This window comes from Aplidium turbinatum, chromosome 5, assembly GCF_918807975.1.
Source record: "Aplidium turbinatum chromosome 5, kaAplTurb1.1, whole genome shotgun sequence".
Taxonomy (NCBI): Eukaryota; Metazoa; Chordata; class Ascidiacea; order Aplousobranchia; family Polyclinidae; genus Aplidium; species Aplidium turbinatum.
The window spans coordinates 10237221-10309309 of record NC_137476.1 but is presented as its reverse complement, the minus strand read 5'-3'; the positions used below and the strand labels follow the sequence as shown (position 1 = coordinate 10309309).

At 37.3% G+C, this 72089-nt stretch overlaps 3 protein-coding genes across 4 annotated transcripts in view; 1 reads left to right on the top strand and 2 right to left on the bottom strand.

Moving 5' to 3' along the window:
- The window catches only part of LOC145770239 (ras-related protein Rab-13-like), a 12939-nt gene extending 6996 nt beyond the window's left edge, over positions 1-5943 (bottom strand). The window contains exons 1-5 of one of the 2 annotated variants that reach the window (XM_082581836.1): positions 5884-5943; positions 1634-1825; positions 886-946; positions 505-643; positions 179-268 (exon numbers count right to left, since the gene is read on the bottom strand). In XM_082581836.1, the coding sequence (XP_082437962.1) occupies positions 179-268; positions 505-643; positions 886-946; positions 1634-1769 (426 nt within the window). In that variant the 5' untranslated portion in view covers positions 1770-1825; positions 5884-5943. Of the gene's footprint in view, positions 1-178; positions 269-504; positions 644-885; positions 947-1633; positions 2698-5883 lie in introns of those variants that run through there. The other variant, XM_082581835.1, reaches the window with a different exon arrangement.
- Positions 5944-19675: 13732 nt separating this feature from the next.
- On the bottom strand, positions 19676-22683 carry LOC145770766 (F-box/LRR-repeat protein 8-like). The gene has a single exon (XM_082582482.1). The coding sequence runs from the start codon at positions 22681-22683 to the stop codon at positions 21526-21528; it is 1158 nt and encodes a 385-aa protein (XP_082438608.1). The 3' UTR covers positions 19676-21525.
- A 6304-nt stretch (positions 22684-28987) lies between these two features.
- LOC145770926 (myoferlin-like) lies at positions 28988-68105 on the top strand. The gene is made up of 54 exons (XM_082582668.1): positions 28988-29057; positions 30517-30655; positions 32584-32662; positions 32946-33120; positions 33740-33884; positions 34056-34171; positions 34743-34780; positions 35058-35140; positions 35802-35878; positions 36236-36357; positions 37264-37355; positions 37680-37780; positions 38135-38257; positions 38672-38849; positions 41047-41171; positions 41393-41499; positions 41972-42164; positions 42835-42902; positions 43658-43745; positions 45254-45394; positions 45779-45847; positions 46726-46842; positions 47291-47459; positions 47965-48104; positions 48198-48371; positions 48654-48756; positions 49245-49565; positions 50101-50283; positions 51072-51205; positions 51633-51819; positions 52385-52444; positions 52908-53042; positions 53597-53775; positions 54430-54489; positions 54883-55032; positions 55648-55839; positions 58807-58893; positions 59371-59545; positions 59770-59879; positions 60243-60281; positions 60578-60685; positions 61134-61259; positions 61602-61691; positions 61802-61956; positions 62269-62439; positions 62533-62689; positions 62914-63042; positions 63419-63507; positions 63912-64058; positions 64210-64400; positions 65060-65244; positions 66771-66880; positions 67582-67729; positions 68058-68105. The coding sequence occupies exons 1-54, from the start codon at positions 29043-29045 to the stop codon at positions 68103-68105; spliced, it is 6843 nt and encodes a 2280-aa protein (XP_082438794.1). The 5' UTR covers positions 28988-29042.
- Positions 68106-72089: the final 3984 nt, after the last annotated feature.

The following is a 72089-nucleotide window of genomic DNA, read 5'->3' as shown; positions in this document are numbered from 1 at the left end:
GCGTTATCAGCGCTGACCCTTCTAGTGTCCATCGCTTTATCGAAATTTGCAAAGTCGGCAATCCCGTTGTTCTAGATATCCCTGCATATAAGTTAGTTGGATCGTCTTGGGATAGACTAGTTGTGAAGCAACACCATTTCTTTCAATGAGGGATTAAAAATAAATTTTATTTTCCTACCTTTTCACCTTCTTTCTTCTGTACTTCTCTTTGATGGGTTAAATCACATTTATTTCCGATCAGCATTTTTTCAACCCCTGCGTCTGCCCACTGCAACAAATCCAAAACATAACGATTAGAAGAAGTCACAATTTAGTCAACAATTAGTAGGCTAATGTTTTTGTAGGCCTAATTACAGAAGAGCTTGCATGAATAGCCTAGTGAAAATAAAGGTAGAAATAAAAAAGAGAAGATCTATTGCATATTATAGCAATTGAGCTGCAGTAGTCTACGTTGTAAACATGTGACTTACATTGTAGCCTACTTGGCCCATATCGTAAACTTACTCGATTGAAGTTAGTAATCCAGTTGGTTACGTGTTCGTATGACTTCCGGCTAGTGATATCATACACAATGATGACGCCTTTAGCCCCCCTATAGTACGCTGTCGTAATGGATCTGAACTTTTCCTGTCCCGCAGTATCCCTGATGGTAAAAAAGAAAATAAAGTGTCAGTCAAAATGTTTTCAAAACTATAAACATGATGTTTTACCCAGACAGCCAAATTAGTCATTTTTACATTAATTCAACGTCTCCAGACGTTGAATCAATGTAAAAGTGACTGATTTTGCTGTCTGGGTATATACTGTATCATTCAAACACTTTGTACATAAAATTTGAAATAGGTTGCATTGGTAGCATGAATTTCTTTTGGTTAAGTTGCTTACCATATTTGTACTTTAACAAGTTTGTCTTTAATTTGTTGGAATCGGATCTTGAAATCTATTCCTGCAGAAAAATAAATGACTATCATCAACGACAAAAAAATCGATTCAATTGATTCGGGTCACAAGCGCCTTAAACTTTTTGCATTTTGCTGGGTGGTTGGTTTTGAATCTTTATCCTTGAACTGACAAAGCCTTGAAAATGTTATTCCTGGTAGTTTCGCATGCTTGTGTAGAGGCTTGGAACCACTGATCCAGAGCCGGTTACCGAGATTGGCAAAGTGAGGTTTTCGATTGTTGAAATGTTTTTGCCGGGGAATTATTCTATCCACTCCGCTGAATGGAGAGCAGTCCTGAAATGCATTGCTCAAGCGCATACAACGAGAACCGAACCAGAGTGTTGATCTTGAATAAAGCGCTTGAGCACTGAGCCAACCGAGACCTATCAGCCTGCCCACCCCTCAAACTATATGTTAACATAGCCGTGGAGTCGCCTCTTCGATTTATAACTGGCCGACCACGCCAAAATCCTTTCAACTTTACAGCCCTGTATGTTTGTTCAGCCTACGTTGTGATGCAGCTTACACCTAGGGACTACAACAGCTAGGGACCATTAATCTAAAGCTAGCAATGTATCAACTATCTCGCAAGCATCGCATAGCGCATGTGTCATGTTTGAAAATAAATTAAAAGCTAAATATCGAATAATTTACAATATAGCCTACCTGCACGACGCTTGCAAGAAACTCACCAATTGTGGCAACAAAATTGGTTGAAAATTCGTCTTCAGTGAATCTTCTCATTACGCAGGTCTTTCCGACACCCGAATCTCCAATGATGACTAACTTAGTGACAAAATCGGCTCTTGATTTGATCGGTGTTGTCATGGCAAACACAAATGTCAGTCTATGTTGAAGATAAGAATCACACGTCGTTGTTAAATCTACGTGTCACAAAGCAATAGTTGAATTTATGCTTTATACCGTAGTTGAAGTCTCAAGGTATGAATTAAAGTGACGAATTGGCTGCCAATAAGCTGCACGACTTCCAGGCCTTTGTGGAGGAAAAAGGGCGATTCCATACGTTTTTTCCATAGAAATAATTTTGAGCACGCCAAAGCCTAGCCTACACTTTACTGTACATCATTGTCCTCAAAATACATTTAATAAGCTTCTGCAGATATATCAGTATGGTATTTTACCAGGGCCAGTGGCGCCGGCAGAGGGAGGGCAGGCGGGGCAGCTGCCCCCCAATGTTTTGGGCATCATTTTTTTTATTTTTTTTTTATATTATTACACATTGTTATTGTTTTTTTAATATTTGGATCCCAACCTGAAGTCAACTCAAGTTGCAAAGGGTGGGGGGAGAGAGGGGGGTAAAAACTTTCTTTTTTATTTTAAACTTGCTCTTCTTGCTGCTGTTATTATTACGATTTTGTGGTTCTATTCACGTACTTCGCCTGCTGCCTGTCACGTAACAATTGTTACCGACTGTTCAGCAGATTGGCTCTTGCTTGGTTTTTGAGGGGTGGCGGTGCATACAGCAGTGGGTCATTCAATATTTCAAGGATATAATGTAGATTTATCTCAACGAAGTCTACTAAAGTAATACAGTAAGTAACCAGTGGTTTGATGACTATCTCTGGCTGGAGTATTCATAAGCTAAGGATGCCACATTTTGCTTTCCCGGTCGAGTTTTCAACAGCTTGGTATATGTTATAGTCCTGTTAATATTAGTTAAAGTTTATTCTACTGCAATTAGCCTATGCTCCACCGGTGTTACACGATTTTTTATTCTTAATGTTTCTTTATCCTATCCACGAAGATTTCATGCGCAATATAATAACGATAAAGTTTAAAACACAAAATGAGAGAAAAATTATATTATATACGGTACGTATTAAGATGCAAAAAAATGCAGTATGACGAAATAATGCAACTAAAGTCAATATGTTCCTACGTTTATTAGACGTTAAAATACGTTTCACTTGTAGTAAAATTCTTTTCTCATTCTTTTATATCTGAGGATATTGCGTTGCTTATTGCCTTTAAATTGGAACACTTGCGTCCCACAAGCAAGATTGTGCATTTTTAACGTTGTAGAGCGTTGAATCGATATAAAATCAGCAGATTTAGCTTTATGGGGTTGGCGTTATAATTGATTATTTTTACTTTCAGTGAAGATTGTTTTTACGTCTAATAAACGTAGAAACATGTTGACTTTAACTGTATTGTTCCGTCATACTGCATTTTTGGCATCTTAATAAGAAATATAAAAATTGTTCTCTAATGTTGTGTTTTAAATTTATCATTTGATATTGTGCATTTTTCTGATGAAATCTTCGTGAATAGGAAGAAAAAATATTAAGAATAAAAAATCATTTAACACCGGCTGAGTATTTATTGCAATTGAACTACGCCCGGTGGCCGTCACAGTATACTTATTGCATTAACTTTTATTAGCCTCAATTCTCACAATGTCATAGGCTACGCAATACGCATGTAACCGCCCCTGCGTTTGATATATCTACTATGTTTTGACATCTGTATTTTTCAGGCATGGAAAAACGTTTTCACAGCGTTTCAGTACAGTGTTTGATAATTTCTCTGTCAACTAACAGACTAATCAAAATCATGAGGCATATTTAACTAACAGACTGTTGGATAATCAGAAAGTGCATTTGTAAAAAATGGTTTTTCAATCTGGAAAAAAGATACGCAGAATTTCGCTAGCTATGGCAGTTGCAAGTCCCATACGAAATCAAACTGTGATTTATTTTGAATTTTATTTTTTTCAACAGATCAGACATATCAAAAATGTGGGACTTTTGGTAGGCTATATTGCAGTAGACAATAGCAGTAGAAAACAAGAGAAATTAATAGAGATGTACCGATACCAATATTTTGGCCGATACCGATCCCGATACCGATATCACTTTTTTAGGCCGATACCGATACTGATACCGATATTTTGGCCGATACTTTAGTGTTACAAAAAGAAGCAATTTTGGTATTTGTAAGGAAATATATCAAATGCTAAGTTTTACCTTATTTGCATAAAACTATTAAAAAAAAATTTGGATTGGCATAATTTATTAAAGATTCAAGAATCCAATCTCAACCACATTGTTGTGTCATAATAGTAGGTTTTAGTAATGAAAGGCCACCGTAATTGAGGATTGGGGTATAAGGGAAGAAACATTACATCATAATTGGGGTTTCTGAAAAATTAATAAAATGTTTGCGCAAACTCTTCAAATAAGGCTATCATAATTGATAATAAGATGTAAAATGTAAACCAAGTGATTTGTGTAGTCGTACAAAAACTACTCGACAAGTAATGTGCAACCTAAGGGCGTTTGGTTGAAAAGCTTTTGCCAGGCCAAGACTACCCAGGTAGCAAAAATGCACAATTCTGCATCGCTCCCACCCCGCCAAACGCTCAAAAAACCTTTACAACTCGGCTGCCCCCAGCAAGCCAGCTCCACCAGTCGGCAATTCAACTTGCACCCTTAGCTGCAACAAAATCACCAAGCCCAAACAATGTCACAGCAGAATAAGTAGGCCCAAAAAGAAAGCAATGGGGCCACAAATCCTCAAAAAAACAATCAAAATGGTCCCGTTGCGCCCAAGATGACAACCTCATTGCGAAGAAAGGAGCGTCCCCCCCGGCCACCAGCACAGCGAGCTGCCGCGACCCGTCAACCACAACGGTGCAGCTTCCACACTAGCCATTTCAATTCTTGTCGATGTCAATTCTTGCTACAAAACGGCTGCCGAGAAACATATAGTTGATTGGATGGTCTAAATGGCTAGTGTGGAAGCCACACCGTTATGGCCAGCGAATCGCAACAGCCCGCCGCACCAGTAAGCGCCCAGCCCCGTGCCGACAGCAGGGAAGGACACTTCCCCTCACAATGAGGCCGCCATCCCAAGCGCAACAAGACCACTTATTGATTAGTTCAGTGAGGATTCGCAGTCCCACCGCCCCCACTCCGAGCCCATCCAATCCGCCACGACATTGTTCAAGCCTGGTGAGTCCACCTCAACGAAAGGCGGAAACCAAATCACAAACTGACAGAACCAGCCCACCAAAATAACCAAGCCACACGGGTCCCTCAAACGTCCAGCAATGCAAAAACGATGCAAAACTACACATTCCCGCCACCTGGGTACTGGGTAGTCTTGGCCTGGTTTTATCCTCTGCTGAGAGTAAAAAAGAAACACAAATGATAAACATTGGAGAAATTGAGTCTCCTTCACAACTTAAGAATCGAACAACGCAAAACTGCTGAAACAAAACGTTTTGTTTGAGTGAAAGAATCACTGTAAGCAAACAATGCCAAAAGGTGCGCCCATGAAGTCATGGGAGTGTGAGGTATCAAAAATTTGATCAGGTTGTTATTTTTCTACTTCAATGTGACGACATTGACGTTAGTTACTACTTTAAAAAATCTATATCTTTGCTTCTGCAGAAAATCCGCAGAAAACGCCTTTGTTTACACGTTTGGTATCGGCCACCGTATCGGCCAAATTTTGCCGATACCGATGCCGATACCGATACTCAAAAAATGGCCGATATCACCGATACCGATGCCGATACCGATATATCGGTACATCTCTAGAAATTAAATAATATATCACTGTCTTGCACCAGTGGCGTAGCCAACGGGGGGGGGGGGGGGGGGAGGGTTAATATATGTTAATACTGCAAATACATTGTTTGCAAGAAAAGCTTTAGCCTATGATGTAATATCACATCAAACTGTGCAAGGATGCAAGCCATCTGTAACTGCTGAGATCGCTTGTTCGATCTAGAATCTAGATTAACGTCTAAACAGCTATTCGTTATACAAAACTTGAATATATCAGAAATGAAGTCTCAGGCTAACTTCATTCTCTCAAAGCTTTTTGTTCGACACTCATCAAGATGTATGACGTCTATGACGTTACATTTTCTAAACTTTGGGTTGACTTTAAAGCATAAAAGTTAGTGACTTACCGGAAAAAGATCGCTTTTTGGATCAACCAAGGAGAAAATTAATAAATAATAAAACTGTAATAATTTCGCAAAAAAAGCAATCCACCTATGTCTCTAAAACAAAGTTTGCTTAATTTTAAACGAAACTGCATTCAAAGAGCGAATTTTGCCAATACCAAACATTCAAATATCTCAGCCTGGAATTAGCAACAAAAAAACATAGAGACTTAGCTTTAGTTCCGAAAAATGCCGAAGAAAACATGATCTTATCCTTTTGCTATGCCACCGGACAGCACCATTTTACAGGAATATTCATACCCACAATTTTGTTGGAAATGCTCTCAGAATGCACTAAACTGAAATTAATTTTTCAAAATTTTCTGGGAGAGGTCCCCCAGACCCCCCGCCGCTAAGTGTCGCCTTCGGCGAACACGCCATCGGGCTTCGCCCGCCGGCCGTCAACACCCCCCTTTCACAATTCCTGACTACGCTACTCTCTTGCACTGTCAATATTTTGCCCCCCCATTGTTGAAGGTCTGGCGGCGCCACTGACCAGGGCCGTTAAAGGAATAGGCCTAATTTGGGCCTTGTACAAATTGAGATTCTTAGGTCCCAAACCATGACACTTAAAAACGCACTATATCCAAATAATACGGGATTTTTGTTTAAGTTTCCTGACCCCTTGTAGAGATTACGGTCCTTTAAAATCTTCCTTGGTCCAAAAGCACTGGTTTGATTTGGTTTTGAATCTTTATCCTCGGACTGACAAAGTATTGAAAGGTTATTCCTGGTAGTTTTCGATACTTGTAGAGGCTCTTGACGCAGGGACGGTTATCGAGATGGGCAGAGTGAAGTTTTTTCGGTCGTTGAAGTGTTGTTGCCGGGGAATTATTCCATTTACTAGGTGCCACTAAATGGAGTACAGTCCTTAAACTGGGTTGCTCAAGAGCACACTCCCAGAGCCGAACCAGCGCCGCGTAATCTTAAAAAGCGTAACCACTCAGCTAACGGGCGGATGGTTTTTTTCCATAATGCTTCCTTTCAGATAACGTTCAAAAACACTCACAACCGTTCGGAGTATATTTATTTTGTTTCGGCAGATGTGTTGCATCTAGGAATAAGTAATTTTTTCGGTTGAAATAAAACGGCTTTCTTTTTAAAGGTTTTGACTTGACACCACATCAAGACTAGAACTTTTGTACGGAAAAGGCATTTTTCGACGTGTTTTGTGATAACCTTTGTAAATCTGTATAACGGGTAAATAGTTTCGTTTCGAATTCAGTAGGACTACAAGTAGAATTTACTCAGGAACAAAAAAAATTGTGTTCAAACGAAACGAAGTATTTTGGCTTGAACAGTCTTAGTAACATTCATTCTTGCAGCAAATATAGTTTTAGTCGTTTTTTTGTAATCAGGGTTGCAGTTAATCAATCTGAGTGAAATTAAGATTCTAAGTTTGAAAAAAGATTGGAAATAAAGTCTGAAAAGATCTTCAAGCTAATTTCCTTACTTTTTCTGATTTTCGTTTTTACTCGGTCCTGCTTAAATTATTTCTTGCAATATTGGAATGAGCTGCCGCTGCCTACTTAGCTAATAGGTAAGTCTCTTGTCTATGTCGCTGCACACGCCTTAACCTGCATCGAAGAACACAAATTAGCAACAAACTTTAATTCTTGCCACTCCATCACATCAATTTGTTTATAAACCTGCAATGCAATGCGACTGCGTTAAATTGGCTCAAACTATCTCACAAAAGTAAAAGGAAGTTGTCTTATGTTGCGATATGATGCGAACACACTTTTTGGCTTCGAGGTTTCCAAAGATAAATCAAGCTCGTTGGTAGGCCACCAGCACGTTATTTTTTCTCAACCAGCAAATCAGCATTTTTTAAAATGAATTAACGTCTGCCGACAATGCAAAAGTTGTGAAAAAGGAGCTGACTGGCCAAGTGAATTGGCTAATTTGCCTGGTGGCGTTTTCTATGTCTATAGATACTGGCACTGCTTGCTTATCAAAAGGCTCTGTACAACAACCACGGCAGCCTACGGTAATGCACGAGTATGTTTATGCCTTTGTTAGAAGGTAGTCTATACAAATTATCCTATGTGAACGTCAAATACTTATTTACTATGCTCATCTCGAGTTTGGTTTAATATTTAACTTCCCGACTGCATACGCTTCAAAGCAATACGCCACTGGCTTTACAAAGTTTACACAGTGATGAAACAAGAGCTCTGATTCTCTGCTTGCTGTTGGCTACCACTTTGTAGGACAAGATAAATAACATGCCATTAGGCTACTTGACTTTTTACGCAATAGGCTCAAGTGCTACCTGCAGATATCACTTTTCACAATATCATCAGACATCAGTAGACTATTTCGTTGCTCTTTAAAGCTCTCTCTTACCTTGTGATTTGTATTAGCTTACAATTATGCTGGACGCGGTTAATCAGACGACATAATTTAATTGTGCAAAGAAGTTTGTTCACAGTTCACACGATGCAAAAGTGGACTGCGGTACCGGTATATTGATAGAAAAACTTAATAACTTTAATGGTTGACATAACAAGAAACCCAGACAGCAAACCAACCGCTTTTTACATTATCAATATGTAAAAAACAACTGATTTGCTGTCTGGGAATTTCACTCAAGTAATCTGCTGATGTAGTGATAAAATGCTGATCGTGATACTCATTGTTATACAGGCTGATCACAATGCATAACGTGGGCTAGTTGCTCTCCTTTGGCTTAATATAACTTACCTTTTCCTGGTTAATTACAGTTTTACTTGTCTTTTTTTTTCTTTTAAATTGCAATTTCATACTGCGCTGCTATTGATAAACTTGAACCAAAAATTGCAACAAAATTTTAGAAATTTACTTGTAGAAGTAGATTACAGTTCAACCGCCTACTTATCTTTCGCCAAAGAACAACACTACCGTCTAAGTATGAAGGTCTAGTACGTTTATGAGCAGTAAAAACTTAAGTACGTGCTGTACACAAGAATGTGCGAGCTGAATATGAGAGTGAGACACTCACGCATGAATTGACACTAAGGACGACGCAAAACAAACTTGATGTAGACGTAGTGACGTCATGTATAAATCTAGCTCAATGTTGCCAAATTGTTCAAAAGAAATGAACAAACAGTAGCTTAGTAATAAATTTTAAGCCAATGTAAAACAACCAATTAAGAGAAAAGTGTTCGTTAAATCTTTTTTAAAGGTTATCGTTTTTGCTGAATGCAAAACCACAAAGGGACGCATCGCATCCAGAAAACTTCCCATGTTTACATCATTTCAGCAACTGGTAACATTGCTAGACGTTGAAATGGCAACTCTTGCTGCCTGGAATATGGAAAACCGTAGTGCAAACTAATGGTCTAATTCAGCGGTTGCCAAAGTTTTGTTTTCTTTGCGGTTCATCGAGGAAAACTTTCAGGTTTTGCTACGCTCTAATAATTAAGAATGAATAGACAATAATACCGGTAAGGGGTGGCCTGTGTAAAAACGTATACAAATACAGTATAGTGCACAAACATTGGGCCCTATGATGGATTTGCGCAAGGGCCTCAAGGGACGAGCTTACGGCACTGTGTGCACTAGCCACTATATGAACCCACAAAGCATTGTAAGGGATTTTTATCACTGCACATTTTCTTAGATAACACTTGCATAACATCATATGGCATGAAAACTATGCCCCGTTAGCTTATAGTGGTTACGCGCCCGGCTCAAGATCACGTGGCGCTGGTTCGACTCTCGGGGTGTGCGCTTGAGCAACGCATTTCAGGACGGCTCTTCATTCAGCGGCACCTAGTGAATGGAATAATTCTCGGCAACAACACTTCAACAATCGGATAACTTCACTCTGTCAATCTCGATAACCGGCCCTGCGTCAAAAGCCTCTACAAGTATGCGAAACTACCAGGAATAACCTATTAAACCTATCAAGGCTTTGTCAGTCCCAGGATAAAGATTTAAAACCAAAACTATAAAATTGCAAACTTATGGTAAGCAAATAAAAGCGTTTTTTTCCCGGTTACCTCGCTCTTGCCTCTTGGTTTGATTGCCATGCATCACAGTTCTATTCAGGCTGCTATTCAAGATCCAATTTTTTTTTGTGAAATTGAGGAAACGATAACCAATGAAGTTGCATTTTGATTACCGGTAGTAAAGCAGATCTATTGCACTAAGACTGTTTTTTAATTGAATCTTTATCCTCGGACTGAGAAAGCTTTTTTTTAAAGCTTAATCCTGCCAGTTTCGCATACCTGTGGACAGGCGCGAATCTAAGAGTTTTTTTCGGGGGGGGCCAGAAAATTTGAAAATCAATTAAAAAGAAAGAAAAAGCTAAACAGATATGAACAATGATACTACGACATATACGATATGCTATAAAATAGACATTAAAACAACCATTTTCATCAATTGTGATGCCGAGGGACTAATATCAGCTGTTTAGAAGCATATCAAACCATTTGATGCGGAAACATACAATTTCTACAATTTTTCACAAAATTTTTGGGGGGGCCCGGGCCCCCTGGGCCCCCCCATAAATCCGCGCCTGCCTGTGGAGGTTTTGAACCACTGACTCAAGCCCGGTTACCGAGTTTGACAAAACGAAGTTTCTGATGATTGAAGCGTTGTTGTCTGTGAATTATTCCATCTACCAGTAGCTGCTTAATAGAGCAGTCTTTCAAATGCGTTGCTCAAGTGCACACCACGAGAGTAGAGTTAGCGCAATTTGATCTTGCAGTTTCTTTGTTCGCAAAATCGGTCGCCTTACCAGCTGAGCTATCGGGGCGGACATAGACGAACTGTCCTTTTTTTCGACAGCCGAAGCTGCAAGTCCTGCTCTGTAGCCTAGCCTATATCCGTAGGCTCCTCCTGGCTAGACGAATCCAGTTTGTGGTGTGCTATGACGATTCGCTGCGACATCACTTCTATCGACTGTTGCAAAAGTCGATCAGAGAGAACTCGGCAAAACGCGCGTTCAACTTCTAAATCTCCTAAATTCAAAATTAGTTGTGTTCAAGTTTGGCGCTTACAATAAATAAATTCCAAAATACGCCACAAAACGAACCAACTGTTGAAATTTATAGAGCAGCAAGGGGAACTTCAAATGGGCAACATTAGGTGCCAAACGGGCAATAATACGTCATTATGAGTGACAATGGACGGATTTGGAAGTCCTTGGCACTTGAAGATTCAAGAATCCAATCCCAACTCAATGTTGTGTCATAATAGTAGGTTTTAGTCATGAAAGGCCACCGTGTATGTGGACTGGAGTATAAGGGAAGAAACATTACATCATAATTGGGGTTTTTGAAAAATTAATGAAGAGTTTGCGCAAACTCTCCAAATAGGCTATCATAATTGATAATAAGATGTAAAATGTTAACCAAGTCATTTGTGTAGTCGTACAAAAACTATTCGACAAGTAATGTGCAACCAAAGGGCGCTAGGCACTTTAACATACTGATATCCCATTGAACCACGAGCCATCAATCAATCAGAAGCTACGCTGTTTATGACGTCATCAAGGTTGCGTTTCTTGGAACAAACGAAAAATGCAACTTCCCACCACTGCTATTGCTCTTGTTTGTTGTGTAATTACCAAAAAAAAGTTTAAAGTAATAATCAACTCTCTGGCTGAATGCTGAAATGGTCACAATTGGACGGACAACCTAACATCTGATGGTTCGGGTTCGTTCAATTAGATATCAGTATGTTAAATTTCCTACCCCTAAGGGCGCTTGTCGTTTAGTTGAGAAGCTTTTGCCAGGCCAAGACTACCCAGGTACCAAAAATGTATAAATTTGCATCGTTTTTACGTTGCTAAACGTTTAAAAAAACCATGTAACTTGGTTGTTTTTAGTAAGCTGGTTCTATCAGTTTGTAATTTAATTTCCACCTTTCGTTGTAATAAACTCATCAAGCTTAAACAATGTCAGAGTAAGTAGGCTGCGTATTGCGCAACGAACTCCCACAGCCAGAGTTATCACCACTTGCTGCTGACAAGTCTAGGAAAACATCTATGTCTTTTGATGTTGCCGATTTGCGTCACATTTTTGTGTTTTTTTTTTATAGTGATACTAGCTCTTTTTGTTACGTTTAGATGATGTCACGTCATTATGCCGATTTGAGATATAATTTAATTCATGACGTTGTATAGATGAAAAACTTTTACAAGTTTTATAGGCCTCCTCTGCTGAGAGTAAAAAAGAAACACAAATGATAAATATTGGAGAAATTGAGTCTCCTTACACAACTTAAGAATCGAACAACGCAAAACTGCTGAAACAAAATGTTTTGTTTAAGTGAAAGAATCACTGTAAGCAACCAATGTTAAAAACGTGCGCGCAAGAAGTCATGGGAGTGTGACCTATCAAAGATTTGAACAGGTTGTTATTTTTCTACATCAATGTGACGTTAGTTACTACTTTAAAAAAATTATATCTTTGCTTCTGTAGAAAATCCGCAGCAAACGCCTGTTTTACGTGTTTAGTATCGGCCAAATTTTGCCGATACCGATACTCAAAAAATGGCCGATATCACCGATATATCGGTACATCTCTACTTCTAAGTAAACACCGCTTCCATGAATGAGAACACGCCGCAGACCACGTACACAACGACTACCTTGTCTTATCCCCATTAAACGATGAAAGATAGTTTTGTTTGTTTGTTTATCTTTATCCTGCATTGCGAAAAAGCGGACTTGAGCGCTACGCCTTCCGACGTACACCTGACCCACGCTGCAGCCGATGGCAATGTCTGTTTCCGGTTGTCCACTCTAGTTATGACTTAAATTTGGTACTACCCATTACTCGAAATCTATCACTGGGTAGAGGCAATTATCGTAAAGTTTCTTGCCCAGAGAAACAACAGCAAGTGCGGGTGGCTGGAGTCGAACATGCAGGCTCTCGACTGCGAGCCCAACGCGCTAACCACTCGGCCACTGCTGCCGACTATGAACATCTATTACACTGGTCTACAAATTTCAACTTTTTTTTTCAGGTTTGGGTTTTGACAACTGATTTTGGCTAACTTTGGGGCGCTAAATCCGAAAATGAACTCAGATTTTCTCTATCACATCAAGTTTTCTTTCTATCGTTGCCATTATTAATGAAATTGACCAATTTTTACCCTTTTTAGTGCAGTAAAATGTCAAATATAATTATTTTCTGACAGCTATAAATTTTCAAACATAGAGATATTTTTACACTAAATTCATAAATTGGTTCAGATTTCCTTTAAAATAAAAAAAATTCCTGTTATGATAATAATCGTAATAGGACATAGTGGAGATTGGTAGCGTTGAGTTTTTCCATGCTGGCTTGAGCTCCCTGTCTTGGCTTCTCAGGCGTTATCTGTGGGTCAGCTGCTATCTCTGTGCAGCAGGGTTACCAGATGTAAATTTGGCAAGGAGCCAACTGCACGTTCAAAAAGGGCCAAAAAAGAGCCAACTTTTTAAACAAGGGGCCAATTTCGTTTATTGCAACAATATAGAAGGGCTTCTTCTAGAAATGGGATTACCACAGTATGATGCAGACGAATGGAGACTTTTCATTGATAGCTCCAAACGAAGTTTGAAGTGTGTTCTACTTCACAATGGTAACGTGTACGGTTCTATTCCGATAGGACATTCGGTGACAATGAAAGAAGTGTATCAGAACATCAAAACCGTTCTTGAAAAGTTAAAGTACCATGAGCATGGTTGGCTCATCTGTGTAGATTTAAAAATGGTGAACTTTTTGCTGGGGCAACAAAGTGGCTACACCAAATACCCATGTTTCCTATGCTACTGGGACAGCAGGGCCAAGGATCAGCACTGGAACAAAGAAGAGTGGCCTCCAAGGCTCACCTTGACACCTGGAGACAAAAATATCATACGTGATCAGTTAGTTGATATCAAAAAGATCCTCTTGCCTCCTCTTCACATCAAATTTGGTCTCATGAAACAATATGTAAAAGCTTTGGATCATGAAGGAGAGTGTTTTAAGTATATATGTTATGCTTTTCCTGGTCTCAGTGAAGAGAAAAAAAGAGCTGGGATTTTCAATGGACCACAAATCAGGCAATTGTTAAGGGATGAAAATTGTGTAAAAACAATGTTGCCATTCGAGGCTAGAGCTTGGAATGCTTTCGGTGCTGTTGTGAGAATTTTTTTGGGAAACAGAAAGCAGAAAATTATAAAGATCTTTAAAGGGAGCTACTGCTTAGTTTTGAAGATTTGGGATGCAGGATGAGCATCAAAGTTCATTATTTGAAAAGCCATGCGGATGAGTTTCCAGAAAACCTTGAGAAAGTTAGTGAAGAACAGGGTGAACGTTTCCACCAGGATATTAAAATTATGCAGGAACGTTATCAAGGTCGGTGGGATTGTCATGATGGCCGGCTATTGTTGTAGTTTTAAAAGAGAAATTCCAGATGCTGCTCATAAAAGAAAGTCCCTCAAAAGAGCCTTTTTAAGCTTATAAGTGAAGAGTTCATATTTATGAAAGCTCTTTTTTTGACTGTTTCTGAACTCGCCCTGCCCAAGTCCCTTTGAGTCAATCTTTATTTTGGCACTTTGCTATTTCTGTGTGTGTCTTCAGAATTTCTGCACTCCATTGGAATGTCTATGTGCATATTGTGTGAACTGTAGGCTATAATTCAGAATTCTATAATACCTTGTCACTGTCCTATCGACATGTTCGTCAGCATAATGTAGCGTTTGATGTTATTATGGTTGCTCTTTTGCATGCCTATTTTTTATTCCAAGGCATGAAATTTTAATAAAGACAACGCAAATTTGTGTGAATATAATATAGAATGCTTGTTTGTTAATTAAAGCTAGATTATTGCAGGTAAAACAGTGTTTATTGCATCAGAATTCCTTGCTTTGACAACAAAGGGGGGGCAAAAATTGATTTTTTTTTTAAATTAGGGATATTTCATATCTCAAAAACGTGATGTGATAGAGAAAATCTGAGTTCGTTTTCGGATTCAGCACCCCAAAATTAGCTAAAATGGGTTGTCAAAACCCAAACCTGAAATTTTGTGTAGACCAGTGTTATCCATTAAAAATGCACTTCATGACGTTGCTTTTTAAAATAAAACTTTAACAAAGTCTGTTCTGATTTTTCCTGCAACTCCATGCAAATTATGCTAGTACATGTATGTGGACACTCATCACCATCATCATAATCCATCGTCGGTTTGTTCCCCACTAGTGGGGGTGGCCGATCAATATATTTTGCAATGTCAATATATTTTCGTATTTAACGTGCTTCTCAGCGATCTGATCATTCATGTTTTTCGCAGTATACATACAAAATACAATTAATACTGCTTGGGATTAAATAAAATAGAAGATCTTGCAAAAAAAACCGTACAAGTCGCACATCAGTAAAGTTCTATGACCAACAAAGTACACAACACTGTCGGTAAACACTACAAGATTCATTATGATACAGAAGTAAAAAAATACATGAAGCATTTGACAAATTGATTTACTTTGTAATAAAGTCAAAAAATGCAAACGTTTTTGGCTGTATTTCATGTAAAAAACACTGCAATGTATTGTAGTTTTTGAAATACTAGACAAGGGCTAGATTTACAGCCAAAACGTTCGGTTTTCTTTTTTTCGGCTGCATCATAAAAGATTAAGTGACATAGCTTTATTTGCTGACGGTTCAACAAAATTATGGTATAGCGGCAACAAAAATCCCACACTACGGTATAAGATTTATGATGGCACATTGTCATAAACCGAAATAACTGAATGCAAGTGCTCGTCAAAGTTAAAAAATATTTGAACTGTATATAATATTGCTCATTTATTACTTGAACCATAGTCATACGAAGCCGAGTAACGTGATCAAGTTTAACATCTTCAAGTTTATTACATATAGAAACACAAAACTACGCAACAAATTAAGTATCGAACGTTTTCGACATCACAACATGTCCTCTTCAGGCAGGCGCGGACCTAGGAGTTTTTTTTTGGGGGGGGGCCAGAAAATTTGAAAATGAATTAAAAAGTAATAAAAAGATAAAACAGATATGAACAATGAGTGGCGTAGCCAGGAATTTGGGAAGGTTTTGACGGCGTGTTCGCCAAAGGCGACACCCAGCGGCGGGGGTCTAGGGATCCTCCCCCAGAAAATTTTGAAAAATTACTTTGAATTTGGTGCATTCTGAGAGCATTTTTAACAAAAATATGGGTATAAATATTCCTGTAAAATGGTGCTGTCCGGTGGGATAGCAAAAGAATAAGATCATGTTTTCTTTGGCATTTTTTCGGTAATAAAGCTAAGTCTCTATGTTTTCTTGCTACTAATTCCTGGCTGAGATGTTTGAATGTTTGGTATTGGCAAACCTCGCTCTTTTAATGCAGTTTCGCTTAAAATTAGGCAAACTTTGTTTTAGAGACATAGAGACTGAAAGCATCATTCTCAATATCGTGACGTCACACGCGTGCCAAAGGGGGGGTTGTAAGTCTGCTGTGGGACTAATATCAGCTGTTTAGAAGCATATCAAACCATTCAACAATTTCTCACAAAATTTCGGGGGGGGCCGGGCCACCCCATAGATCCGCGCCTGTCTTCAAGAATAATATACACCCAGAATAAAGATCACATTTTCTCATGTACAGAATGCCAAAATAACGTTTCTATAGTATAAGTGTAAGTGTAAGTAATTTCTGCTATCTTGGCAGTGTCATAACTGACACTTATGATATTGATAATAGCACAGAAATTAGAAGGCGAATTGCTATGGTAAAAACAGTTGTGAGTGTGACATCACTTACAACGGTGTGGAAACAGAGATCAATTGGTAAAAACACAAAATTAAGATTGCTGCAAACTCTCGTTTTCCCAATTGCCACATATGGATGTGAAATTTGGACATGCAAAAAACGTGACATTAAAAAGTTTTGAAATGTGGTGTCACAGAAGACTATTACGCATCAGCTGGATGGAAAGAAAAACAAATGAATTTGTTTCCCAACAAATAAACAATAAATGGAGTCTGATAAACAACATTAACGTTAGAAAATTGAGATATTTCGGACACATTACAAGAAGCAACTCGTTGGAAAATTCAATGTTAACTGGGATGGTGCAAGGCAAACGAACAGAAGGACGACAAAAAATGAAATATTTTGACAATATCAAGCAAATTACAGGAATACAAAGCATGCCGGAAGCACTAATAAAAACAAAAGACAGAACAAAATGGAGGCAGTTCATAAGGGAGATCACAGCTGAACAAACATGATCAATCTGTTGAAGAAGAAGATATTATTCCTGAAGAGGATATCTTGTGATGTCGAAAACGTTCGATGCTTAATTTGTTGCGTAGTTTTGTGTTTCTATATGTAATAACCTTGAAGATGTTAAACTTAGTACTGCTATTTTGCATTCATCAAATGCTGGCATTTGCACAACAATCTAACCTCTTAGTGTTATTTATGAAGTAAGAATCGATTTCGCTATAGTAATAGCATCTTCAGCTTATTCAAATAGAATGTTAAACTTAATCACGTTACTCAGCTTCGTATGCCTATGGTTCAACAAGACAACTCTCTACCGAAGCTCTATTATTACTTGAACTAAAATAAAAACTTAATAACTATACCACCACACAATGCTAAATTCTTTCTTTTATCAAAAGCATTTGTATGAAAAATAATAACAAATTGTTTATTTCAGATCATACGATCCATTTGACATAAATTAAACATGCAAAACGAAAATTATACATTTAAAATGACCAACAACCAATTATTGTAGTAAAAATGTAACTTCATCTAATGATAAATGTTGATATCTTTACATAGGCGTCGAAATAGGGTGGGCGACGCCCACCCTGCCGTGAAACAAGGGTGGGCAAAGTATGTTTTGCCCACCCTGTTTTCATGACACTTATGAAGTGTTTGTTACAATTATTTCCGTTTTTCTTAAACGCTGGATTATCCAACCAACAGCAGCGCAACTTTTTGTTTTACGCTATGTCTCTCGCTAAGTGTCCGACAGAACAAAGCAATTCCGCAACAACGCTGCGTTGAAAAAAGGGATACTCACTGCACTGTTGTTGTTACGGCAACTGCCACAGCTGGCAATTCCTAGTGAGAGAAAGCCACGTTTGATCTTTTTCCGAATGGTCTCACTTTCGTTACGTCACAATCAAATTTCAGTTCCCAGCATAAGGGAATGTGAGTATGACATCATAATGAACATGACAATAAAATAACCGATACAAACTAAAGACGTACTGAACCAATCGCTTTTACAAATCAAAATGCGGCAAATCCGAAGGCGCCACTTTAAAGATAACAGGTCACGAGTCACGCGCTTTTTAGGTCACAAAGGAAAACATAAGAGAAGTTTGTTTAGTTTAGCAGCGCTCATAAGATCGCAAGGTGCAAGAAAGAAAACATCCAACCTATTAAAGCATAGCCTAATTGCTGCAGCGACGCTAAACACAGTCTTTGTGAGAAAGACTAACCACACTCTTCAAAATTACCGCAGGCAATTGTAAGGATCACAAGATTACAAGAAAAAACTAATTTTCTTAGACTACACCATAGGCTAGGATGTTGATTCAATCTTACTATTGCTGGTTGTTTTATTTGGGTTGCTTCCTACTTCGCCGGCGCTTAGACACGTGCCCAGCTGGGAGAATCTTTTATAGAAATATCACCCTATTTGCATTGATTTCTACGTCAAATTATTGTAAGCATCTACTCCTTGTTGCGCCTCGCTTTCTGTTATCTCGTCCAGCTGATACAGCATCTGATGATACCGATTCTGACTAGTTTATCACACAGACTTTGTGTTGCTCGCAGTGTCCCAATTGTGCCGAAATTATGTTGGCTTATAAGCTTACGTAAATCGAGGCAATCTTCTCGCAGGGAGCTCTTGATATGTTACCTGTACCTGGTTGAGCAATTAACGTTATTTTATGATAATTCAACGGTACTACAAGCCTTAAAGCAGCCGGCGGCCATGGCCGCTAAGTAGTGCTTAAATGACCGCCGGTGCTACCTCCTCAGTCGGCCAATTTGGCCGCCGATTTCTTCTAGCTAATTACTTAACTTTGCAATAGAATAATCGAGAATTAACCGTCAAAAATATCTAATTTCAAAGAGTGACGCAGAATTAGGTCAGCGCGTCATAATCACCACTGCTGTATTGTGCGGAAACATTTGCTATTGTATGGAAAGTATCCAGCTGCGATCACCAGCTATAAGTCTTGTTTGGAATTACCGACGTTTATTTAAACAAAGTGTTAATCTAAAGTGCTAATTTACATCAGCTCTGGAAATATTGTCGTTTAGATGTAGATTCAATGTTGTCGGACATAGAATCGTTGTTAAAAAGGAGAACTACCCAGACAACAAAATTCGTTATTTTTACCCTGATTTAACGACTGCAAACATTGAATCAATGTAAAAATGATGGATTTTGTTGTCTGGGTAGGTTAGTTGACATCCGAGGGGAAAACACGTGTCTTCGGAGTTCAGAAATGTTTCCGCTGTGTGTTAGAGACTTCACACCCTAAATGGTGACATCATAACAGTATAAATGCCGTGGTCAGGTTTTATGAAAGGCGGTATGCAGTTGAAACAATTTAGTGCCGTCCGATGGTCACCGCAATACCGGATTACAATCCCAATAAAGCAGTTATTGCGTGGTACAACGATTCTATAGCAGGACGTCGCTCAGACTTCAACAACACTTTGAAGTGATCATTTTGGCCTTGTTGCAAGTTTAATTCTATTTACTTGTGATATTGTTATTTGTATTTTGGCCTCCAAGCACGCAGATATGGCCGCCGAGAAGGAGCTCTCGGTAGGCCACGATGGCTGCCGGAAAAAAAACACGAGTTTTAAGGCCTGTACTAGATGTCGAATTAATGTAAAACAAGCGTAAATTTCTTATTGGGCATTGTTGGTATGCAATATAACCCGCCGAGAAAATTATATCGATTTGTGCTGACTCGAACGTTGAATCAACCTAAAATTAACTTACTTTTCTCCTCCCCGTGAGTTTTTTAACGTGAATTACCGTAACAGCGTGCGTATCGCGTTGCTCGCTTTATCACTACTTTTGGTATTATTACATCACAACAAATCAAACAATGCGTTCGTGATAGACTACTCTAGTATATTTTTCGCTTCTCGTTTTACATGTTTTAGTATAATCTTTTCCTACTAAGTGTTCACAGCAATTGCCGAGGCAATTTCAACTTTTTCCGTTTGGCCTCGGCAACGTTTTTGCCGAAGTAAAAATATTCTAATTTCGAAGACTGAACCATTGCGAATTTGCAAACACATACAAAACACATTCAATGAAATCTGTTTGAAAACTCTCGCCCACCCAGAATTCCTCTCTTCTAAGAAAAAATCGACGCCTATGTATCTTTATGCTATGGCAGCCATCAAGGCTAGGTATCCGCAATTCCGCATGCATAGTTTCATTGTAATGAAGAAGGTGGTTCAATTTACGACAGCAGACAAGCCTCATTAAAGAAGCAACAACAAAGTTTGATGTCGATTCACATCTTCCAATAAAAGAAATAACAAAGCTACTTAGAAAGTCTAAGTAACCTTTATTAACATATCATGCTATTAATTAATAATATTAAAGTGTACATCAGGAAAACGAAATAGGGGCAGACCACCAAGAACTGGGACTAATGGCATTAAAGACTGGACTAGATTAGACTACAAAACTGTAATTAAAATATCTTAAAACAAAAATATTCCATGTTTCATTGCTTTAATGCTTCCAACTCGCGACGAGAGGAATGGACCTGATGATGATGTCATACATCTGTACCAGATATTATAGATATGTATGTCTGCATCACATGTTTCATGACAAATACGAAAAGGAGTACACATAAATTTGCTAATCTTTAATTGACGTCACATACACCATGACAATGCACATCTGTAGACCAAGCATGTCACAATTGTCACATAATTAAATGTAAAAAGTGATGTAAAAAAGATTTCCTTTCAAGCAATGTGCAAACACTTTTTGCATCAAAAAATATTCAAACAAATTCTTTAAAACAATATAAGGTGGTTTACTGACTCTGATTTACTTTCACATTTTTGTCACGAAAACCACAACAATGATGTTTTTGTTTATATGATAGCATAACAATCCACAAGTGATGCAACAACTATCAATGTTTCTTTTTCGACTATTGACTGCACTCAACCTTTTTTTAGCTAACCGACATACTGGAGTGTGAATGCGACACAATGATTTCAAAATTCAGATTGATGCATCAATATAGTGAAGTCTCTTCCCTAAGAACGAAAAACCCTCCCTGAACCTCACTACATTCTGCAGAATGCCTGAAGAGCACTGCCATAGATGACAATATGTTAACTTTGAAACGATAGACAGTATTTTGTGACAGTCTGCAAAAACTAATGAACTACTTAAGCTTGAAAAGAATATTGCTGATTTCAAATACTTTTCATGATTCTCATGTGCAGTTGTGCACATGTAAGCAACTAAGCATATTAATTGATCATTGATTTAAACATATTGTTGAAAGTGCATAAGACATTGTGATATACAATAATGGTATACCAGTGAGCTAGGAGTTATAATGCAAACAGATTGTTTTAAGTATGTATTATATATATTAACTTTCTGATCTCTTTGCTTCTGACTCATGAGTGTACAAAGTGCACTTCACAAACTTTCTCAATGACTTGATAGACTGGATCACTTCATTTTTGAGGGCACAATAGCAATGGAGTTCTTTCAATTTTTCACATCTTGACACCAACTCCAACAGCGCTGGTTCTAATCCTGGTGGTGCCTTTAATGTCCAATCTAAATTTGGATTGAAACTCAAATATTTTAGCGTTGAATCAAAAGTAACTGCAATATGGGCAATTTCGTCTGTTAACCAACCATAGACTTTCAAATCCAAATGGACAAGCGGAATTCCAGAACACAAGATAGGGATAATTTTGTGGTGTAATGCAGAGATATGAAATTTCATGGCAACTTCAGTAGTTGGATGAAATGACATTAATTTCATCCAAGAATCAGATGATATAAGTTCATTGTATTTATCGCTTCTATTACACATCAATGACATAAATTTAAATGGAGCCCTCTTGTCACAAGTAAGTGCTTCAATGACATCTTCATCAATGCAGTGGTAAAAAGTATGAAGTTCTTCAAGACAAAGGCAGCTTTTCACAAGAGTTACAATACTGAATGGTGTGACATTGTCAATTAGACAAGAATTTTGAATTTTTACTGATCTTAATGCATGATTATACTTCGAAAATGTAGATATCAATTCATTGTCAAGAGCAATATTACAGCGATTGAGATCCACAACTGTGAAATGAAAAACTACCTCTGATTCTTCTTGATAAGAAAAAAGCTTTTTTAGTTTGTTAAGGATAACATTCCCATTGAAACATAAAGGATTAACACCAGTAAATATAAAACTGAACTTCTGCAATTTTTTCTTTTTTAAAGCAGTTAACTCATCCAAAACATAGCATGCTCTGTCACGACTGACTTGTTGCGCTTGATTAACATGGATCTCAACATTTTTTAGGACACCACCATACTTTTTAACACAAGTGATGGCTTTACCTTCGCTGTCAATATCAGTGTCAAATTTAAACACAAAACTACTCCATAACATTGGATGATGAAAACACTCTAGCCAATGCTTACAAACACAACTTGCTTGAAGGCGATCGTTGACTGGCAGATATGAGAAGACATTTACCAATATATGCTGAGGTAAAGTTGACCAGTTCAAATATTCCATGTCTCTGTAGATAAAGAATCACAACCCCATTAAAAGTATCGTAGCATTGGTATTTGATTTCAGGAACGAAGCAAAGACTAGAACAGATGTATAAAAACAGCTTGAGTTTAATTGTAAAATTTCCACACTTGATAATTATTGCCAAACGCCACCATCTCACTAGCAGTTCTGCAATTGACAGCATACATCATTACGTCATTAAGCTTTCAATCATCCATCCATTCCATATAAAGACTTGCTTGTTGCTTGATTCTTTAAAATAGTGCTGCCAGACTTAAGAAAGTCGTTGCAATAATGATTATGATTGTGTCAGGAATAGCCTGATTGTTGCTTCTGGAACGGCTGAGGTTTTTTTCAGAGACTTTAATTTTTCTAAGTTGCATCATGTTCGCATTATAGTTATATTATTCTGTAGACTTAAAATTACTGTGTTTTGTAAAAAATACCACAACAGCTCTTTGTTGGTCCTTCTTTTAAATCTGCGGCAAATGCTGATGAGTTGTAACTTGTTATATGTTGATCTGCTATAACCAAAAAATCACACAAAATTTTAGTTTACACATTCAAGGAAATGAACTGTAAAGAAAAAATTGTATGAAATATTTAGGAGTACTACTAGATGAAAAACTAAATTGGAAGGAACATGTAAATAATTTACGTAAAAAGCTAGCAAAGGTTTGTGGTATTGCTATTGCACACAGGCTTCGATACTGTGCTCCATTAACTGTATTAAAATTGTGTACTTTGCTCTTTTTCAATCTAAGGTTCAATATTTCATTTTGAACTGGGGGAGGTCTAACCAAACACTTGTTTCTTCAATTCAAGTACCTGTACTTCAAAATAAATTTATACGTTCAATGGTTACTTATTTTTACCAAAAACAACCCATAGCCTACAGCTGAGCTCTATCGTGCTTTTAATGTTTTAAAGATTAAAGACCTAATTAAACTTGAATATGGAAAATTTATGTTTAAAATTGTGCATGATATGTTGCCAAAATTGTATGATGCTTACTTCACCAATTTAGATAATATCCATAGTTATTAGTTACAACACTCGCCATCACAAAAATGTTTGTTGTTTTTACCGCCTGTTAAATCAAATAGTGGGAAAAAATGTTATGTTTTACTGGTGTGAAGTTATGGAATGACATTTCTAATGAGCTCAAAGAAAATACATATAATGTTTTTATCGTTAAGTATATATGGCATATTGGTCAATATGGTGCTCTTTGCTATGAGCTAAACGCATCAAGACGTGTTCCCCTTACGACCATCAGCACTCTTGATAACGCACCATGGCCGATCTTCATAGCAACTGTCCATACAAATCTTCAATATATCAGCTAAAGTTATGTAGGCTAATAAAGTTATAGCCAAATATGTTTATTTGTTTTGTAACATTTTTTATTTTTTTAATTTTCCCTTTATATCTTAAATTTTTCTGAAGGTGTTGCGACCGTGCCAAATTTTTTTCAACTCAATAACTTACTTCGATCACAAGCACGTTTTAACGTTCGCGTTTTGTCGCTTCTACCTTTTTCTTGACCTTTGCTATGTTGATGTGTATTGTTTTGATATGATGGTCAGAAATAAAAAAACAACTGAACTGAACTGATGGTAATTAATTCATATTTGCTTAATTGTTGATATTTCTTTGTTTTTTTTTGTTTTTTCTGTATTGGTGTTCATATGTCCGTTTTTTGTTTTGTTTTTTTAGTGTGATTATTTGTTTTTTGTTTTTTTGTTATTACTGTGTTACCTGCAACAGGCTAGGGTGGCAGCTGACATAGATGACCTTACAGGTCTTTCGTTGCCATCCTGCTGTGCTGATAGACGCTCAATTTGTATGTACTTTTTGTTTGTTTATCGCCAGCAAAACAATAAACTGAACTGTAAACCTAACCGAAAATCAAACTGAAGTCGTTGACAAGGAGAGGCAAAGAACACTAGTTTTTCAGCTACTGAGTTAGTGAAAGTAAAATAAACAATGATTTTTTCAATGTATGAAAAACAAGTTTATTGAAATTGGAACACTGTAAATACAACAAACAATTTTAAAGACTTTTGATGAGAGTAAAAAAATAATAATTAAAGTCACGATACCGTATATAATTAATATAGGTTAGCCCTGGGGTGTGCAACGTGCGGCCCGCGGGCCAAATGCGGCCAGCGAAGAAAAATTGTGCGGCCGCGAAGATGTGCCAATTTTGAATTGTGTGCGGCTCGCGAAACGTGTTTATAATTTAATTTAGTCTGGTACGTGCAAACAATTCATTATAGAGTGGATTATTGTAGCCTACATTTCGCACCTTACGTTAACCATTTTAGAAATCTCCCACCGACCACAGCTCATCCGACTGTATTTAATTATTTGGAACATCAGTAGCCTAGATCAGAGGCACAAAATTGCACAGAAAATAGCTCAAACTATGAAACCGTATTCTGACGATAATTTTGTGAAGTAGTGTCTTATCGATGTCGCAGAAGAAAATGAAGAGTGAGTTCGAGAAAATAGGTCTGTCACGGTGGACGATAGCGAGGCGTAGGCTATCGATGATCTTGCTTGTGATATTAGTGACACTCTCAGGGATAAGGTGAAGAACTTTGTTTCATGGAGTTTTGCAATCGATGAAAGTACGGACCAGAAGGAGACAGCACAGTTGGCCATATTTGAAAAAAGAGTGGACAAAGACTTGAACGAAACGGAAGAGCTTCTGCCACTACAGTCAATGAAGGGCACGACAACTTACTGGTGCTGACATTTTTACTGAAGTAATTGATGCTTTTGACAAGTTCGAACTGGACTTGTCCAGTTTATGCGGAATCGCAACTGATGGTGCTCGATCCATGTCCGGAACTGGCATTGGATTCATACGTCTCTTGAAGTCTGCCTTGAGGGAGAGAAAAATCGATGATGACATAGCAATTTTTCATTTTATACTTCACCAGCAAAACCTGTGCGCAAAATCCTCAAAGTTCAAACACGTCTTGATCCCGGTTACGATAGGCCTATTAAGGCAATAAATTTCATTCCAGCACGAGAGCTCAACCATCGTCAGTTTCAAAAGTTTCTGGATGGTCTCAATACGACACATAGGCTAAAGATCTACTTTACTTTTCCGAGGTGCGTTGGTTAAGCAAAGGCTGCATGTTGCAACGATTTTACAAACTGCGGAAAGAAGTCGTGAATTTTTTGATTTTTATCGAAAACATCTCAACTAAGATGACTTTCCACATTTGAAAACAATCATGGCTTTAAAAATGGCTCGTTTTGGCTCAACGTATTTGTGCGAACAATTTTTTTCTAAAATGGGCTTTATAAACTATCAATCGATCGGTTCTGACAGACGAACACCTGGAAAATGGACTTCGAATTGCGAGCACTTCCATTCAAGTAAATTTGGAAAAATTAGTCGGGAAAAGAAACCAGCTGCAAATTTCTCACTGAACTCGTAGTCGGTGTGATAATAAATTTGAATAGCAGTTTTCTTCAGCAATTTATGGGTCTTAACTTATTATTTCTGCAAGGAGATAACTTCTAATAATGCCATAAGAATAACATGAATAGCAAAAAAACTACTTTTTTGTGCCTGCAACAACTAGAAAGCATATGCTAAATAAACGTGCCGCCCGCGGTTTCACCCAGATATTTATATGTGGCCTTCCTGTAAGAAAGGTTGCACACCCCTGGGTTAGCCTACTGGGAAATGCAGCGCGTTTCAAATTGAGCTTCGGTGTTTGCAAAAATATTAATTTTGTTACAATACAAACTTGCACAAATAGGCCTCAGTATCAGGTACGGTAGCGTAAAAATTGAATAGCATGAAGCATAATACAAAACAAGCACTTTAGGCTACGCTTTTTTCCTCTGTAGGTTTGCCAAATAAATTTCAAAGCAAGAACCAACTCTCTTGCTGAGTGCTAGAACGCCGTTCTAGGCTCCTTGGTTTCAGTTTAATGAACAATATTATCACAGGTTTAAGAGCATCTTTGCTCATTGATAATAATGTGAGCTGTTTGATGTTTATTAATTGCAATGGACCACCTGTGGCTCAATTTACCGCTAAAAATATGTAAGATCCTGGCTGCTAAACAACCGATCAGCTAAGGATACTAGATCCCAAATTTGTAAAGAGGATAAAGATGTAGATTCCTCTCGGCAGGCTGTTTGGAATGTATTCATAAAAAAATAAACAATTTGGTAAGCTACCTCTTGTCCAATTTTGATGTTGATAATTAATTCATGTTATGGTAGAATAAAGATTAGTATTTTGCAAGTTGTATAATATTTATCATTTTAGCAAATCTGACAGTAGGCTATACCCTGTAGCCTACTTTTTTACGAATACAGCACTGGAGGTGGGCATCAGCTACTTTGAAAGTAGTGCGCTATCGCTACCGCTATAATGTGCCAAAAGAGCGGCGCTACCGCTATACTCGCTACCAGTCGATGAGAAGTAACACGCTACCGTTACACGGACAAAAAGTAGCATGTGCTACCGTTACTTCGAGATATGTTTAGCCTATTTGTCTTAACGGACATTGGAAAGCTCCATTCAAACAACTTACAGTAATTGTGAAGTCAAAATGACCTTGAACACAAATGATATATCCTTTCATTAGCCATCACTTTTGTTTACAATGCTGTTTCAACGTCGTTATGAAAAATATGTTTTAGGTAAATTTTTATTTTTCAGTTTTTCCATTAAAATTCTCTAAAAACGATTTATTTATTCTACTTTTAATTGGAAAGAAGCAGGTAGCGGAAGTAGACTACGACTGAAGCAAAGTATAGCGCCTCTCCGCTACTGCAACATTGGGAAAAGAGGAGCATCACAATTCTAGCTACTCTAACAGAAATGTAGCGTTGCTACCGCTATTGTTACCAAAAAAAGAGGGTGCTTGTTGCGTCGCTACAAATGTAGCACGCTACTTCCGTACCTCCGCTGAAAGCACGTATTATCACCATTGCCATGTAGGCTTAGCATAATAGTGTACAATAGCCAAACAAGTTAGCTCCAAAACGCGGCGGCGGGGTTATCTTTCGGTCTCGGAGCCCCTAAAATGGTCCCAGTCCAAACGTCCACCTTGGTTTATCCCTGTCAAGGTTAATGGCTGTCAAATATCTAACATCTTTGTTATTTTACAAGTGTCTAATATTGCACTCATTCTCAAAATATTTCAATGAAAGCGAGATTAGTAGTCTACTATTGTTTCTTTCAATCAACAGATCATTCTGTTGAAGTAGGAAACGATTGTTTCTTTCGCCCGGCCTCTCCAAAAAAAAAAAGTTTTTTTGCCCCTCGTCAAAAAATGCTTTGATACTATTACAACATTTTAATGCCATTATTATTCTTGTTGAATGACGTTTACCTCTTCAACAGTTACCTTTACCCTCGATAATTTGTTCTTTCCATAGCTACGTCACTGTTTTATCAAAACAAAGCATGAAAACACAGCCGCATAGTTAGTTTCACTAAGTATCGAACCGGATTCATTGATTAGCATTGTTACTTTTTTGTTTACTTTCAAATACTGTAGCCTACTTTGCAGGCTCAAACAGTGCCTTGCAAATTCGCCGAAATATCGAAGTCCTCTTGTTAAAAAATAAACGGCTTCACTGTTGTGGTTTTGTAGTTAAAAGCGACAACCTTTCTTTGTGATTTAAAGATCTACTATTCAGTAAAAGTAGTTTGGTTTCTTGGTTTATAAAAGCAAACAAAAAGTATCTGGAAAAAAACTATTAGTGCCAAAAAGTTTTGTCGAAATCAGAATGAAGTTGATTTTGTAGCAAAGGATTTTTGTTGGTGTAAAATGGATAAGCAAGTAGACAATAGATTAGATGACAGGTTTTTGGTTAGGCAACAGCAAAAGCAAAAAATCTTGGCAATAGTTTGTTTGTTACGTAGACGTAGGCTACTTTAAAATTAGGTCTGCATCGAAACAGCGCTAACCATTGTTCTTTTTCTAGCTAGCAAAATCCGCTATTTTTGCATTAAATTAACGTTGACGTTTGACCATAATTCGACAAGGAATTAAAGTAAAAATGTTGAATGTTGTTGGCTGGAAATATTTTATGGAAGCATAACGCTTGTGTGGCACTGAACACGTAGAATGCCAGGAAATCAGTCCCTATTACTTTGATCCAATTTGTGCAGACGTTGAATAAATATGAGGACTTATTTGCTGGCTGGGTAGCTTATTAGCCTGTTATTACAAGTTCAACAAGTTTTTTACTAATTAGTTTTTGGTTTTAAAATTTGCTTACAAACTAATTTGAAAAATATAAATGTTGTTAACAGATATAATTCAGTTTCTTCGTCATTATATGTGTAAAAAGAGCTGCGCATAGTCACCATGGGAAAAGACAAAGTAAGTTAACTTATTTGTTTGTTAATGGAGTTTTAAAAGTCATGTAATTTTCACATCGTGTGGAGGTACATGTGCATGGAGAGGTTGCTGATCTATTTATTTTAACTTGATGAACTCATCTAAATCAGTTTGTATTTTCGTGGATCCTTCTCTTGCTTCATGGGCCAATCAGACAGATGGTTGAGCTACAAACCACTCTGTTTTTTAAGTTAATTTACATTGATTTGTTTCCTAAATATCTCACTTCACTTCAGTTTAAAGCATTTCAATGAAAAGTTAATGATGGCAAGCTAGCTTTTTTAGGGTTAACCATGGCCACCTTTAGGTAGCCATGGGTTAACCTACTCTTGAAACCAATCTTTTATTTTGAAATTTACGTTTGGTATGTGTAGATATTGAAACCGTCTACAAAATTCTAAATCAGGGCTTTGGAACTTCCAGCACCGCCTGGGCTTCTCATTAGAACTAGGCTCAAATTATTCTCCCAACGAACCTATATATGGCCATGATAAAATCCTATTTTTAGTGCTTTATAAAATATGCTGCAGAACAAGGGGAAAAAGAATCTGAAACTGATTAAGAAGCGGATATCTGGCGAATCATTATAACAATGATTGAATTGCTTGAATTGCTAAACAAAGTATACGCCTAAGACTTATTAAACCGAAATCATTTGAAACGAAAACAAGTATCGCAGCTGTACTAAAAGCATCTTGCGGACTACACTTTGTTTATAAACCGGACCTTCTCACAAGCAACAAAATTTTGATTTTGCGAGCCACACAGGGCACAAGAGATACGGTTTGCTCATTGTCCTACACTTTTCCTATTTTAAATGATCGAAAATATAAAACTGGTGAAACTTTGAACACAGTCCCCTTTTCATTTTTAAGTACTTTCTGCGCAAGAAGTGGCAGCTTTTATGTAATTCCATTTAGACGCTACAGTCATAGGATTGTGCTGCTGCCAAGCGCTGTAAGATTAGCAATTCCATCTCGGGGTTTGTAAATCTCGAGGTAATTTTTTTAAGTTTAAGTAGATCAATTACTTTCATGGCGTAAATTTCCATTTTTTGTTCAGAATAATTGCTATTTACTTTGCACATAAAAAACCTCAAGATCATGCGGCGTTGGTTCGACTCTCGAGGTATGTGCTGGAGCAAAGCATTTCAGGACTGCTCTCCATTCAGTGGAATCTAGAGGATGGAATTATTTACAGACAACAATCGGAAGCGCTCCACTCTGTCAATCTTGGTAACCGGCCCAGCGTCAGTGGTTCCAAGCCTCCAATGCAAAACTTTAGTCCACCCTTCCAAATGAAACCTCAGATGGGTTTTTGCTTCTAACTGTAGTTATTGTAAAGGGACTGCTTACTAGAATATCGAAAAGATACATTCATTTTGCATCAACATTTGGCAGTGTATAGCTGAAAAGCACTTAAATATTGCGCTTTCCCTCAGGAGTCAGATGATGACGTTGCCACTGCTGCTGAAGACAAAACTGAAAAAGAAACTAAAAAGAAGAAAGGAAAGAAAGATGATAAAGACAAAGAAAAGGCTGGAGATGGTGATGAAGATGGCGATAAAAGTAAAGAAAAATGTGAGCCAAATGAATATTTAACATATAGCCTACTAACTAACTAACACGACGGTTGTCTAAGATTAAAATATGGAAGAAATTAATACAACAAACAAAAGTACCAAACTGTGTTAAATTGTTCACTTGATATGAACACTAGGGGAAGTGTGGGACCTATGGAACGCCGGGACCTATGGGACACCAGATTTGCTCCCAAACCAAAAGTGGATTTAAAAAAATATTTATATTTGGAAACACCGTTTTGACATGTAAGCAGAAATCAACTTCGAAAATTCGGGAAAAGGCTGTTTTGAAAGACGCAAACGCTTTTTTATGTTTTTGAGCTTGAAAATGTACCTTTGAGGTCTAACTTTGTAAGAATTCTTCAGGAGTTTAGAGCAAGAAGGACTCTTAGCGCAGAATCTCCGATGAAACCATTTATTTAAACAGTATATAGACAAGAATGCAGCACAGTGAAGTGCATCATTTCAAACTTACAACCAGTTATCTAAACATCATGGCTATGTGGGAACTATGGAACACTGTTTCACATAGGTGTTCCATAGGTAAGAGGCGCTATCATTATTCTGGCTGGATTTGTCATTTAAATGGTAAAAAACTAAGAAAGAGACACTGCGGTTTTAAATAAGCTCTGCATGCAATCGTTGCCGAAATGTTACTGTTCAATGTGAACCCTATTACCCAAAATTTGTTAGTGGCAACACTGTTCAATATATAATGTTCGTTGCATAGTGTTTCTACTGAAAACTTCGGAATAAGGTATTCACTTTGAAAGGTGATATCTTGGAAATGCCTGCACTTCAGTAAGAAAGTTTAAATTTGGAGGGGTAGAGTTTTTAGGTTTTTAATATTTTTAGTAGCCTAACAACTTTACCACGTGACTTTATTTTGTGGGTTTCATTTTTTGTTATTTTTCTGTGTATTCGTTTTTTTCGATTGGTGTTGAATGTTTTCCGTGGTGCTTTGTTAAAAATCTAGATTTTGCTTGACAATGAGCAGTGCTTTTAGATTTAATGCAATAGCGTTCCATAGGTCCCATCGGGTGTTCCATTGGTCCCATAGGGGTGGAACCAATGGAACATTTCGCAAAATTTTTGTTTTTTCTCGTAACAAGCTAACCAATCAACATATTTTTATTTCGCTTTATCATAAATTAAAACCACCCACCAGCAAAATATAATCCAAAATTTAGGTTGTTTGAAGTTAAAATACAAAAGTTATGACCATTTCAAAAAAAGTGTTCCATAGGTCCCACACTTCCCCTACGTGTTAACCCAGGTCACCAAAATAGGCTTAAGTGTGATTTACGCGAGAAGTTGGTTAGCCAAAGGTGAATATATTATTCAGCATGAGCATAACTCAGTCATTAGTTAGTTACTTTTTTGTCAAATTGTACTGTTCGATGGTGTAGGCCTAGTAAGCAATAGCGATTGTGTGTTCACTATCTTGGAGGTGTTTGTATTGATTGCAGTTAGCCGGGTTGTTTCTGTTTAGTTACGAATATCCTGCACCTTTAGTCTATTATTTATGTTTTTAAAATCTTGCATAAACAATATAGCTACTATAATTCAAAGAAATTGAAAGGATGGAATCTCGTGCGCTCGATTCAGCGACTTCTTGATTGGCAACAATCCGTCATGGCGCAATATGCCGAATATATCAAACACACGTCGTATTTTTTTTTTAATTATTTCCATTCTTAATGTAAAAGAATGTTGCTTTAACGTCATTAACTTTGCCAAAACAACCCAACCTTCTGTCTTGGTCATTGGAAGAGAGGTTAAATAGGCTATGATTAAGTGTTTTGATGAGGTCTGAATGCTTTAACTTTTTAACCTGAGCCTGAAATACAATATACTTTTTAACGAAAGCAAGCAAAATTCATGAGGCCACACATCAGAATAAACATGTTTATCTTTAACAAACAGCTGAAGACAAGAAGCCGAAAGAAGCAGACGAAGGTATTGATGCCGACAATGACGGAACAGCTGAAACCACAGTTACAAAGTAGGTTAACTGTACATTTAACGAATCTATACCGAAGGCTACCATAGTTCTGATTGTTGGTAGAAAAAATTGTAGCATTCTGTAAATAACCATGTTCTTATCATAAAGAAGCACTTGTTGAAAAAAATCGTTTTTGAAAAGTTTGTTAAATTTTTTTTTATGAAATATTATTCTGCGGAATTCATGTTTGCTGGTTGTTGAGACAGTTGAACAATTTGCTTCAAAAGTGGTTCATTGAGTGGACGGCGAGAGTTGGAAGCTCACCGTGCTGTCATAATTACAGAACTGATCGCTCCACTCTCTCGGATAAAAAGCAAGATTTCCAAATGAGAATTAAAGTAATTTGCGGAAGACAATTGGCTGGATCAAATATAAAACCTATAGTCAAAGTGAAAGCTGGAAAAGGACAAATTAAGACCACCAGGTGTCGCAAAGGATCATCTCCGATTTGGAACGAGGTGCGTAAACGTTGTTTTGTATAAAAAGCTATGTAGGATTCTATTGCATATTATTCAAAACAAATGCACAAAATGTATCGATACTTCAAAAATTTTTAATATATAACAGATTTAAGTATTCAGATGAATTGTTTTTAAAATATGATTATTTTTTCTCTTTAAGTTTTCAACTTAACAAAGGAATTAGAACTATCAACGGTTACACAGTAGATGGAGGCGTGAGAATCTTTATCCTCAGACTGACAGAGCGTCTTTAATTTTAACGCTGGCAGTGTTGCATGTTTGTAGAGGCTTTGAATCACTGACATAGGTCCGGTCACCAAGGTTGATAAAGTGCAGTTTCTACTTGTCACTGAAGAATCATTGTCTTTATTATTCCACCCGCTAGATGTCGTAGACTGGAGAGCTGCACTTGCAATGAGTTGCTGAAACGCACATCCAAAAGTGAAAATATCATTGCTTGGCATTGCTGTATCTCCGTACATAAAGTCGGTCGTCTATTAATTAAGCTATATGGAAATGGTGTTTGTTTGCTTTTCTTTATTTGGGACTTATACAAAATGCGTTTTATTATGACTGATGCACATGTTTCTGGTCACGTTTTTACAATTGTGTTTAGTTGCTGGTATTTAACATGAACGAATCACTGAAAGACTTGTACGATTTCATCATTCAATTCACTGTCAACAACTCACGCAAACTTCGATCAGATTCCCTGATTGGTTCCTTCAAGCTTGATCTTGGCAGTGTTTATGACCAACCAGGTAATGACAGGCCTTTATAGAGTAGAATACGGATCTAGCTTGGAAGAATATTTAATTTCTTTCAAACAAGTTTTTTGTAAACACCTTTGCCAGCTTCGTCTTCAGAAATAAACTTAAGTCTGAAGGTATCATGATAAAAATTTATTTGAAATATGCTTCTTTTGCGTCCAGGACACGCGTATGTACGAAAGTGGTTGCTCCTTACGGACTTGGAAGACACATCCAACAACCCTACGGGATACCTAAAAGTAACCATCTGCATACTGGGGCCAGGGAATCAACCTCCTGTAAGTGAGAAAAGAAATGTCAGCCAAGTTCATTTAATTGCAGGCAGACCGGACTGAAGTTATCTTGTTGGAACACAGACTGAAGATAATTATTTCATTTGGAGGAGAGTAGCTGGTCATCCAAAAACGATGTGATTTTCCACTTTCACCTCTACGTAGGGGCGGATCAAGCAAGTAGTCTTAGGGGGAGGGAGGCGACTTCAACAAAACGTAGAGATGTGTAGGTCAACTTTAATCCTACCTTTCAAATGCACTAGGAATATGATTACTTTTCTGTGTTTTAGGAGAGGGGCAATCTCTCCAACCTCTCCTCTCCCTAGATCCGCCACTACCTCTGCGCCACACTGACACGTGCTGCCCCAATGTATCAACACGTTTGTTAAAATAACAATTCCCTGTTGCTAGACGCTTCAATGCCACCCAGTTCTGCTTTTGAAACTTTACAGTTTACAACCATGTGGAAAAGTGAGAGCGGAAGAGATACCAAATTGAGAAAGTTGTTAAAAGCTTAATAAAATAATACCTATAAACCACAAACGAAAGATGTTAAAATGAATGATTTTTCTGCTAGGATGATAAGTCGGATGATGACGATGATGACGTAGAGGGGTAAGTTTCTTTCAAATTGTTGTAAATAAAACTAACAGACTTCCTAAAATAACAAAAACGTTTCTCCGATTGATCTTCTAAGCCAAACTACCATAATATATCGCTTTAGTGGCAATTTGTATTTTTGTTACGTTTCGCTCTTCAGACACAACCGACTTCTTCAAGGTAGTTCGAAAAGACTTTCATTGATGAATTGGGTATTTGTTTCATGTTCTCATGTAACTGTTTTAGACATTTTGATGTATCGTACATTATCCTGAAATGTTTTCATTTTTAGAAACCTCTTAACGCCAGCCGGAGCAGCTTTAAAGACTTCTAACTTTTGTTTGAGGGTGTACAGTGCTGAAGACTTGCCACAGAGTAAGATAAACCAAACAATATAAGCCCCCTAACATCCATACTACACTATTGTCTGCGGGGCCGTTGAGAGGATATCTTGGGCCCGGTACAAATGAGATTCTTGGCCTCTAAATCAAGACACTTTTAAGAAAAAACGCACTGCTCCCAAAGAATACGTGTGGTTTCTTTAAGTTCCCGAGCCCCTTGGAAAGGTTTCAAGCCCTTAATATCATCCCAGTTCCAGGTCTAAAAGTACCCCCTGAACCTCCCTGTCAACGTTACTGATTGTCTGACGTTCTTGTACCTTATTACTCATCGGGCCGATAAAAAACGTGCAATTACGTACTTACATATAATCACAGGAACAAAGCTACTGCATTATAAATAAGTTCAATAATGCTCAATTGACAATTAAATAAAGTTTAAAAATGTAATCATCGTTAATTACTTTCCGCCTCTCGACTTTCTTACCCAGTTAACGAAAGTCGACGTTTTATTTTAGTCTACAAATATGTTGACTTTTGCTAACTGGGTATATGCTTTTGATATTGTTTAAAAAGCAAGTACGGAATGCTATAATGCAACGTTTGTTTGATGTTGTTTTTTTGCAGGAGATTCAAAGTAAAACTTTTAAAATTTAAAATTTAATACAAAGATTAATTAGACTTTTTTCAATGTTCAGTGAGTGGGTTGGGATTTAAAGGTTTGAAAATACTGGGAGGCTCATCAGAATCCTCTTCAGAAACTTCGAAAAAAACCGTCAACTCCTACTTCACGCTTGGGTATTGATATAAAAATGGCTTTTAATGACTTTATGTACAAATTATCAATTTTGAATTAAAATATTAAACTAGTACAAACTGTCCTCGTCACGTTATGCAAATAATAGCCTCAACAAGTAGCTGTTTTTTTATCTAAGCTCTTTCACTGTACTATGGTCATACAATTACATACAGAGACGTAGATTTGTTGATGTGTCGTATAGACAACCAGCTAAAAAAGGAAAGTATTGCCAAATGAAGGTTACAATATTACCACAGATTTTTTTATTTAAAACAGCAAGTAGCATACATATTCATCAAGGTTAAAAATGTAATTTATTTTTGTAGTTTTGCTGGAAGGAAAAGAAAAACAAAGAAAGCAAAAGAGACCAACAGCCCAGAGTGGAACGTGGAACTTAATCTTCCATTTAAATTTCCTTCCATGTGTGATGGTATCAAATTGTGCTTGAAAAACAAGTAGGACTTGCTAAGTAATTAATCGTGCGTTATAAACGAATTTGACTGTAACATCACCAATAAGAACATTTGGACGACTTGCTACAAATGCACTAATTGCCCTTTTCTTTCTCAGACAGCCACTTTATCTGGTCCAGATCTTTACCAGATCGGGTATGGATCTATCCAGATCTTTATCAGATCTGGACCAGAGAAAGTGGCAGTCTGGGTTTGTGTTCTAGCAAACTGACCATTTTCTTGCATTACGCAATTTCTTTCTGAAGTAGTCATCATGTTTTGTTCTAAATTTATCATTTCGATTATGTTGCTTGGTGCTTTTTAAATGCATAGAAATCACTTTCCAGTTTCACAATATTTTTCTGTGAAATATAGAACTAGGCGTCTTATTTCAAAACATTTTTTTCTTATTGTTTTTTTTTCGGTCTCCAGACAACTTTTGTTAAACCCTGCAATGTTATACTGTAAAAAGTATTTTTGTTCCTTCAATAGCCAGAAATAAAATAACGTTTAAAAATCTATAACAATTGCAAAACTTGCCACAACTGCTGGACTCAATTCTGAAAGTTCAGTGACCTGAAAGTGAAACATTGTGATTAGTTTAGCGAGCTTATATAGTAGCCTATACCGTGAAGTAACTTGCCTTTAAATTCGATGCCAGCACACACAATACGGTACACTATATCTACACAGCAAAAATATGTGATAGAAAAGAAAAATGTTGCCCGATTTTGCTAAAAAGCAACTATCAAAATATCGTCATATAGCCTACTAAGTAATGTCACTTGCTGCATACCGCATTATGTTAGTCCACTGCTCTAGCAGCTGAAATTAGAGAGAAGAACTTTTACCTGACTAACAGAACAAGGACGAACAGCGTTAGAATTCTTTTAAAACACTTTTCTACAGAGTCAAACTCGGTCATGATGACGCCATAGGAACAGCTATGATGCTTTTATCTGCAATATCTTCGACCGGAGATGGTTCTGGGTCTGACGAAGGTATAAGTTTCATTTTTAGTTCATCTATTGAAATAAACATAATGTAATTTCCGTCTTTCTAACATCCGTTTGCTTCAAAGCACTATCATTGCTACAAAATATCAGCATGCAAAATTAAAAAGTAAATATCTTGAGTGTTACTGAACCACATACAGCCTTTCAATAATTAATAAAAGCATGGAATGGTAACAATTATTTGCAAAAGTTCTCTTGTATGTTTTGTTACTAAACTTGTTTTTTCTTTGAAATTCAAATAGTTTTTGTCTAGCAAGTTTTTCTTGCCATCATTTACGGTGGTTGTCTGCATACTAATGTTTGCTTTAGGATTTCTTCCGACATTTGGACCAACTTTTGTTAACTTTTACGGCTCGCCACGGGAATATGACAAAAAGGATGATGCCCTTGAACCACTGAACACGGGAAAGGTAGAGAGAGTATTGAAGTTAAATATGCATAACAGGCACCGTTGGGAATTATGTCTTTACTACCATATGCTTGTATAAAGTATGCTACATCAAATTCAGCTGGTAGCTTATCTGTGGGTAAGATGTTTAGCCTTCTGGCAATTTGATGATCCCGTTTACCACGTGCTATGTGGATGTTTTCTGTTGCTGCAGAAACCTACATTGAAAACAACCAATCAAAATACAGTATACTATACTCAATACTCATTCTACTTGTTGCTAAATTTGTGTACAACCGTTTAATATATCAAATATCATTGCACATTTTTGTTTTACCATTCCTTTACGTTCATTGACACAAAGTTAGCGAAATAGGGGGAAGGCTGTGCATACAGAGGTCGTGCGATGATGGAGCTAGTCACAACTTTGGAAGAGGAGGACGGAGAGTCAGTTTCTCCTCGAAAAGAGATTGGAGAAGAAGCACTAGAACTTGTAAAGGTAAGATTGCCTTTCACCTGACACTGTGTCCGATCATTTAAGTCTTTAAGGTCAAACGAAAAAAGTTGTCAGTTTGGCATGTACTAAAAGCGTGAGTGTCCATCTCAGCCATCAGCGCGTTACAACATCTCAGAAAATGGACACGAAATCCGTTTTTTTCCTTCTTTGCATAAATTCAACCTTTTCTACTCGTCTACTCCATATATAAATCTGCTGAAAAATTGGTTTTAGTTATTTGTTTCAATCATGTTATTTCCACGTCTACATTCTGGTCTCTAAGACCTTCACCTATGTTTGTTTAAAACAGTTTTGGTAATGGAGTTTTAATATGAGTAAAAATTATAAAGAAAACAGATTTTTTTATATCGTATAAAAGACTTTTCTCTAGAAGTTCAGTGTTGTTTTTTTCCCCAGAAATATTATCGTAGAAGAAGATACCGTCTGGTTGTGGGCTTCGAAAGTGCAAGCATGATCGAAAAAAATTATCAAGATTTGGAATTTGAAGTCTCCATGGGAAATTATGGAAACAAGTTTGACGCCGAATCGAAATCGGCTTGTTCTGTAACAGAACCAATCAGCACCACATTCGATGGTGAGTTTCGAGTCCACTTATGTTTGATGGGTTATGAAATTTTCCCGAGAAGCGAATTTTCCAGCTGCTGTTTTGTGACAACAAAGCAACTTTTACTGGGCGACTAACATTTTATGTACTGTAGACCAGTGGTTTCCAACTCGTTTTTAAGGCAACCCATTTAAAAAAAAAATTCAGTTCGGTAAAATCTTGCGACCCAAGCAAATTTCCGTAGTATTTTAAAAGCCATAGGCTACAAGATTGCGTTGCAAACAAACAGCACTACAAAAGCAGTAACTTTTTCCGAAAATATTATGTATATGAAATCACTAATGAGATAGCTGTGCTGGTTTTAGGCTGGCTTGCTATCAGTGAGTTTTTAAAATCGAGACGTTATTTTGCTTAAGTATAGCCGCATGTCGGCTTTAACTTCCAGCGGTTTCGCTGTTTAGTTTTCAATACACACATGGCGCTAAATCCAATCTCACAAAGCCAAGTTGTTGCAAATGGAATCTGTTTTTGAATCACTAAATTTGAAACTGTGGGATACACTTTGTAGCCTACATGGAAGCCCAAAAGTGGATGTTTGCAGAATCTTTGGGGTATTTGTCTTTGAAAGACGCAAATGAAATACGATTCTGTTGAAAGTCGTTATGTCCATAAACTGTTTTGCAACATGGATGGGAAGTTGAGGCAGATTTTTTCCAACAAATAGATCAATTATCCAATCATTTTGGCTATTAAGTGTTAGAAATTCTCCATAGTAGTGCACAAACTTTTTGATAAGCTGTTCCAGGTGTCTAATTATGGTTTGCGTAATATCAACTTCCTTGCCACAAATATATTGCGTTAGCTGAGGAAATATATCGTACTCATCTCTGGTGACATAACTTTTTCAAAATATGAGTTTTTGTAGTAAACAGAAACTTTTGCTGCGCGATCAATCACCGTTAAGCCGTTGCCTTGCATAGATAAATTTAGAGAATTCACAGAGTCAAATATATCAGCAAGGTAAGCAACTTTTGCGTTGAAATCTTCTTGCAAAAACTTCTCGGCTAATCTCACAAGTTCTATTGCTTCAGGAAGATAGCAATCTCCTCCCGCAAATAAAACTCTCGACCTCGTGACAACCATCGCACTTCTGTATGCAACATTGCAACAGCAATGCTTGATAATAATCAGAATCCATGTCAGTGCACAAAGACGAAAACAAACGCCGATTTAGTGGACTTGTTTTGATGAAGTTTACACACTTCACAACATCATTCAACACTTCGTGTCGCTCTTGAGACAGCTTTTTTGCAGCAAAGGCCTCTCTATGAAGAAAGCAATGAGTCCATACAGCACTTGGGGCTTTGTCTTTGATGCGTTTTACCACATCAGATTATGTGTGGCCCAACGTGTGGAGAAATTTGTCATGGTTTGTCCTACACAGTGTTCGTGACATATAATGCACGTTACAATGTATGTCCCGTAATTTTGGCAAGTTAATTTATGTTTGAGACTGAAAGTTTTGTTGAGTTTACATTTAATAATAATATTAACAATAGTAAAAACGAAAACTGTTAAAACTTCTTGCACCACGATCATGCTACAAAGCTTTCCGATGTCTCGACATGAAACGCTTCATGACTTGTGTTTATATTTTCCAGTTTTGTGATCGATTTCTTCACGTTTTAAAATTTTTTTATTGTTATTTTTTCGTCCAAGATACAATATGCCTGAAAAACAAGCGACCCAAAAAAATAATCAGGCAACCCAACTTTGGGTCGCGACCCATGTGTTGGGAACCACTGCTGTAGACCATCAGAAGTTAGCATAACAATGCAGATGAACCTAATTTGAAATGAAATATTGCTTTTCGAAGCAGGAATATTGCTATATCGCCTTGAATTAGGCTTTTTTTGAAAAAAAATTCTTATTGTGTCGATTCAATGTTACGTTTGTGAAGTTGAACGCTGTTTCACCTAAATAAACTACATGGGATACTTCTGAAATAAATTAAATTTACGTAAACTAGCGCATTTGAAGAAATCCATTGGACATGTTTTCTCAAATATTTTTGCTTTGAAAGAAGAGAAGCCTCCCTGTCCAAAACTTGAAACATATTCTTCCAATATTACAATTTTAGCACATAGACTTGAAGCTTCTGCATGTTTGCTAATCGCTTTGAATTTTTGTTGTGTACTACAAACCGCATTTGTTGTATTTTTTACAGACTGCAAGTATTATTACGCCCCGTGGACAACAAAAAAGCCCATTCTCATGCTGACGTCACAATGGGAAGAGACCAACTTTCGATTCTTCGCCGTTAATCTCATTGGATGGATATGTGATAAAATAGTAACAGACCGTTTCAAATTTACTTTGGTTTGAAGTTGTTTGTTTTTTAACTTTACTGTAGAAGAAGTTTTTTTTATGCAAGAAAAATAGTTTCTTGTTGTTTTCTTGTTAAAGTTTGCACGAAATACCACTTCGATTAAAGTCCAGATTTTTCCGATAATTTGTTGTTCAACTAACTGCCGTATCACCACATAGGCCAATTTAATTCTTTCCCTTTACAGAGTACAGAAATAAAAAACATCCGGCGCCAAATCAGGAACAAAGAACCGGAAGCCGACATCGCCGCGTCACTGGTGGAACTACTTGACGTCATCATTTTAGAAACTTCGTGAGCTTCATTTCAAACCGTTGTGTGACAAAGTTTTAACTACAAAGCTCCTTCAAAATTAGTGTGCCCGCTGACACACTTACAAAGGCTGTTTTGGATACCGAAAGACGTTCGCCCGTTTGTTAAAAGTGTTGAAGATGTTATGAATTGAATTACAATATATTTTGATACTTGATCAGACATTAGCTGTGTTAGTTTTTAACGCAGACTAAAGCCTCCATGTCCGAACATCTTACTCCAGCCATGAAGGTCAGCAACAGCAGTTGTGTATGCTTCAACTTTTTTTATGAGTTGCTAAGCGCTATGGAAGGATTAATAATCTCATCCTTTACATTCTGCTGGAGAGAATTACTATAGACTTTGAACTGCTGGTTTCGGAATAGATCATAACGAAACCAGGCTATCAAAGCGCAAATAGATAGATTGTTTCATTCTATAAACACAAGATATAATCATTTCAACATTCCTACAGGAAGCGACTTCCCGATCCCAAGGATCAACCCACAGCCAATGAGTTGGATTCCCTCCTGTACGAACAACGAACAAAAGTGCTTGTTGACGTGGCAGCTGACGCAACGGCTTTGCGGCAGGAATGCACAGATTCTCTGCAAGCTGTAGACTCCATTGTTCAATTCAGTGAACGACTGCAGTCGGTCGCATATGAGGTTTATCGTCTTTTGCTTGTGTTTTTGTCGGTTTCGGTCTACACTTGTTTGTTTGTTTGTTTGTTTTTCATATCTTTATCCTGCATTGCGGGAAAGCGGACTTGAGCGCTATGCATCGGTCTACGCCTTCCGACGTACACCTGACCCACGCTGCAGCCGACGGCAATGTCTGTTTCCGGTTGTCTACTCTACTTATATGACTTAAATTTGGTACTACCCATTACTCGAAATCGATCACTGGGTAGAGGCAATTATCGTAAAGTTTCTTGCCCAGAGAAACAACAGCAAGTGCGGGTGGCTGGAGTCGAACATGCAGGCTCTCGACTGCGAGAATAGAGATATTTATCTAAATGCCACCGACTTAAGAAAAAAAAATGAAAGTGAAACACCAATTTTCCCTCTTGATGGTTGCATGCATGTTATGTCATAGTGGAAAATATGGTAAAGCCACAAAAATTTTACAAAATACCCAAACCATTGAAAAATACAAATACCATTCCTATGAAAACATCAAAAACTTTATTGGTTTTGATTTAGGCTAATTATGAAATCTTACAAAAAATATTATCTTTTGTTGTCCTTGAGTGGGTTTTTTGAGATATTAGGCTCATTAAAGATTTAATGAGCATAGTCGATACATGTATAACTGTTTTTAAACATTGATTTTCAGCCTCAAAACAACATACCAGACATTTTAGTGTGGATGCTGTCTGGAAAAAAGAGGATTGCTTATTACAGGTGAAGTAATATGAATTTAACCGTCAACATCTACATTAGGTTGCACACGAGCATAAACAACTTCACTTAAAAGTTATGACAAAAGTGGACGAACAAGCAACTTGCTGTATACAGGGGCGAGTTTAACTGATGGGAGGCCCGGGGCACTTTTAGATCGGGGAGCCCCCATATAAAAAGTTTTTTGTGCCGAGGGCGCGAAAAACTTTACAAGATAACTTGAAAGCCACCCACACCATTGCTAATGTCATTACCACCTTGTGCCTAAAAACTAACCTCAAAAGGAAAAGGAGGCATTTAGCAGAAACTTCAAAGGCTGAGAGAAAATAATAATAACAACACAAAATCACATTTTTCCACCCTTTAAAAAGGAGGCCCGACGCAACTGCACTTTCTGCCCCCTCCCCTCCCTAAATCCGGGTCTAACTGTATATCGTGCATTACCGGGACTGCGAACGTACGACTGTTGCGAGTGCTATTTCAATATTTTTGTCTACAAAACCAGCTGTGATAGCAATAACACTCATAATTTTTTTTTTCAAACTTACAAGTCGTAACCTTAAACCGATTTTAATCTGTCTAGACCAGTTTAAGCTGGGTTGCAGACAAAATTTTCTACAACCGTTGAAAATTCATTAATGATTTTTAAATAGAGTTCTTTTAGGAAACTACTCCATTGTTCACAATATTGCAGCCAAAATGTATTTCAGTATCAATGAATCACATTAACTGAACTTTAATAAATTGCCCAATTACAGAATTCCTGCGCAAGATATCCTATTTTCGCCAACTGATCCACATTTTAGTGGAAAGCATTGTTCCAAGCCTCAAAGTATATTTTTAAAGGTAGAATTGTTGTGTGATGCTTGATATATACACTTATACTGTATTTACATGTCAAAAGACCGTTCGTGTTTTCTATTTTTATGTCCAAGACTTTCTAAAGCTGTATAATAAGTAGGGCAAAGTTTTTATTGCATTAAAATCGTGAGAAATTTGCATTTAATTCTAACAAAAGTTGCAGTAATAAGTTGCATTTATGCACAAGTATTTTAAAACTATTAGGGTATGAGATACTCGAAAGATTCTGTTGTATAACCTAACAACTTAAGACTTGCAGGATGTCTGCTTTTTTCTTTCTTTTCTGTAGGCTACGCTATCGATCATGCATACATTTTTATGTTTTTGAGATTTGAAACCTTCATCACAGCATTTCGCTGTCAGCTCCTACAAAGCTAAATTTGAAGGAGAGTGATTTACTCAAGCGATCTATTTACATTATTTATTTGCCAAATATTTCTTTGTTATGCAAATCAAAGAGAATAGAACCATACTAGAAACAGTTTTATAGCATGTTTTTTAAATCACACCTATACATTTTGCCCAATACTTGATAAAATTTGAAGTAAAAAGTTGCAAGTAAAATAGAAATAAGTTGCAACATGGCCACCTTGAGATGCGGCCTGATTTGTCACATTTTGCAAATTTTGATTACAGCTACTGCTAGTGCTTGACTGACATTTTCTGAGATGTTTTTACTTTTTGCGGTTTCCTAATGACATAAAACTTTTTTGTTGCCTTGGGGAAGCAGTAGCAAATAAGAAAAAGTAAGTTGAAAAACGCAAAATCAGACTGTTATTGAAAATTAACAGTCTGACTAAAATCTACAAAATCAAATTTTCTTTGTTTTTCAACATGTGAGGATGTTAAAACCTATTGTGTCATCTGGGGAAAAGAATAAAGAAAGCGTAAAAATCTAAATTTTAGAAAAATTTATTTAAACGTTCGCCCAAAGTTAGAAAAACCTGAAAATTTCTGCAAAATGTGACAAATCAGGCCGTATCTTTAGGTGGCCATGGTTGCAAAAAGTTGCAATATAAAATTCCTGCAAACAGCTTAAAACATCATACCTACATAAATTCTGAGTATTTAGAAAGCTGTCGGAAGCTGTACGAAAAGTGCAAAAGTTTCAAAAACTTGCCCTAATAATAAGCTTCATTAATTAAGTTAAGCTAAAACCTCAATTGCTAAGGTAACAGGGATCAGTTGTCAGTAGATGTAACAGAAAACATATTTCGCACTTGCTAGTGCATCGTCAGTTCTGATAAAGTGCAGTTAAAGCCTACAAGTAATGTTTTAAATAAAACATGCTTCATTAAGTTAAACATGAATGCAGCTTTAATAAAAGTATTATATTTTGTTTCTTATTAACTGTATTGCATCAATAGATCGCAACTCCTACTTGAAAACTAAAAACTAGATTTTCAACATTTCAAATAAAAACTTGAAGAAAGTTTTGGTTGTTTAAAATTTTTGTTAAAGGTACCAACTCATAAACAAAACACTGCATTTAGACACCGAACGCCAAGCCCAACAGCAAGAAACGCTATCAATTTCCCTGCCAAGTTCGCCTGGTTGCTTGGCTTGGATTAGCTCAGGAACAGGATGGTTTTGACCTAAATACAGATGGAAAAATCACTATCTGTGCAGAAACAGTAAGATGTATAGACTAAAATATGTTGTCACCCAGCACTATGAATTATATCACTGCGATGTAGCAGCGATTGTTGATCATATAACACAAAAACAACAGCTTATAGTCCTACTGCGCAGTGCAGTGTAGCCTATGTGATAGCTTATAGCCAAAGTTTCAACTTTAAAAAGTAATCTCTTGTAGGTTACCTACAGCAAGTAGCACAGCTCTGCATATACCTGATTGCTTAAAATAAAAGTAACTTCTAATTTATAAAACACCAACGCACATACGTTACACACTATCATTCTAGAGCAGTGTTTATTGTTTTATGTTTGAATAATTCATTAGTATTACAATTACATTACAAGTAGGCATGCTAATTAAGTTACCCAATTGATTGTAGTACGAAGTTGAATCCAAAATCCCACTCAAAGGATGGATTGCGGATGGTTTCAAGGACAAATCAGGCGAGGTATTTATGTATCGCTTTTCTTCTTCTGTTTTCGTTGCGTTAAACGGTATTTAGTTTACATTTGTGTTTGTTTGAACGTGCACAATGCATAAACGTAGCATTCTATGACGGCATGCATTGTGGCCCAACCAATAGTAACATACGATATCGCAATCTGAAGATGCTGTTAGGTTTGTATTATTTTGCACACTATTTAATTATTACACAGCCCTTTTCCAACTGTCTTTAACCCTTTGAGGACCGCTGGGACATATGTGTCCCATGAAATTAGGCCGATTACTCCCCAGTTGATTTAAAAAAAATGCCACTGCTGATACCCTAACGTAGTATTGGATATCTATGCTTAATTTTAGGATAGACATCCTTTATTAATTTCTTTTTTTGCGTAGATGTTGTTTATGTGACATATGAAGTGTAAACAAACAAATTCTACATAAATTTTTTTTGGGGGAAAATTAATGGTTCTCAAAGGAATTACGCGATCCCATCTCATTGTCTGATCATGTTGTAAGCTTATACGCCTAATTTCGTCCTTGGGTGGCGTTATAAGATGGAAAAATTGATTTTTTATGAATGTTCCATCATACCGTTGATCCAAGAAAAATATCTCCCACTGTCAGCTTTAAATATAATACAAATCAAACTTGTTAGCATTGCCGTTTTGTCAAGCTCTATGAGCTTTTTTGCACTTGTAGATTGTAAATAGATTTGCTGATTTGTATTCATTAGTTTATTCTTAAACGTTTTCATTTACACAATCTTCTTTACTTAATGTTAATAATGTGTAACTTATTGCGCAAGAATTAATGTCGTCATGCAATCATAACATCTTAAGCTTATTCAAATAGAATAAAAACTGTAGATTCATCTCATTTTAGATTCCACTTTCAAAAGAATCGTTCACATGTCCTGAAGGGTGGCAATGGGAAGATGATTGGGAGTTAAGCTCCGAGTTGCATCTTTTAAGGGACTCTGGACATTCCTCTTTTATGGAGGTAAAGAATTAGCGTGATCATTAAAATGTCACAAGGGCAAGAAACTTGCTCGGTCAATCAGTGGTTAACTTTTGAATTGCATAACTTTTGAAGCGACAATCAGTGGTAGACCTGGCGTGTTTAGTCGTTTGACTTTAAAAATTTTATAGTTAAAAATACAAACCAAGGAAACAGCCAACCTTGGATTAAACGGCTCGGAACACAAGACTTGTGATAATAATCGAAGCTAACCACATCCAAGCTTAAAGTTTCCAGTCAATAAATCCAAACGTTTCGATTGTGTTCTGTCTTAAATCAACTCTACTCAGACTCATAATCATATATATGAAGTAATCACAAATATGATGAAATAACGTAGTTTACACATTTCTTTTCAGAACAATCTTGGCTTTAGCCTGTTGTACATATTTTTAACTAAAGAATTAGCCATACTCCTTTCGATTTTTAGGAATGCTTTGTCTACGAAAGTAGATTTACAGAACTAGATTGGGAACCAGAAAAAGTTGTTAATAGTGCTGGAAAGACTGTGGAGTCGTTTGAGAGCATTTTGTGTCTAAAAGGCTGGACATGGGAAGATCCTTGGAAGGTGGATACGGACAGAGCTTGTGATGAAGATGGTAAAACATTGATCACTTCCACTGAGCACTTGTCTATAGTGTAAAGACGTAATGCGTTTTCCTACAACAAGGCTTCGCGCAATGAAAATTTCGCGGTTTTAACAGGTTTCTTTTTATCGAGCGTGGTCGATGTTTACACTGACGCAAGTGATTGCTTTTTAAAATAATTCTGAACTGATAAATCTGATGTTAAAAGTTGGTTTGAAGTCACTTCAGAATTCGGATTGTGGTCTTCCGAATTTCTGCTTCACCGAACTTACGTGATGCTAAATGTTATTTCTTCTACTTAGGCTGAAAGTGCGAAGTCACAAGGCTACTTTTTCAGCAAGAGAAAGGAGTTTTAACATCGGCGTATTAAATAAACTATCTAAAAATAGATTCTCTGTACCGCACAGTGTTGCCTGTCGCAGCAAATAACTGGCAAATTTATAACCTCACGTTTGCTAAATTTGTCGAACATTCAAAGGTTTCCCATCATATTCTAGGCTACAATACTGTTTTTTAGGCTGGGAGTATACAGTACCGTCGGATGATCAAGGTACAACAGCTTGGAGTTCTACAGAGAAAGACTTTCATTTGCTTCGTCGAAAAAGAATGATTCGATATAGAAGGCTGGTGGATCCAAAAGTTTTAAAAAAAGAAGCCGTATGTCAAATGTTTTATTCTCTTTTGATTGGATATTGAAAAATGCAATTTTAAGTCCACGAGTGATAAATTCGGGTTAATACATTTTTGTAGAAAAAAGAAACGAAGATGGGAGAATTGTGGGAATATGGTTCTAGTATGTCTGGAAAATTTCATTTAGAATCCAAGTCTCTTGACATGGTGAGAAGAAGAAAGTGGATACGAAGAATGGTGACATCAGGAACTCAAAAAGATAGCGCTATTTTTAGCTTGGACAAATCCGTCGTAGTAAGTTATGGGTAGGCTACAACCTTTGCATCTTAAAGTATATGGGTTTTTCAACCATTTTATGGAACAGTCGAGTTTACAAGCATGCGGTATGAGCAAATGTTCGTTAGGTATTCAATATTGTCATAAGAAACAGTTTATTAACAAGATTTCTCTCGCTTTGAAACGAAACATGAAACGCTGTCAAATGCTGTAGCTTGTAGCTTTCATAAAATATATTGTTTCCTAGGCTATTGGGTATATTAGGCTTCGTTTTAATAAGCTGGCATTTTTAAAACACAGAAAAGTTGGTCTTTTTTGGAAAGTTTGAAAGTTATTTCTGCGCCGGACTCATTAGCTCCAGAAGACCAACAAGAGCCCTCTGGAAGTGGTCTAGCTACTATTGGTCAGTATGGCAATCAAATACAGACAACAACTACAAGTTGTGCAATTGCAGCAAATGACATATTTTGTGACTTAAGGCTAGCAATAAATTATTTAACGACAAAGTAAATTGTTTACAATGGAAAATTTATGAATACAAGTTAATAATGCTTTGACAAAAAACATTATTTTAGTTTCAAAATGTATCCCGTTTCAGCGTTTTTTCGTCAATCTTCATGCTTGTCCGAGTTCAATCTTAATATTGAAATGTAAGGTAGGAGGCCGTACTTGGCATGGTAATTGGGTATTCAAATAATTTTAATAAATTTCATCTTAAGTGATTTCGACTTAGCTCCCATGCATCTTGGATTGAATATGTGTAGACAGCTTGCTTAAGGAATCGCTATATGTATCGCATGACTTTTGAGTCTTGTTACCCATCGCCAACTTTTTGAATGCTAAGAAATGAAGGTCTTGGTTTTGGAGGTCGTTTTATGTAATCCTTTACAGATGCAGCTGAAGTAGACCCTTCCATTGCAGAGATGAAAGGTCAAACTGAGGACTTACAAGAGAAAGAAGACGAAAGACAAGAAGAGCTATTGCCACTCGAGGATGCTTCTCTAGACGAAGACGATAAAACAATTCATAAAGTGGCCTCTGGTGTAATAAAAGAAAAAGCAGAAAATTTAGACGAGGAAGAAATCTCTGTGGATCAATCTGCTTCAACTCAGGAGACAGAGGAGCAAATGTCTTCTTCAGAAGAAAACCAACCAACTCGGCGTTCAACAAAGTCTGAACCGTTCATTGTTCCACTGCGGGCTGCAGATGAAGGTAATGGAATTATTGAGGAAATCTTCCGCAACGCGTAGTATTTTGTGGATAACCAATTATTACTTTTAGTATGGAGTTACACAGCAATGTGAAGTTAATGAACAACACTTCGTAGTATTTTCATTGTTCTCACAATAGTATACAAAAAACTCTTTCTATACTTCTGTAACGAGTTTTTAAGTTTCTATAGTTTTTAATTGTTGTTTTTACTAAATCCGTTAGTTCATCTTTATAGTACAGAGGTTCTCAACCGAAGGTAAATTTACCTCGTGGAAATAAGTTTCATCTATCAAAAGGGAAGCATGCAAAAACCGGAAAAATAGACTGTGCGATAAACACCTAAATTCTAAACCGAAAATAGTATAGAGCAAACTTATCTTTGGTTATTCGGCAAGCAAAACTAAAAAATTTGAAAACTTCCGTTCTAGCAGGTTGTCTTGAAGTTTTTAAACTAAATGAGTAAAATTACTTGTGCTGTAAAATATTGACTCCAAAGTGCTTACATTTAAGCTTTCACTATCACTTTTGAGTTCAGATGTAAATTTGGAAAACGAACAGAAAACCACAACAGACAAAAAAGACGCCACGAGAAGTAGAGGTGAAAAAAGCAAAAGTGTTGATTTTGGAAAATTGAGTCTCGAAAAGCCGGTCACAGATGAAAGACCATTGAGCTCAGAAGAAGACCAAAAGTACAAAGGTGTTGCCACGAAGAAACAAGGTAGCAAGGAGCATTTAATTTTAAAGACGCATTACCTATTAAATGCGAACTGTAATTATGTGAATGGATATCTTTCAAATTTCGTACCTAAATATTATAGGATAGAGTTGTAGCCTACAGAGGATTGTTCACAAACATCACAATTCTCAATTGTTTTACAATACAATGAAATCCATAAATAACAAAGTTAGCAAGCTGTTCAGTTTAATTCTGTGCTATTGTTTGCGGTTAGTTAACTTTATTACCACATATTCTATTTTGCTATTTTTTCTTTATCAGATAAACAAAAAACGTAACAAACACAGGACGGTTTACTGCAAAATATAACACAGCTTAAAACCAATAAGAAACATACGGCCCATAAATAGGGACGTTCAGAAGATATTTTGGGCCCGGTACCAATGGAATCCTTGGGCCCCAAATCAAGAAATTTCTAAGAAAAGCACACTGTAGATGAAAAATACGCCGCGGTGGTTTCTTCAAATTTTAAGGTCCTTAGAAAGACTCCCAGCCCCTAAAATTATCCCGGGGCTAGGTCTAAAAGTACCACTTGGACCTCTCTCTCAATGATAAGCCCATAACACCGTAACATTGTACTTTTCAACAGTATGCATTCATAGTCTAGCACACAAAAACATTTATTTCAAATCGTACTTGTAATAAAATAGACGGTAATGACATCAATTTTATTCACATCCAAAATTTGCCAGGGCAAGGGTTGATTACTAAGCGGTATATCTTGAAAAAAAAGTGTTAAAACAACATTTTTCGTGCTGTGTTGTTCATAGACGGTCAACAAGAGAAAAAGAAAGTTTTGGAAACAGTGTCTAAGTTTAAATCACTTTTGTCGCCAAAACACATAAAAAAGTCCAAAAAAGCCGATAAACGAGACTCGAATATCGAAGCAACAACGGATGATGAAGTGAGTGTTTGATCATGTAACTTATTGTTCGGTTGTCTATATCAACCTACACTTGATAGAGATGTGCAGTTACTGATAGTAATCTTGCTTCAAAAATTCTATTTGTTTATTTAAAGTAGAGTGCTTTGTATATTGAACAGCCGAGAGCTAAGAGCTATAAAACTAATCAGCTAGGTTGTTTTGTTACGAGACTCTCTTATTCTCTAACTTGGCTACATATGAAAAAAGGAGTGAAAAGGTGACAGAATGGAATGTAGAGATGCAACCAATGCAACTTCTTTAGAACTTAACGTCTTGCTTTGTCAGAATTATGGTGGATTTCCCAAAAATTTTGTCTATCCCCTACTTATCACTTTATTTTTAGAGTCATCTCACCACGGAGCTTGCACATGAATAACTGTAAATTCCGATATTTATTTTTATGCAGAAAAGCAGTGATGGGGCAACTCTCGATGGATCAACTGAAGCACTTGATAAGACAACAGCTGTTTCTTCGACACCATCTCCATATCTTTCTCTTCCTGATGGCTCTACAAGGGATAAACCCCAGCTGTCTGCTGAATCCGAAGAGAAACTGGATAAAGTTTCAGATCTACCTTCAAAGATCGACGCTGGTAAAGTTTACTTTGCTATCAAAAATATTTTACCAGAAGTTTGAATCGATGTCAAAAGAGCAACTTTGGCACTAGGTAATAGTGAAAGCAGCTACTTTTTTAATTTTAATTTTTGGAAATCCACTGTTACGGTAGATTAATCACACACCTACGATTGGTTTGCTCATGTGGAGACAACTGGTTCTTTCAACTTACTCATCTTCTTACGTCTGTAAGGTTTGGTGGCCGTGCTAAATTTACTTTCATCAACATGTAAGCGTTAAGTCTATAGCCTATCATTCGGTATGCACAATTACAAGTTTTAAATTTTTGTGATTTTGTCATCTTTTTCTGTTGTTGGTGTTATTTCCATACTCCATTTTTTACTAAAATGCTGATTTAAACAGAACACCTGCTGGCCAACACAAGAATCAAACATGGAAGTTTCAGCAGTGGATCGGAAACATTTAATTTTCTTAAACATTGAAAAAAGAACTTTTAGCAGCGCAAGAACTTTTCTATGATTGTCCATTCATTAGGCCATATAGTGCAAGCCTGCACTAAACTCGATTATGTTCTTTCATAGATACTAACATGGAAGTTGCCTTGCAAAAGAAAAAAAAAGTCTCTACTGCATTCATGAAAGGTGAGCTGTCATTGCAATTAGTCAATGTAGCCTACAAGTTATTACAACAACATAAAAATTGGTTAAAATGGCTTCCCACTTGGCTTTCCAAAAATTCTCAAACTGCCAATGCTTTTCAATTCCAATATGAATAAATTCTTCTTCTTCAACAGATTGACCATGTTTGATCAGCTGTAATCTCCCATATGAACTGCCTCCATTTTGTTCTGTCTTTTTGTGTTTATTAGTGCTTCCGGCATGCTTTTTATTCTCGTAATTTGCTTGATATTGTCAAAATATTTCATTTTTTGTCGTCCTTTTGTTCGTTTGCCTTGCACTATTCCAGTCAACATTGAATTTTCCAACGAGTTGCTACTTGCTATGTGTCCGAAATATCTCAATGATTAAATTACAAAGCATTATTTCTACAATGACGAGAGGACAAATAGATGTTGCAAGTTTTTTGTTTCGGATTTTTTTTCAGCTGCTCGCAAGTCAAAGAATAAACTTTCTGGACCTAAAATTTACTTGATGTTTGAAAATGCATACCAGCTCCAACTTCGAGGATATATATATCAAGGAAGAGATCTTTTACCAATGGCGAAAAATAACTTTTCGGGTAAATATTATTTAGAGTAAGCTCCATGGCCTACATAACGCTACACTACCATTATTATGTAGGATAGTTAAGTTTGAAAATGCACACAAATTTGTTATTGGTTGGTTGGCTTTGAATCTTTATCCTCGAACTGACCAAGCGTTTGATAGGTTATTCCTTGTAGTTTCGCATGCTTATAGAGGCTCAGGGTCAGTTACCGAGATTTGGCAGAGTGAAGTTTCCGATTGTTTACCAATAACTGTTGTCACCGGGTAATTATTTCATCCATTAAGTGCCGCTGAATGGGGAGTAGTCCTGAAATGCTTTGCTCAAGCGCTCAATGCTCAAGCGCACACCCCGAGAGCCGAACCATCACCGCATGATCTCGAGGCTGGCGCTTAACCACTGAACTAACGTGCTATGTAGCTCTTGTCATCCTAAGTAAACTATTGATGATTATACACTATTTAATTTTAGCAAACTGACAAATGCCTGTGGATAAAAAAAGAATAGCATTTTTATTTTGTGAAACAACTAAAATTTCAATGGAATTTAATCGAATTTGTTTTTTCTAGATCCTGTGATTTTTGTGTCATTTTTAAACCATTGTCGTCGTTCAATTGTGATCAACCACACGTTGAACCCGATATGGGATCAGACACTAATTATGGATATTACTTTGTATGGTGATTTGCGACTTCTCCAGGAATATTGTAGTAAAGTTGTTCTTGAAGTTTTTCACGCCAACGAAGCTGTGAGTTTTTTTTTTGTTCGTTTCAACAATTGAATTTAAACAGAACAACTTGTAGCTTGTTTTTAAATGATTAATTTTTAAAAGTAAAATAGACCACAACCAGGCTTATGTTCCTCGGCGGCTTCCAACAGTGATGGTCTATTGTTTTGCATCTGTAACAATTGTATGATAATTGATATTGTATTCCGACGACTGCTGTTGTCGCAAAAGGCGCAAAATAAAAGAAGTTTGTTATATTATTAGCCTATATCTTGTCAGACCTGAAACGAGATAATTTAACAAACGCATGATCTTGAATGCATCACTGATGTCTTGAAATCGCCGATCGTCCGGCTTCTTATCGTTTATTTGCGTTAAAACGTTTGATTTTGGTCGATGCAATTTGCAAACGAAATCTTATAGCAGCGAAGCAGTATCGTGTTCCAAAGAGATAAAGTGAAAACGTTTTCAGTTATAAATCAAACCATTATCAAATATCTGAAAAGCTGACTTTCATTACCTTAAAATAAACATAGTTTTTTATTTTACTGCAGTGACAAAACATAAATATATTTAAGAATGATGCAACAAATTAAAATTTGGGACAAATGGAAACTAAAAGAACTTATTCTACAATTTGTTTTTACGAAATTTCATTTATTTTATAATTTGCAGAAAAAGATATCTATCACACCGTTCAAATCAAAGCCTAAAAATTCGTCCAAACCAATCAAGGTAACGCAAGCCCTGTTTACAACTATTACCTTACGTGCAGCTACAACGACATGGACTGCTCGAAACGCTCTGTGGCGGTCGAAATTAAATTTCTCACGAGGAAACTTCAGTACTTCAATTTTTTTTATAATAATCAGTTTTATACAACAACTCACCATTCTAAATGCACACTTTGCAGCAGAAAATTAATTTCTACTATATACACACACTCACACGCAGTAACATTCACAACACTAATTTTTTTACCTATCACTAATCACTTAACAAATAGGCTACAATGAGTCAAAATCAACACACAAAAAATATTTTTGCAAGACATAGTCGTGCCTATCAAGCACTGTAGCAATTGATGATGTCGGCCACTATGAAGCAATAACTCCGTCTTTCATTCAGGGAGATTTAAAACTAATGGGAAGAAGCTTTGGAAGGCCAGACATAAAGCTTTCTGGTGAAACTGAGAAGAAGGCACGTTTGGAATGGCTGGATGTCTCCAAAGGAGACTCAGATGGAGGATGTATACTTGCAGCATTTGATCTTTTCATGGTGAGCCTACTTGCCAAGCTACTGATCAAGTATTTTAAACAAAAATATAAACTTGAGAAGTTTACAATTTTCTTAATTTTTTCACCTGCTGCATAGTGGTGTAACAGCACCATCTGTCGCTTTCCCCTCAGAATTAGAACAATTTTTGATAGAAGTATTTTGCAATATCAAAAATAACAACTTATGTAATAAAATGCAAATAAAATGAAGGGTTGTACCAGCAAACATCTATAGAACTGACCCATGATACAACAAAAGGATTTATAGAGGATACAAACTGATATGCATAAATCAACAAGTGAATAAAAAAATAATTTAAATATTAATAATCATCTTATTATCAATCATCACTCTTGAAACCCATCATCTCATCCGAAACTTCAAAACAACCCTCTACTTTCATTTCACTGCGCTGAAGAAATTCTTAAGATCGAAACATTGGCCTCTGTCTGCAGTTAAAAATGTCTAAAATAAATCAATAAATCATGTAATTTTTTTCGTTGCTGCTTATAGAAACATATAAGAGATCATTAAAAACAATATCCACCTTTCTGCAGGTAGTGTTAAACATCAATTCATGATTCACAAGTAACCGCAAAGTGTTTTGCATTTAAGAAAGATGAATCTCAAGACTTTCCAGTACTGCCTCCACGTCACACAAACAAGAAGTACAACGATCTTTTTATCGTCCCATACGGAATCCGACCGATGCTGCAGCGTACCGCAGTGGAGATATTGGTTTGGGGTGTCAGAAGCATGCAGCCGTTTAAAATCTTAAACGTTGACACACCGTTGGTTTTAATTCAAGTATGTGTGGTTGCATCCATCATCGTAATCTTATTTGAGTTTGATAGATTTTTAAGGTTTGTTTTGCCCAGGATCTAAGTTTTAGATCATCCAGTGTTGAATTTCTAAATGAACATCTTTCCATAAGCGCTGGCCTATCGCCAGTTTGACGTATTTTTCCAGAATTTTCTGCTTGATTTAAAAAGTTTTTAGTCAAAAATTTATTTAAGTTAATAACGATTTTTGACTTAAAGTTTTGTGACAATCAAAACGCCAACAGCCAATAGCTTCGTGGTTATCCCAATGTAGGGCGTAGGCCAACGTTAACTATACTGATGACCAGAGATGTACGTATGCGCCGCAAATTCTACGCCGCATACATGCGGCGTAGACTTTTTGTTTGCGCTAACGCTTGCGGCCACATTTTTTTGGATAGTTTGCGCTTGAGGATGCGCCGTAAAGTTTTCGCGGTTTTTTAGCGCATAGCGTCAACGCATACTTTTTAATGTCTTAGTTGTTGTTTGCAATTTTTTTTGTCAAACTGCGAAATGTTGACGTCTTGCAATTGCCCATTGTTCTAGTGTTGTGTCACAGTGACATCTATTGTTCAGTCAGCTGGAGTTTGTTTGTATATCGCACTACTGCCTTTGACGCTAGAGTCCCACGTGGAGACTGAAGTCTTGCAGAAAAAAAGAAAGAATTAGTTAAAAACAACTTAGGCCTACTGCGAAATTACTTAGTAAATTACGGGTCAGAACAGGAATGTAATGTAAGCAAGTAAGTAGGTAGGTTGGTAATGTCGCTCCATGTAAAATGTAAACAATGACTTGGCTTCGTAGTGTGAAGTTTTTTTAGTCAAGCAGTGTTGAAGGCGTTTGTAAGCAATTGTGAGCACTTTAATTTATATTAGTTAAGTCTTGCATTTTGGGGCGAATCAGAAACTTCTCAGGCAATGAGCAGTGCAGCCTATGTATCTAAACAAACTCAAATATTTGGTCTCCGACCGTGATTGCTTGCATGATGTTGTACTCTGTATGTTATATGTAGTACATTACTTTGCCTTTGCCGGTCATTCTTGTTGTAGGCTATGTAACGTAGCAGGGCCGTTGACAGGATTTCTCGGGCCCGGTACCAATTTATTTTCGGTCCCCTTTCATCGACAATGTTATGAATATAAAGGTTGCTCTTAAAATGGGGATGACACATGCCGTTCAAAGTAGAAAATTAAGAGGAATAGATCAAACCTGATATGCCAAAAGCATGGTTGTTTAACAAATCTTGCGCAATCTTAAAATTTCCTGAACCGCAAAACTTACTATCTCTATTTGGCGATTGCTTTTTTGAACTTTTAGTTGTCACATGGCGCTAGATTATTACTTCCCAATTCCATTGATGTTTCACTGGTCATTCCAGGCTCACCAGAAGACAATTTACAGCAAAGTTAGTGCAGACGATCAGAAAGTTTTCAATTTGATTTGGGAAAGGTTTTTGGGCCTAACTCAAACATTTGATGATTGCTGCAATCTGAAAAGCAGTTTTGGTCTAATTTGTAGTCCAGAAATAGGGATAGCAATCTTCTTACCTGTGCCATTTCAGTTTTTGAGTTGAAACAAACATTAGCTTGTATATTTTGAAATTCGTGTTTCGGGTTAATATTATTTGTGGTTGGGGAAATAATCGTGGTTAGGGAAATCACTACACAGTACTAGACTAAACTAAATTCTTATTTTACTATTAGGTGGCTGAAGTGGCTATTTTAGTACCACAGAGCTGAAGTGGGCCGGTACCAAGAAGGAGCCCGGTACTTTACCATCTGACGTCTTGAAGGGCTGTTTTAACCTCTGATGGCAATTCCTTTTAGATCTGATTATATTAAGATCTTGATAATGTTTGAAGTCAAGGCAAATCTTTTAAATCCGGGCCCCTTAAATATTCCGGGCCCGGGTCCAAAAGTACCACCTAGACCCCCCTGTCAACGCCCCTGTAACGTAGTAATGTGTAGGCCTACATACAGTAGGCTATCAAGCTAAGGTAATTTTTACTTGAAAATTTATACATTCTGTTGCGTAAGTATGTAATTATATATGTTTTGTAACTTGATGAGCAGTTCAGCAAAACATGCATCCAGAGGCCAATTGTGAGAGGCTTTTGAGTAGCCTACTGCTAATAACACTAGTAATGCTAACTATCCCTGAATGCTAATAACAAAGAGTTGTGCAGTTCAGAATCTAAACTTGCTTGTGTCTGGCAGTTTTGTCTTCCATTAACCCACTTTTTAAAAATCTTATCAAAAAAAAGCATAGAGCTTAGTGAGAGAATTATGGCATTACAAGCAACATTAGTCTTATTCAAACGGAATCATTTTAAAAATAGTGTTTTTTATAATGGATTTTTAGGGAGCGACAGTTAGTATATTACTAGGAGCGACAGTTAGTATAATACTAGAATTTTCTTGATAGGCATATGGTACAGTTTCTTACACTACACTATTGTATTCAGGGAATAACTTACGGTACGGTAATACTAATCTCCAAGTGAAATGGAGCATGACAATACAAATCCATGGCCCTACATGGAAAAGTATTTTAAGCTCTCTTCTTCGAAAGGCAAAAACTTATAATTTCAATGCCAGATGTGCCTTCCGGCCACAAAGATAATTTCTTGTAACGAGAAATCGCGAAGTGGCTTGAAAAGTGTGTTGTTTCGAGTGGTTTATACCGTGTGAATGTTTGGCACCTAGCTAACAAAATGAGTTTGCGCTAGAGTATGCGCTAACGCTGACGCCGCCAACTTTTTTTACAAGTTGCGTTGACGCATGCGGCGTATAGTTTTTCGAACGTTTGCGTTTACGCTGACGGCGTCAATATTTTTTGTATGCGCGTACATCACTGCTGATGACTAACGGTGTGCCACTGTCTACATATCGTATACATATCTCTAGAAAATAAATTTTCTAGAGATATGATGTTGTTCTTTATTATGTTTTAGATTGGAGAAGTAGAAGTTAGAACCAAGCCACTCAAGAACGCGAAAAAGCATCCAAATTATCCACAACCATTTCACTTGATTACTGCTGTAAGTAGTAAGTTTATACCATGGTTTATACATATCCTACTCAATATCCACATTACCAACGGAATGCTTAATGCCAAGTAAAAAAATAAGCAGAGCGAATAAAAGCAAACATAGCTGCTCTTCGCCGATAAAAAAAAAATAACAGCCTGTTTCACCTTTGTTAGGATTCTCAGAAGGTTCTTATTCTATTTGAATAACCATTGGTTTAGATAGAAAAAAAACATGGCGGATTTAATCATTTTTAACAAAACGACGCATTGAATGCATCAACAGCAGTTCATCCACCTATGAAGCAAGTCGACTGATTAAACAGCTTAATCTACAGATTAATCGTTTTCTTTATGCATCAACGTAATCCACTGATGAGTATCGAGAATCAACTTAATCCGCCGCTTAAGAAATCAGTTGTTGGTTCATCCAACCTCGTATCCAACCATAAATGTTCTTCCCAAGTTTAAGCATGACGTTATTGCGCAGAATCTTCCAGTGGAAGAAATTTATTTCCCCCCCATTGTCATTCGTGTCAAGGACAACCGAAAGTTTGGGCGTCGTCCAACAGTTGGCCAACACGTCATCACTGACGTCACAAAGTATCGGCGAGAACCTTTGGAACCAAAATTGACGTTTAGTGGCAGCGACGATGGGTTTGAAGGTATTAGACATCCCTGGTATTAGATAAAATTTCATTTCAATCTAAACTGAGACCAACTTGAGCACCTAATCGTTTTGTTGATCACTACGTACAACACTGTACCGTAATCTGTATGTAATCGTAAATGTAAATGTATGTGTAATCGTAATCGTAATATTGTAATCGTAAATGTATGTGTCGTACCGTAATCTTGTTTGATTCCTTGATCTTTTTATATTTTTCAGACGTAAACTCCCTGGACGACAATGAAAGCGTGTCCATTGAAGTGGAAAAGCCCGAAGAGCATGAAGAGCCGAAAGAAAAATCTACATCCATGTTCGATCGATTGAAGCAGGTGGAGTTTTTCAGCAGAGCATTGTAGCCATTTTATCTAGGCCTACGCATAGATAGCCTACTGCAACCTATTATTACTATTGACAGTCAAAATCAAAAACTGAAAAAAAATGAAACACTGTCACAAGTATGGTATGTATAGTAAAAAGAAACCACAGAACCTCGAATTAAAGGATGCTTTTTAAAATGTCGATGTGATAGTAATGGATAAAAGAATAGGCTACAATCTACATAACAAAAAAGAAACAAACTACAACGTTTTTTGAAGGTGATGTTGATAAACTGTAAAAGAATTTAACGTAAAAACAGGACTCTCCGGCAACTGCTATTTAGTCAGCAAAACATGTTTTATTTGAAATTTTAGGTCGCCACTCTGCCTACATTACTGAAAAAGGACGAACCGGTAAGAATATTTTTTTTCGTTTTGTTCTTCCGTCATTAATGTACCGTATCTGGGAACATTGCGAGCTTTGTCATTCTCATGAGGACATGAATAGCGTACTTATATAAATTTTGGTGCCCTCCAATGCAACCCTGTGGCTGTTATGATGCTCCCTTGGGAACAACGTGAACTCTGATTGAAGAACACTGAAGGCATCGGCCGCAAGAGGACCTGCATCGCACCAGGCCACGGACAGAGAAGGGGATACCACTAATTCAGAAGACATGTAGGACTACTGTATTTTTTTACATTTGTAGGTGTCAGAAGAAGCTCAAGATATTGACTGGTGGTCCAAGTATTACGCTTCTGTTGGAGACAAAGACAAAAGTGGAGACTTTGAAAAGTCTGGTTTATGTTACATAAAGGTAGGATAATTGTGTTTTGGCTAACAGCTTATACAAATACAATATATATGTACTTTTATTTAAAACTTAAGTAATTTTGCTTTCCGGCATTCTACGCTCAATAAAAATTGGGATGACTCTCAGCTATTTGTGAATTGCAGCAAGTGTCATGTTACTTTGAAATGTTGGAAAATGTTATGGTAGCACGAATGGACCAAATGAATGTTATGTTGTAAATTGTAATTATTGATTGTAAATGCAACGGCAACCTTCCTAAGTTTAAGGTGAACAGCAACTGGTGAACATAGAAAGCAAGCGCAAAAATCTCAAGGCCATCCGTTGCCTTACCAATGCGATTATTTCTCAACCCAACAAATGCAATCGTGTGATTGAGGTAGTTGAGCTTTCCAGTTCTTCCCGAATCCATCTTGTCATTAGCTCCAATGGTGTTTTAACTTTGTTCTGAAAGGTTTACAAAAACGAACTCGAAAAGCAAGAAAACTTCAACAATTTTAGCGACTACATTGAGACGTTCAATCTATCTCGAGGCAAGAGCAAAGATGATGAAGATCCGGAGTTTGCTGGAGAATTCAAAGTGAGTCATCGGTGTTTAGTTTGAAAGTACAATAGATTTATTGTTTGTTGTGTTGTGTCTTATATGATTTAATTTAGTCATAATCGGTTGAGTGTCAGTAAACGACAATCGATAAGTTTTCAGGACTAAATTTCCATGATAAATAAAGTTTTTTTCCAATAATCGTTTAGGCTACCAAACATTGATCTTGCATTTGATCAGATCTAGTTTTTAATCAAAAATGTCATTTTGCCATTGAATTTAACCCTTGATGAAAAAGTCTTTATTCGAAATATTTTCAACAATGAAACTGCTATAGCTTTACTATATTTATTGGCTATAAAGATATTGTAATCTCTTCAGGGAGCTTTCCGGATATACAGACTTCCAGAAGATCCTGATGACCCTATGCCGCCTCCGTTCTACGAGATACCATTCATGAATGACACCCAGGTCATTTTGTTCATATTGCGTCTAAATATTTTTCAAAAATGTCAAATGAAATGTGAAAATAGACCAGAAACTAACTTTCTATAATTATTTACTTCTTATGTCACTAGGAGCTGGTGGTTCGTGTCTACGTAGTTTGTGGGGTCGACCTTGCCGCTCAAAACTCAAATGGCTTGGCAGATCCTTATATAAAGATCAAGTCCGGCAAACGAAGGATAGAAGACAAAAAGAATTATATACCTAACACATTGAATCCAACTTTTGGCAGGTGACGGTAACAAGTAGGACGCTAAAGCCATAAGATACAAACAGTCGGCAACTGAATCGGTTAGGGGTGGCTGCGCTTTGTTTTTGATTGTTGATCATAAAATAGCCTACCACTTAAACACTTTACTGTTTCGATGTAAACTGTTTTTCATTAGTGGAAAAGATTTGTTTGTTTGGACACTTTTTAAAATGCTGATCATGGCCACCTGGAGATGTGCTGATAAGTGGCCATGTGCTGATAAGTGGCCATGTGCTGATAAGTGTTAAATTAAAATTTATTTATGTTTTTAAATGCTCTTATATTGCTTTGTAGAATGTTTGAACTAGAAGTTAAACTTCCCATTCAAAAAGATCTTTTCGTTCAAGTCTACGACTGGAACTTGATCGGCACTGATGACAAGATCGGAGAGACTGTGATCGATCTTGAGAATCGCTTTTACAGCAAATACAAGGCTTGGTGCGGCCTTCCAGAAGTTTACGAGACGTAAGGGCGAGGCTAAAAGAAAAGCATGTAACCTATACACGTGAATACAATAATACCGGTTTGAAAGAAATTTTTCTTTTTATATTTTTCCAGCACTGGACCAACTCCTTGGCGAGACCAAGTGACGCCCAAAGAAATGCTTTACGAGATGGCGAGGAAAGAAGGGTGGGATGAACCTGTGTGGAATGGAAACACTTGCATTTCTGTCAACAGAAAGCATTACCGGTTGAATCAATTTGAATTGAACATGGTGAGTTTTTCAGCTCATTTTTTAGCTCCAATATTTTCAGCATTTTTACAATATTTACATTGTCTTCGTATTTCATTGTAGTTCCCAAATACTTTCCATAGTTTGTAAGTAGGCTACATTTGTCATCATAATTACTAAGTACTTGAGAAAACTATAACTTTCGAAGTTCCGTTCTACAATCGTTGTCTATCAGCTTAAGTTGGACTTTGTTTTCATTATTATAGAAGCCGTCGGCTTACTGGGGTGAGGCGGAAGAACGATTGTGTCTGCACGTTCTGCGATCCTTTCCCCACGTCTCTGAACACGTTGAAACCAGACCGATATTTTCCAAGCAAATGCCAGGGATAGAGCAGGTAACTGACAGCTCAATAACTTCCATTTGCATGATCAGTGAGGTGTTTAACAGAATAAAGTTTCACGTTTGATTGGTAGAATTGTTACTTTTTTGCTCATGCATCGCTTCATAAAAGTTTAACCAAAGCAAATATTTTGTTTAAACTATAAACAGAACTTTAACTGAACAACTCAGTATAAGCTTACTTGGAGAAACATAACAACTCAGGCTATATGCTTTAATCTTGTTTGGCATAGCCTACAGTTACAGTGCTTTGTAGCCTATTCGAGGAAACAATTAAATTTAAGAACATTCAGTTTTCGAAAATTCATTTCGTAGTTGCAGTTGTTATGATTCCACTAACCATTACTTTGATGTTTATCTCCTGCAACTAGGGCCGCTTGCAATTATGGGTTGACATGTTTCCCAAAAGATTTGGTCCTCCTGGGCTCCCTTTTGACATCTCCCCAAGGAAACCCTCCAAGTAAGTCGGCTATCATGCATCATTTTTGGTAAGTACGTGAACAATGGTTGATTAACGGCTTTATGGAACATTTCCGAAGCTATAAGAGATAAAAGTTTGCACCGCTGCTCAATATAGTGGCTATCAAGGAAAGTAACATCAACTTTCAATCTGAAGTGCCAGGCATTGCCAAAAACTGTTTTAAGGTTACTTACGAGTTTATTCAAACATCGTCGTAATAAACTGAAAAAATGTTACAGTTGAGAAAACAGATTAACTAGCTACAGTATCTGCACTATGTGACGTTTCTCTAAACTATCAGCGCAAAGCTGAGCACTCACCATACCAGTGAACATTGACGCTAGCTGTAAAGACGAGCAGGTCCGATATATTTTACATTCCATCAGACAACTTACTTTCTTTAGATATTTCCTCCGAGTAATTATATGGAACTGCAGCGACATACCGATGGTGTCAACATCGTTCAGTGGCGACAAAATGACAGACATTTACTTAAAGGGATGGATGACTGGCTTGGAATATAAACGACAAAAAACAGATGTTCATTACAGGTTCACCAAAACTATTTTTTAGCCTAGCCAAGTAACAGCGTTCTGTATATATACGTTCGCATTCGCAGAATGATGTTTAAACTGTAAATACAATTAGCAACTCTTATAATTTGTTTTATCAATACTGCATTAACAATAAAATCTCAACTAGATCCATGGATGGGACTGGAAACTTCAACTGGAGGTTTATATTTCCGTTTGATTACATTCCTCAGGAGAGGCTGGTCCATGTTTCCAAAAAGCGTCATGTTTGGAGCATGGATAAAACAGTGTCCAAATTCCCTCCTGTTCTCACAATACAAGTTTGGAATAATGACTTGTTCAGGCCAAACGATTATTTAAGTGAGACCTGATCGGTTTATTTAACATTTTCAGTTATTGATGAATACATAACTCAAACTATTGTGTTGTGCTGGTTAAAGTACATAAATCTAATAAACGTTTTAATTCTTCTTGCTGTTTTGTTAAATGTGCAATGGGTTTTCCTTTGCCGAGGCTAGGCATCCAAACTGTTGATCTTTGCCATATGGGAGTCATTATACACCTGGCTCACATGGCAAAGAAACCCAACCACTTGCCTCATATCAAAGTTCATATGCCACTTTTAATAATCTCTTTGGTCACTGAAGTCAAGACACACCGTCAGCTGCACTTAAACTGATACATTTTTCCTGCGATCTCCATGCAAAAGCAGAGCAGAATGATCGATCACTTGATGGAACAAACTTCAAAGTTTGTGGGTTTGCATTATTTAGTCACGTGACCAGGATTTTTGATGGGTTATTGGTGGTATCGCTTCTTGTAATGATCTAAGGATGTTGCTCATCCACAGCACCAATCTCAGTTTCGACTAGACGCTAAATGTCGACCCTTTGCGTGAACGCTGCTACCAAAGTTTTTTGTTTAAACTTCTTGTGCGTTTAATTAAAATCTTCAACCGTCAAGAGTTAGTCTCAATGCAGCAAGCACAAAATCTTAATATCGTGTTCATTCTTTTTCAGGTGAAGTAACCCTGCCTTTGTTGCACATGCCAAAGTGTTGCAAATTCAAGAGGAGTTGCACGATCGAAAATGTCCCGGATTTTCAAGGGAATTGCAAAATGGAGATGGTTTCTTTGTACGAACAGAAGGTATTGAAAGGATGGTGGCCACTTTACAAAATGGTTAATGGAAAAAAAGAACAGTCTGTAAGTACAAGCTTAAACAAATCATCAAAAAATTTTACTTTCTTTTTGAAGTTTCAATTTTCGTTAGCTTTAAGTAGGGGGAGGGTTAATCGTTTTTTGTTTTTTTTACAAATCCAACTTTAGCCCTGGTTTTAGAATACAGCAGGACATTGTTTCGAAAAAAAATTAAAATTTCCGTCCAAACCCCCATCGTGGGAGAAAAGGCTGCTTAGGCTAGGGCTAGACCTATTATGTACATGTTACCGTCAGGGACTTTGACCTGGAGAAGATTACATGTAGCGTATTCGCACAAAAATAATATAAGCCTACAGAAATATTCATGCACCATAAAAAAGAGCAAAAAGCCTATACGCTTCGAAATGGATTTTGAGTGGATATGGTTAGATTTATATTTATTTTATTTGATAATGTAGCCAGCTCAATACTAAATTTGAAACTGAAACTTCGTGAATTAACTTTTCAATCCTTTAAATTTATCAGTGATCCAAATGGATGCATAGTGCGATCAATACTATAGTCAAAGAAGCAGAGAGTAAGCTACCGCTCAAAATTGCTAAATTCAAGTGTATTGTAAAGCTTTTGTTAGTGACTAACCTGCATAACTAGCTTACTTATCAAAGAAGGTTTAAAGTTTTACTTTTGTAAGAACGATAGGTATACTTGGCAAAAGCTATACAGTGCCCTTGTATCAATTTAGTGTGGTAGCCTATTCTCTATTTTTTAATACAGAATATATGTATTTTCGGTACGCTTTTGCACATGCGCGTAGTCATGCGCACAAATCAAAATGACCACTTTTCTGTGTTTTACGATGACACTAAAACCAGAAAAACTGTTTGCGGCTGTCTGCGGTCTTGCAACATTATTGACGTGTTTTAGTGCAGTAGCAAAATATTTAAACTGCAAATGCCATGAACAAAAAACAAAAAGTGACGTCAATGCAATACAAGGCAATTTTACGCGAAAAGTAATTTTCAGAGTAGGGGGGGGTTTTGGATGGAAATTTCAAATTTTATTTTCAAGAGGTCATAGAATGTTCTGTTGTATCTTAATATTCTGTTGTAAGTTGAAATTAAAATTACCCCCCCCCCCCCCCTTTTTTTTTCAGCATAAATTTTTGGTGTTATTCACACAAACAAACACGATACAGAAGTTTAATCAGTTTTTTTTTAGATTTTGGTACTGGTTTGGCCTGTAGTGTATGGAACTTCACGCTTTGCCTAATATATGACTTTGAGCCATTTTTTGATAAATCGTAAAATGGGTCAGTTTCTGTCTTCTAGGCTACTATTCCCTATTTTACTCAGCTTATTACATTAATACTTATTTTGAAAGAGCCAATTTTGTTTGACTTTCTACTGTGGTGTTATTTGAATCCAAAGTGGCAACTGGCAACTGGCAACTTTAGTCGATAAATAAAATTTCCACTAGGCTATTTACGTGACGAAGCTCTTCAAACAAGAATCTTGCTACAGCCAAAACATTTTATTGCTGCTCGTGTTTAATTTTTAATGGGATTTTAAAAGGGAAAAGTGGAAATGTCGGTTGAAGTTGTAACAGAGGTTGAACATGAAGAACGACCAGCAGCCAAAGCGAGAAATGAACCCAACTTAAACCCAAAACTGGATAAACCCAAGTAGGTTGGATATCCATGCGCAATTCGTGCATAGTACATCATGTGATTTTAACACAGAATTATCTCATTTTTGACAAAATCGAACATGTTGAGTCCTTTCATATTAGGCTTACACAGTTTTGTCGAATCGTCAATATATTAGCCTACTAGTAACTTTTTCGTCCGCAGTTTCACCTTTTTTAACATACAGAAAAATCATTTCCGTCTTTTCCTGTGAAATAGGTTTAGAACAGTGAAGTGTTAAATTAATTAACAAATTAATCGAATTTTGTAAATTTTACTGAAAATAATTTTTTAGTTCATTTCTTTCCTTGCAGTGTACAAACTAAAAAATTAAGGAAGGCTGTTATCATATCAAAACCCCTTTCCCCGCACAAGCAAAGCCAGGCCCGGATTTAGGGGGGGCAGAGGGTGAGGGTGCCCCGCCCCCCCCCCCCCCGACTTTTGAAGGCCCCCTACGTGGAAAAATGTGATTTTGTGTTATTTTTTTCCTTTCAGTCTTTAAACTTTCTGCAAAATGCTGTGCAGTGCTGGATTAATGCTATTGTAGACGTAGAGGTGGTTTTTGCACGGGGCCCCCCGATCTAAAAGTGCCCCGGGCCCCCATCAGCTAAATCCGGCCCTGAGCAAAGCAAACGTTTTTTTTGTAAATGAACAGCAAGATTTCATGCAACTGATAGTTGAGTATTTCAACCACACAGGAGACCTGCCACATCGTTCGCCTGGTTCAGTAATCCTCTCAAATCATTACGTTACATCATCTGGCGCAAGTACAAATGGTACATCATTGCCATTCTCATTCTTTTACCGATCGTGGCATTCATAGTCCTTTTGTTTTACAACTTGCCGGTATGTTTCCTGATTTCTTTGCTTGCATTTTTTTAAATAGGCTATGATTGTGTAAGTCCTTTGGGGAACTTTAAAATTGATGCAGATATCTAAGCTTTTGTGTTATAATATTCAATTCAATTCAATTTTATTTCTCATTGCTGGCGCAAAAATGAAGAGAACGATAAAGTAAAACTAAAGTTTTCTGTTAAGTCTACCCACGACAGCAACAAAAAGAAAAGGCTGTTTGATACCTTTTATTTGCGAAAACTGAGGGAAAAGAATTACACGTGTGCTCTCTACCAGTGCATAAGTCGAACTGATTAAACTTAACATAAACACGTTGCAGTCAGCGCAAGAATGTAGCTTCTGGAGAATCGGACATTCCTCGCGCTGATTGCAACAAGCAGTGCTTCCAGCATATTATTGCAAATACTACAACACCTCCCCCTTAAGTTCAATGACACTACAAAATACAACACCAAAATTAATACATTCCACCAGGCAGGTTAAGGCCAACTCGGATCTTCAATAAGTCGATTCGGTCTCTTAACCTGTCTGCGCGGTCGAGCAGGCAAGTCCACGTTGACACTAGAGGAAGGTCTGACATTGTCCGGCGGCTCGATGGGCCAGGGGATAGACGCAGATACTCTCCGTCGAATGAATCTGCGGTTTCTAATTAACAATCGGCCGCTAGCAGTTTTAACAGTGTATTTCCGGTAGTCGTCCACAGCGATTATTTTCCCATAAATGTCCCACAGTCCGGTGTTCGAATTTTGTACTGCGACGTGAGTTCCGATCGGGAATTCAGGAAGACGATGAGCACGATTGTCGTAGTAGGCTTTGGTGTCTTCAATCGACATCTCTTTTCGCGTTTCAGCTTGTTGCATCTCGCTCTTCCATTTATGAGAGAAGGCCCGATGATGTACTGGAAGGGTATCTTGAGTCGGTCGTCCGTACAGTTTCTGAGCAGGTGACAATCCGTCCTTCCTGCATGGCGTATTTCGATACTTCATCAAAGCTTTTGCTAGTTGATCTTCGTCGAGGTAGCGATGCGTCCATGAACGACGAATTAACTTTTTCATGCTCTTTACGGTTGCTTCAACTTTCCTATTAGATTGCGGATAGGTTGGAGTAGAAGTACGATGCCGCACGCCCCATTCATGAAGAAATTTGGAGAATTTCTCAGACTTGAATTGGGGTCCGTTGTCAGACCAAATAACATCTGGTATTGCAGTGCGAGTAAAATAATCACGTAAAGCTTTGATGATCACAATAGACGTAGTGTTATGCCTCATGAAATAAATTGACGGCCAGTCTGTAAAACAATCTACCATAATTAGATAGTGTTGTCCATTAAATTCAGCTAAGTCAATCGCTAGTTCCTGAAAAGGGCGAATGGGTTGATTTCTCAACATCATTGGCTCTTTGCACAACGAAGGGAGGTCATCTTGACATTTTTGACACGATAAAATTACGGTTTCAATGTCGTGGTCTATGCCGGGCCAATAAACGGCCAAACGAGCGCGTTCCCTGGTACGGGTAACGCCTTGGTGAGATTCGTGTAAATTAGCAAGTACCTCACTTCTAAGTTTTTTCGGAATGAATAATCGACCACCATACACAATAAAGTCATTGTCAACTGATAATTCATGTCGTATCTTCCAAAAGGGTTTTAACGTATTAGACAATTGAGATTTATAATTGGGGAATCCATCAACGATGATCTGCTTTAGTTGGCGATAACATTGGTCGTTTGATGCAACTTCCTTGAGATTGACAAGCCTTAAATTTAAATCTATGCAAGCGTTGAGTTCTGCAAACCTGTGCATAGACTGGATACCGTTTTCTGCTATTTCATCATCTGGTGTAGGGTCCGACACGGGGCTACGAGACAGGGCGTCAGCGGCTTGATTCGATGCACCTTTTTGCCAGTGAGCAGTGAAGTTGTATTCCATGACCTTCATCCTCATGCGCTGTAACCGTGGATTCTCGATTTCGTCTAAACGCTTGTGGTTTAAAATCGAAATTAAAGGGTTATGATCAGTTATGACGTCAAAATGAGGCAGGCCTGCAAGAAATTTGTGGCATTTTTTTATCGCCCAGGTGACACCCAGCATTTCTTTTTCGACTGTGGCATACCTAGTTTCTGTATCCGTCAGAAAGCGCGATCCGGCTTGAACCGTACGCCAGGTGCTGTCACTGCATTGTTGAAGTAAAAAGCCTAAACCACTGTTCGAGCTGTCAGTCTGTAATCGCGTTGGTTTGTTAACGTCGTAAAAAGCAAGAAGTGGGATTTCAGACAACGCTTTTCTCGCTTGTTTAAAACTTTCAGTAAATTTCGGAGTCCAGATAAATTCGTTTTTACTGCTAAGCAGAGGTCTTAAAGGCAATAAGTACTTGCTTACAGTTTTGCTGTTGCTAGACAACTGGTTAGCGAGACCAAAAAACGAACGTAAGTCAGTGACGTTAGCAGGTATTGGGAAATCACTAAGTGCATTACACAAGGAGCTATCAATTTTATAGCCTTCCTGGGATAGTTCAAATCCAGCAAACTTAATGCGTTGTTGACAAAATTTGAACTTATCCTTATGAAGAGAGATCCCTCGTTCTGCACATCTTTGAAGAAATTTTCTTACTCTATTGATGTGATCGGTTACGTTAGAGTCAAATATAATAACGTCATCTACTACCTTTCGACAGTTGTCTAATCCAGAGAAAGCTTCATCCATTCTTCGATTGTAATGTTCAGAGATTGAGCAAATACCAAATGGGGCACGTAGAAATTTGTACCGGCCAAATGGAGTGATGAAGGTTGTTAGCAGTTGGCTATTGTTTTCTAAAGGACACTGGTAGTAACCCTTTAAAGCATCAAATGTTGTGAAAAAACGTGCTTGCTCTGCATCAATGTCGGCTACAGCTTCAGCCGGCGAGGAAGATGTATATCGTTCACGTCGCACAAATTTATTTAACTTGGAGAAATCAACGCACAATCTAATATTATCTGAATTCTTTTTTGGTGCGACCACGATAGGTGCACACCATTCTGTAGGTTCCGTCACGGCCTTTATAATGCCTTGAGATTCCAAAATCTCCAACTCTTCTTTTAATTTATCTCTGTAAGCATAAGGCACCACCCTAGGGGTACTCACACAAAATGGTTGCGCTTGATCCATTAAGTCGATGCGAAATTCTTCTCCTTTCATTACCCGGATCTTTCCATCGAAGACGGTTGGAAATTCCTCGACCAAGTGTTCCAGTGTAGCGCTCGTCGTTTCTTTCCGTGATACATTATTAATCTGCTCAGGATAAAACGATGGGAGAATTCGTAAAGGTTTAGCTGTTCTCCACGAGATTAACATGTCTCCTGGAATAGAAGGAAAAATGTGTAAAATGTCTTCAGTAGTTACCTCACCCAGCGTCAGCTGTACTTTGAGCTGGCCAATCTCCTTCAGTGGTGATCCATCGACTGTGTATATAGTTCTTGGTGCTGTGGCACGGCCCATGTTCCGTGCGTCTTCTCCGAGCAAACGTAAGGTCGTTTCATCGGCGGCCGAGATATCCGCTCCTGAGTCCGGCAGCACAGTGATTTTCGCCGATCCATTAGGTGATCTAACTTCCAAATTTACTCGTGGTGCGCTACCGATTCCACGTAGTAAACGCGTCGTTTCTTGAAACGCCATCAATTTTAGTGCTTTATCAGCCTTATTACTATTAGTGTTTAGTAACTGCAATTTATTACCAGATCTTGCGTTGTGGTTCTTACATTGAGCCGAGAAATGGTTAAGTTTGCCGCACTTAAAGCAGGTTTTATTCCGAGCTGGACAGTCTTTTAAAGTTTTATGCCACGGGCGGCCACACATGCTACAAGTTAAGCTTTCTTTACTCGCCATTGTCCCTTTAGCCGTCTGAGTAAAATTTCTTTTGTTCCGCTTGAAGGCCGAAGCGTGGTTTACTCGATCTACTGTAAGATCTGCTCTTTGCCGACAGGCAGATTCGCGAGCTCGACAAATTACTACGCATCTGTCCAGTGTTAAAGGCTTTTCTCTCAATAACTCTTCGACGGTCTCTTCATCGTGAGTTCCTTCCACGATTTGATCCCTCAAGGCTTTGTTTGCGCATTCTTCATTGCAGTAATTACAGGTTTTCACTAAGTCACGTACCGTAACGATACTAAATAGTCACCGAAAGACTCTTGCGGTCCCTGCAGACGTTTTTTTAAATTTCTGCGCTCCACAGTTTCGTTTATAAACCCCTTCACATAGGCTTTCAATGCTTCTATGATACGTCTAGGGTTTTTCTCTTCGTCTTCTCTCAACCCCAAGTTGCTAACGACGTTGGCGGTTTCTCTTGAGAACGAAAGTCTTAGTACATTGTAAAC

Excerpts from the sequence above, each read along its gene's own strand:
- LOC145770766 (XM_082582482.1), bottom strand. The coding sequence starts at position 22,683 with ATGGAATATTTGAACTGGTCAACTTTACCTCAGCATATATTGGTAAAT.
- LOC145770926 (XM_082582668.1), top strand. Across the intron at positions 36,358-37,263 it reads AAATTGTGCTTGAAAAACAA|AGTCAAACTCGGTCATGATG; the intron begins GTAGGACTTGCT and ends ACTTTTCTACAG. Across the intron at positions 63,043-63,418 it reads AAATGCCAGGGATAGAGCAG|GGCCGCTTGCAATTATGGGT; the intron begins GTAACTGACAGC and ends TCCTGCAACTAG.